The sequence below is a fragment of the Hordeum vulgare genome, chromosome 3H, assembly GCF_904849725.1.
Source record: "Hordeum vulgare subsp. vulgare chromosome 3H, MorexV3_pseudomolecules_assembly, whole genome shotgun sequence".
Lineage (NCBI taxonomy): Eukaryota > Viridiplantae > Streptophyta > Magnoliopsida > Poales > Poaceae > Hordeum > Hordeum vulgare.
This window is the reverse complement of record NC_058520.1, coordinates 183,102,967-183,175,055: the sequence shown is the minus strand read 5'-3', so window position 1 is coordinate 183,175,055 and position 72,089 is coordinate 183,102,967.

The window sequence follows — 72,089 nt, the reverse complement described above, 5'->3', positions numbered from 1 at the left end:
GCCGTTGAGTCCCTTGTTGTGGCCACATCCCCGAGTTGCTGCTGTTCAACCTCTCCTGCCGACCCATCGATGCTCAGCGCCTCTCCGATGTCCAGTGCCCGCGAGCCAGTCCCTTAGTGCCATTCTGTGTTGCTCTCGGATGCAGTTGCTTGCCCTCCTATCGTTGATCTTCTGTAGGCCGAACACGCCGTCATGCTGCTCACGACGACCCCCCCTCAACCTTCAGATGTAGTGGTCGGTTGGTCATTTGGATGAGTCGTCGTGGAGTGTGTGTATCCCATCAGATTCATTAAGACCGATGCTTCGACATGAATACTACAGGAATAACTTCCGTCGACCTTCGAGGGTCGTTGATTCGTCAAGTTCGTCCCCAACCGTGTATGACTACGTCGCCGAAGACCCATGTACCACTACTTCAATTACCATTGCGGGAACCACTACTTCCACTACGTCCGCGACGACCCATGATCATCTACACTAGAACAACTCGAACTGCTCCGAGATGCACGCTTCAAACGTATAACCATTGGGACGATCTCGCGGACATAATGCATGTGATGTATGAGTGAACCGTCTGTTTGCACCATTTATGATCGCGCGTTGCACGTTATCCCTCTTTTGCCGTTTTTCTACCATGGTTCCCTTTCCTTCGCCATGGACACAAATGCTTCATATTTTTCTTGCCGGTGTTTTCATAAAATTGTATGCATGTTCCATTCATGGCTTAATATCCTATGTTGCACGTATCTTTTAACCGTAGATCTGTTCAATGTTCTTTTCTGTGAACCGGCTAGTATGACATGTAGAATCACATGCTTCACCTCTTGCCATGTCTAACAACATTTAATATTGCCGTGTAAATAAATGGGAGTGAACTAGATAATTAAACGTGGAGTTTCGTCAATATGCAACTCGTGCATATTGAGCTTCACTTAATGTGTAGTATTTGACTGTTGTGAATTTCCATGTCGTGCCTTGCATAATTGAAATGGGCATGCATCATATTAGGGTATGCATCATATCGTGCATGTGTCGTGGTGATTATTGTGTGTTGATTGTTGTTTTGGTTTGCTTTGTCTCGATAGAGTTCCGCAAACGTGTTGGAATGTGAGGACCCGTTCGACTACGTCGGTTCGTCTGCTTCACGGAGTCATTCTTCTTCCAAGCAGGATCTCAGGCAAGGTGATCATTTCCCCAGATATCATTACTATCATTGCCATGCTGGTTGTTTCGTTTCTATCGTTATTTCTCGCTGCCTACCACTTGTTAAATAACAGCTTCCCAACATAGCCATGAAAACCTTCAACCTGATCACAACCTAGCAAACCACTGATTGGCTATGTTACCGCTTGCTTTACCATGTGTTAGCATTGCTAGTTGCATGTGAAGTTGCTTCCATGTTATAACATGTGTTCCTTGTTATATCACCCTATTAATGCTATTTAATTTAATGCACCTATAAACATGGTAAAAGGTGGAAGGCTTGGTTTGTAGCATGGTTTTTTGTTCCACATTTGCCGCCTTAGTTTCGGCTACCGGTGTTATATTCCATAAATGAGTGCTCCTAACATGCTTGGGGTTGTTATGGGGACCCCCTAGATTCTCGTTTTGGGATAAAGCTCGCTTGGCAAGGCCCAACATTGGTACTATATTTTCCCAACATAATAATTCTGTTCATACTGAAAAACATAGGGAGTTAGTGGTACCCGAGGAGTAATTCAACTTAATACAAGGGGTAGTGATGATGGTAGTGGTCCCAAATGGGCTGCCTGTGGGGTCACCATGAGGAAACTTGAGGTTTGGTTTTACTCGTAGCTAGTCCCTTCCGGTCGTGTCCTGAGAACAAGATACGCGGCTCCTGTTGGGTTTGTCGAAACGTCGGGCGACCTTGCGGGATTTGTTTTACCTTTCTCGAGTGTCTTGTGCGACGGATTCCAAGGATGCTTTGGTTACCTTGAGGTTGAAGTTTTCCAATAGGAACCTGAGGTGATCATGGGTTTCCCTGATCGAGGTCATTCCGTCGCAGCGTATGGAAGTTTGTGATGGACTAGTTGGAGCACCCCTACAAGGTTAAATCTTTCGGAAATCCGTGCCCGCGGTTATATGGCAATGTGAAACTTTGTTTAACATCCAGTTCTAGATCACCTGACGTAAGCTTAATTAAAACTTGCCAACTGAGTGCGTAACCGTGAATGTCTCTTTCGTGAGCTCCTTCTTCGATCGAGGACACGGTGGGGTTATGTCTGACGTAAGTAGGTGTTTAGGATCATTCTTTTGATCATCAGTAGTTCACGTCCACTATGCGTAGATCAGCCCCCTCTTTATTCTTGTACTCGTAAGTTAGCCACCAAATATATGCTTGGCCGCTTGCTGCAGCCTCACCACTTAACCTTACCTTACCCATTAAGCTTTGCTAGTCTTGATACCTTTGGAAATGACATTGCTGAGTCCCTGTGGCTCACAGATTACTACAATATGAGTTGCACGTACAGGTAAAGGGTTACTTTGACGTGAGCGCGATGATTGTTCATTTGGAGTTTCTTCTTCTTCTCCATCGATCTAGGATGGGTTCCAGGCCGACAGCCTGGGATAGCAAGGATTGATGTCGTTATTTTACTGTTTGTTTTTGTTCGTAGTCGGACCCAGCTCTTCTTCATGATGATTGTATGTAATGTACTGATGTGAACCTGATGTAGCTTGTGGCGAGTATAAACCAATTCCATATACTCATCTTTTTAGTACATGTACTTGTAACGATATTCATTCTTGCCAAATAACGAGATGCGTTCTATCCCTGTCGAGGCCCTCGTGCTAAAATAAGGAAAGGACCGCATCTTGGGCGTTACACCAAACCATGGCCATCTCATAGGTGGTAGAAGACTGTCGGGAACACACCCTCGCTCGCCACCTAAGGCCGCATTTATGGCGTTGTGTCTTAAGTGCCAGAGTTCGGTATGGTAGCACTGTTAGCTGTCAAGTTGTGTCAGTTGCCAATGTGGATGCCCATTGAGCTATAAACGGGGGCCCAAGGCAACCTAGCAAAGGATTCAGATCTTTGGATATTCGAACACATGGAGATTTGATACTTGGTAGATTAGGTCCCAAGGAGAATAGAGCCATGTGTAAGTGTACGTATGTACTAGCTCTCGCCAGCAACCGTTGTCGGGGTATAACTCCGTGCAAACTTTGTCTTCCCCAATCAATCCACCAAAGCACGAGTAGGGTTTTACGCTTCACAGCGGCCCGAAACTGGGTAAAATCCCCGAGTCTCATCATCGTGTTGCTTCGTAGTCTCTGTTCTTTGTGAGATACGACCTCCCAGTCGAACCACAAAGGGGCCTAAAGGTCCCATAGGTGACCGTGTGCACACCTGAACGGACATACCAGTTGGAGCTCTTGTAGTATGCCATTGAGAGTATTTTTCATTAAGTTAACTAGAAGTATGGTGACCTCTCCTAAGGTCACCTCCATGAAGGTACCACTTGCATGAGAGTCTAGAAGATTTCTAGAACAAATTTTAGCCCAGCATAGAAAGTTTCAGTAATCATCCATAAGTTTAAACCCCGAGTAGGGCAATTTCTAAGCATGTTTTCATCCTCTCCCAAGCTTGTGCAACATGTTCTTGATCATGTTGCTGAAAATTCATAATTTGATTTCCAAGGGATATGGTCTTAGTGGGAGGAAAATACGTGGTAATAAAACCATCTTTACATTTATCGCATGTTCCAATACTATTACGTGGTAAAGATGAGAACCAATATTTATAGCTTTATCTCGTAAATAAAAAGGAAATAACTTTAATTTCACAATAACATTATCCTTGTCCTTTTTATTTTGCATATCACAAATTTCAACAAAGGTATTAAGATGAGCAGTGGGATCCTCATTAGGACTTCCTGAATATTCATCTTTCATCACAAGATTCAGGAATGCAACATTTATATAATAAGACTCCGCACTAGTGCTGAAAGGTATAGGTGTAGTAGTAAAATCTTTGTTATTAGTATTTGACAAGTTGCACAACTAGGTAGTATCTTGAGACATGGTGACCAAGCAAGCAAAGTAACAAACATGACAAGTAAACTAGCGAGCAAAGAAGTAAACTAGTAACAAGCAAAGATAAATGTTTTTATATTTTTATGTTTATGGATAAAGCTAAAAATAACATCAAATAAAAAGAAGAACAAGTTATTGATAATTTGTGCGAAGTTACTTGATAGTAGGTTGGTGATACTCCCTGACAACAGCGCGAGAAATCCTTCCTGATGCTCTTGATCTTCATTGGGTTTTTTCGTGAAGAGGAACAGGTGAGGTAGCACAATATAGGTAAGTACTTCCCTCAGTAGAGACCCAAAGTTTATCAAACCAATAGTAGTAACAACCATCCTTGGTCTTCAACGACTGCACACAAAAGAAACAAACACTTGCACCCAACACGGGCAAGAGGGTTGCCAATCCCCTTGGACTCGTTATTTGCAAGTAAGTAAAGTGTGTGGATCGAAGTTGTAAAGTGCAAAGTATATTAAAAGTAAATTAAAGGAGAGAGAAAATTATAATGTCCGTAAAGTTATGAGTCAATAGAACCGGTGTTAGAGCATATTTCTCCATGTGCGGTATTGGTAATTGATGACAATCCCTATGGACTAATGGTTGTTGTCGTGGTTTTGTCACGCAGATGTCCTCATAGGAGAATCTCGGTGTGAGGCCATCGCCACTATGTGGTGACTCAAAGGTGTTGATCGGGGACGAGAGACGAGTTTACCCAGGTTTGTCCCTTTCGATTGAGGTAAAAGCCTACGTCCTGGTTTGTGTATATTGATGATGATATCGACTACAAGGGAGCGGATTCGCTTGACCTCCCAGCCGAACCAGAAACGGGCCTAATGGTCCCATAGGTGACCGTGTGCACACGTGCATGGACATATCAGTTGGAGCTCTTTCAGTATGCAGTGAGAGTAGTTTTTCATGAAGTTAACTCGAAGTATGGTGGCCTCTCCTAAGGTTACCTCCATGAAGTTACCACATGCAGGAGAGTCTAGAAGATTTCTAGAAACAAATTTAGCAGAGCATACAAAGTTTCAATAATCATCCATAAGTTTAAACCCCAAGTAGGGCAATTTCTAAACATGTTTTCATCCTCTCCCAAGCTTATGCAACATGTTTTGGATCATGTTTATTAAAATTCATAATTTGATTTCTAAGGGAGATGATCTTAGCGGGAGGAAAATATGTGGTAATAAAACCATCTTTACATTTATCGCATGTTCCAATACTATTACGTGTTAATGATGAGAACCCATATTTAGCTTTATCTCGTAAAGAAGAAGGAAATAACTTTAATTTCACAATATCAATATCCATATCTTTTTTATTTTGCATATCACAAAGTTCAACAAAGGTATTAATATGAGCAGCGGGATCCTCATTAGAACTTCCTGAAAATTGATCTTTCATCACAAGATTCATGAATGCAGCATTTGTATGATAAGACTCCGCACTAGTGGAGGGAGGTATAGGTGTACAAGTAAAATCTTTGTTGTTAGTATTTGAGAAGCTACACAACTAAGTAGTATCTTGAGACATGGTGACCAAGCAAGCAAAGGAACAAACATGACAAGTAAACTACTGAGCAAAGAAGTAAACTAGTAACAAGCGAAGATAATTTTTTTTGTTTTTTATGTTTATGGATAAAGCTAAATATAAATTTAAATAAAAATAATAAAAAGTTAATGATAATTTGTGCGACGTTACTTGGTAGTAGGTTGGTGATGCTCCCCAGCAACGGCGCGAGAAATCCTTCTTGATGCTTGTGATCTGCATTGGGTTTTTCGTGAAGAGGAACACGTGAGGCAGCAAAATATAGGTAAGTATTTCCCTCATTAGAGACCCAAGGTTTATCAAACCAATAGTAGTAACGACAAGCCCCCATCTTCAGCGACTAGACACAAAAGAAACGAACACTTGCACCCAACACGGGCAAGAGGGTTGCCAATCCCATTGGACTCGTTATTTGCAAGTAAGTAAAGTGTGTGGATAGAAGTTATAAGGGGCAAAGTAAACTAAAAGTAAATTAAGGGAGTGAGAAAATTATAACGTGCGTAAATTTATGACTCAATAGACCCAATGTTAGAGCATATTTCTCTATGTGTGGTTTTGATAATTGATGACAATCCCTATGGACTAATGGTTGTTGTCATGGTTTTGTCACGGCAGATGTCCTCATAGGAGAACCTAGGTGTGAGGCTATCGCCGCTATGTGACGACTCAAAGGGGTTGATCGGGGACGAGAGACAAGTTTACCCAGGTTTGGCCCCTCCGATGGAGGTAAAATCCTATGTCCTGCTTTGTGTATATCAATGATGATATCGATTACAAGGGAGTGGATTCGCTTGACCTACATATCGATGGATTGTTGCTTAACCTTATTAACCTCAGGTTTCGACTTTATATATAGGTCGAGACCCAGGGTTTACAAGAGTTCGGATCATGCTATGATTCGTGACCCGGTATGTCTCTAACTCATCTTGTCTCCGAAGCAAGGAAACTCGTAGCGACTCTCCACCTCGTGGGCCATCATTCGCCATCTTCATGTCTTAGGTCACTTGACGCCTTACTCTGTAAGACGCCTTGAAACTCTGTTCTAAGAACACCAAGGCCCATCTTGAGTATAAACTTTAAGCCGCCATGATATGACCAGGCCCAGTAGTGCGGGTTATACCTCAGGGTTATATCCCCAACATTAAGCCTAAGATTCATTTGAATTCATTCACATCAATATCTATTACCTTAATCTTGGTGGCTTATCTTCAGTTCATACCTTTGTGTTCTCTGAGTTATAAAATGCTAGCTTACGATACCTTAAGGATCTTTGTAACTTCTTCTTTGATCATTAGTGACATCACCCACCAAAAATCTAGTGGTTTGTTGATGTCATCATAATGGCCTTTATGTCTATCCATTTGGCCCGAAAATCGAGGCGCCCTAGCTCTGAAATTTACTGCGCCTCCTTGATTCTCGCGCCTACCAGTCACACTTCCACTTTTTCCCTTTAAATACTCATGAGAGGCACCATCGTCTCTTCTTCTTGCTCGAGCCTACGCTGTTCTTCACGCCCCATTGTTTTCTCCCCATTGTCGGCTGCTACTGCAACAAAAGACCTTCCAACGGTGCCAGAAACACGTGCTAACGGGAGACTTGTTCTTGATACTCCTCAGCAACGGCACCAGGAATCCTTCTGCTACGGCTACGCCTTTAGGGATTTCCTAGGCAAATATGCAAAGGATTTCCCCGCAGCCTTGGAGCCTTGCGTTGGTGTTCCCTCGAAGCGGAAAGGGTGATGTAGCACAGCGGTGGTAAGTATTTCCCTCAGTTCGAGAACCAAGGTATCGATCCAGTGAAGAAGTGTCACAAGTGCCTGCACAAACACAAAAAGCTTGCTCCCAACGCTATGAAGGGGTTGTCAATCCCTTATAGATTGTTCGCCAAGTGAGAACTGAAAGCAACAAAGTAACAAAGCAAAGTAAAACCGAAAGTGGAAACGATAGGTGTGAATATCAAATCATGCATATAAGAAATCGGCAAAGACTCAAATATATATCATAGATAATCTGATCACAAATCCACAATTCATCGGATCTCGACAAACACACTGCCAAAGAGGATTACATCGGATAGATCACCATGAAGATCATGGAGAACTTTGTATTGAAGATCCAAGAGAGAGAAGAAGCCATCTAGCTACTAACTACGGACCCGTAGGTCTAAAGTGAACCACTCACGAGTCATTGGAGGGGCGATGATGTTGATGTAGAAGCCCTCCAACTCCAAAGTCCCCTCCGGCGGGGCACCGGGAAGGGTCTCCAGATGAGATCTTGCAGAAACGGAAGCTTGCGGCGGCGGAAAAGTATTTTCGTGGATCCCTTGATTTTTTCTATGTTTTAGGGAATATATAGGCGAAGGAGCTAGGTTAGGGGGCGCCAGGGAGGCCACAAGCCTGCTGGCCGCCGCCCCCCTGGTGGCGGATAGGGGGTTTGTGGGCCCCCTGTAGCCCTCCTGGCTTGGCCCTCAAGCCCCCTGATCTTCTTCCATTCGGGAAAAAATTATTTTGGGGATTTTATTCCGTTTGGACTCCGTTCCAAAATCTGATCTGAAAAGAGCCAAAAACACAGAAAAAAAGGAACTAGCACTTGGCACTGAATTAATAAGTTAGTCCCAAAAAAGATATAAAAGGTACATAAAACATCCAAAGATGACAAGATAACAACATGAAACCATCAAAAATTATAGATACGTTTGAGAGGTATCATCGGCCGACTGCTTCCAAGACCGCGGCGTCTTCCAACTCCGTGGGGGCAGCTGGTTCCCTTTGTCGCCGCCACGACTGTGAGGTAGGTCCTTTCTGCCTTCCTCAGATCTGTCTTTAGTTCATCCCATCCCATGGTTTTTCATTGGAGTTCTTCGCGTGTTCATCGCCATTGCAAACCCATGCACGCTCCTGACGAACTTTCCATGTAGATGTCGCAGTACAAAATATCAGTTTTACTTACATGTACTGTTCTTTAGATCCCTTTAAACATTTGCAAGTTAGGTCATCGTTGTAGTTATACATTGCTATTAAGGCTAGTAAATAACTTCCTTTTGAACCCATTTTGTAGATATGTAATTGTAGACGACTCGGTAGAAAAGTGTTTGTACCTCACTTACATAAAATCCAGAAATTTTTTACTGTTGTAAGTTGCCTTTATGTTCTACCAGCTCATCATATGACAGTAACCCGCGAGCTTCGTAAATTGCTTCACTTTAGACAATGACTTATATTGGGGCGGCTCACATGTTGTAGCTTACCCCCTCTCCGTAAACTAGACATGCTAGAATATTTTTGTTTGAGTATACCTCTTGTCAAACAATCCTCATTTCCTTTAATAACCCGCTAAATATGCTTCTGCATCTCTCTTCTCTTGAATAAACCACCATGACAAAACCCACCTCATGCAATTGGGTGGCTTCACAAATTTCTGAAGCTATACTCCAGGATTATGTAGAGCTAGGGACTCTGCCATCTAAAGAATAGATTGCTTGGTGAGACGCCTTTGGAGAGAAACGACCGCAACCGGGCGAAGGAGCAGTAGCAATTTTTACAGATCATCTTGAATGGGGTTTTTCTCCTCCCTGGTCAAAATACTTCCGAGATGTCTTGCATTTTTACAACCTTCACCCTCAAGACCTAGCTCTGAATTCCATAACCAACATGTGTGAGTTACAAGTGTTTTGTGAGGTGTATATGGGAATGGAGCCTACTGTACTTTTGTGCAGAGAGTTCTTTTATCTCAACCGCCAGATAGATTGTGCTGACGGGCCCAACTTAGAACTTGGCGGGGTCACAATTCAAAGCCGAAGGGACTGTGGTTTTCATGCTACTACCCTACCTAGTCATCCTAAAGGATGGGCCAAGACTTGGTTCTATTGCAAGAACACAAGCCCTCTTGATGAAAATCATGTGTCTGTTTTAGAGCAGAACGCCTTCCTATAATCTTTGGTCTGCCTGATTCATCTTCTCTAGAGGAACATGCTCAAATCGCCTTCGTGTGGACAAAACCCAGAGCTTTGACGGCCAACGGGTTAACTGGGGTTGATCTGACCTGGTGATGGGTGGCTTGGCAGATCTTGCCCCTGAGTCAACTGGCGCCTTAAAGTGTGAGTATGATGGCGACTTGAACAACCCACAATGCCACAACAACATCACCATTGAACCGAGTGATGTAAGCAAGATTGTGAAGAAGTTATTGGGTGAGAAACAAGAAGTTTGTGATAAAACTACTCTAAGACCCTTCTATACTTAGAACCTGGCTCCTGAGGTAATAATCCTTGACATCTTTCACTTTTCTTATAAGATTCTTCATCTTTCAAAACATGCTATTTTCTGTCAATACCTCTGCACGCAAACTCTTCATTTTGGAAGATGAAGCAACATAAAATTCCCGCAAAGAAACCTAAAGTCGTCGCAAGCAAGAAAAAGAGAAAGGTGGTTGTAGAAGAGTTGTCGATTATGAGCGAGTCACACGCCGTTGATGACCAATCTGAGGTAGAAATTTCAATTTTTGAATTGTCGTTTAATTAAACTTGCTAACATCCCTTCAGTGTCAGGATGATGAAGTAGCAAGCCAGGATGAAGATATTCTGGTAATTTCTGTCTCTTCTGACTCAGAGCGCTCGTTTCCAAGGCAACCAAGGCGGGTCATTAGGAAAGTACGTTTGTCTCACCTGAAAGCTTATTTGGATCCTGATTTCATTTTGAAGAAAACTCTGTATGCATCAAGGCGCCAGACCCAAAGCATCTCGAGTGAACTTGTGACAGGTTTGCCTGAGAAGTCGACCGCCCATAAATGACCAAATGAAGTGCTTTAGAATGCTACCCTTTTCTTTCCCAACAGTTGGCCTTATCCAACAACCTCTTAATCCTTCTATTTCAACACATCAGGAGTCATCACCTTCATCGGGCGATTCGACCACTTCAAAGCTTCCACCCCTTATTATCAATCCAAGGTAAATATTCCCTTTGCACCGAGTACTTCTTATTAATTTTAATCCTTGTGTGTGTCTTAAGATGTTTTCTTTGCTTTACAGGGCCCAAGCTAAGAAAAGGAAAGTAGGCAGGTTGTCTGCCAATCCTGGTGCACCTGAGAAGTAGAATAATTAACTTATTACTCCTGAGACTCATGTTGAGTCCTCTAAAGCTCATGTTGAGCCCTGTGAAGCTCATTAAGGCGCCCATGATGAAACACTCCAACATGCTGAGCTGGTGAGTGTTGATGATGTGGCCATGGAAACTAGCCCGGAGGTTAATCCTAACCCTCCGAGTCCTATGAAAACAACTGAAGACATTGCTTCTCATGAGGATATTGTTATCATTACTGGGATGAGTTACACAACTCCTGCTTCCACCGTGCTAGCCAAGCATACCGCCAAAGATGAGGTGCCTTTGCTAGGCTAAACTTGAACTTCCCAATCTTGAAAAGCTCAGTTTTGAAGAATTGAATTTTGGATACTTAAGCCGCCTCTCCACAAGCCAGGACATGAAAGCCAGCCTGGTTGGCATGATGAAGAAAAGATATGCGATATGCTCAACTTTGTCTTGTATTACGCATATCGTTACGAAGCCCCCAAGGGCCGACTTATATTCTTGAAGATGAGTCGGGTCTTTGATGATATGGAAATTTTGATGAATCATTGTGTAGCCCCCAATGGCCGGGTCATTATGGAAATAATGAGTTGGTACTTATTATGCTTATATGTAAGAAATCCACCTGTAGCCCCCAAGGGCTGGGTCATTATGAAAATAATCATCCGGTACTTATTATGCTTATATGTAAGAATTCCACCTGTAGACCCCAAGGGCCGGGTCATTATGAAAATAATGAGCCGGTACTTATCATATGGATATGTAAGAATTCTACCTATAGCCCCCAAGGGTCGAGTATTTCCTGAAATAGTCGGGTCTTTTATTTTGCACATAACCGATGTCTATCTTTTCTTGTAAATTTAGAGCCTTTAGCCCCCAAGGGTCGAGTCATCTTCTTGGAGATGACTCGGGTCTTCTTGTATTATATGTTGTACAAACTAACATGCATTAGCCCTCAAGTGTCAAGTATATTGCTTGCAATCTTCTTGAGACTTGTAATAAACTTCTTCACAACCCCCAAGTGTCATTATGCACCTTGATCGCATCTTAGGTTTGACTAATACCCACCTGGTAATTTTATTTTGCAGGAAGCTTTAAATGTGGCCGAGTCAGGCTTGACTTGTTTGATGGAAAATCTGGCAATGTAACAAGACGCCCGAGCTGAAATTGACAAAAAACTACAGATCTCCTTGGAAGAGCTAGAAAAAACCAAGGCTGATTACAAGCCGCGCAAGGAATCTTTTGCGGCTGAACGAGTTGCCCTGATTAAATGTGCAGAGGGCGCTGAGGGTCAGTTGAAGCCTGTTACCGAAGAGCTGATTGGTCTAAAACGACATACCGCTCAGATGACCGAAGCTTTCTTTGGTAAGTATTGTTTGATGAGCTTGTGGTAACTTTTATAAGGAAAACATTGTATAAGAAGACTCGCCGGGCAACTTACGTGCTTGAACTATTTGCAGGCCGCCGGACTCTCAATCTGCAAGACAACGACATTGGTTACCATCAAGGCTGTTATGGGGGATAAGGACCCGGCCAAGTTCATCGAATATGTGTTGGGGCGCCCCTCAATGATAGCGGATTGAAAAGTTGAAGAGATCGGTCGCTCGTAAGGGTGCAATAGCTGCTTTGAGCCAGGCCTTGGCTTACGCACCAGAACTTAACCCCTAGAAGATGGTCGGAGGATTTCCTCGGCTAAAAGATGATGGGTCAGATTTCATACAAGATGAATATGCCCGCTATGTCAAGGCGTCTCGAGTGGTGGCTAGCCCTTTGGCTGCAGTATTTGAAGACATATCACACACCTTATTATGACAACAATTCGTGAGTTCGGCCGCCCACTTTTGAGCCGGTGGATCTGACTCCTTAACGTCGTAAGCATATATTTCCCCCTGATGTTGAACCATCCCCCATCTTGCATGAGGAAGCTGAATTCCGTGCCTTAACCCATTGCAACTGGGATATGGACAACCTTCAGATCCAGGAACCAGAAGACTCGACGCAGGATAACTCGGAGGCGCCTTAAGCGAGAAGTCATCCTGGGGATAACCCAGATGAAGTTAACTCAGATAAGCTAATAGCCGAGCTATGTTACTAACTTTTGAAAAACTTTGGTCCAAGACCTGGGGTCCATGTAGCCTTGTAATAGCTTTCGTGCCTTCGTGCATGTTTGAGCTTTTGTATCCCATCTTAAGTTGTCAGTGGATTCTTATATGTATCAAGTGTCACTCCTTTTATACTTTTTCTTGGGAAACCGTACTTCATCTGGCTTACACTTTATTATTCCTTTCTCAATGAGCTATGAGTTGAGACAAGACGACCGGGTCAATGTAGGCCTCCCTTCTGAAATCTTTCCACACATGTTTGTAAAATGAGTGAACTTGCCATCATCGCACTACAACTGCATAACCCGGACACTCTGTATGAGCCACTATTAAACATCGAATCATCCCTGAAAAAGTTAAGGTAATACTATACGGTGGCAATGGGTCACCTTTATTAAGTCGGCTCAGAGAGACTCGACATGGAGACTAGCTTGTAAGGCTCTAGTCTTACCCTTAATTGGGAGGGCATGATAACCCATAGGGATAGGAATTATGATAAGCCGACTCAGTGAGACTCGACGAGGAGACTGGCAGATCAAGCCCAAGTCTTCCTTCAGTGAAGCGAGTACGTCAACCCATGGTTTATCCTTTTTCTGTAGGTCGGCTCTCATGCAACACAGCTTGATGTTTTAACCTTGACAAGTTCAGGGTCCACAATGAATTGACATGTCGAGAGTACACTCGGTCATTTAATTGGAGTCGCAGAAGCATACACGTAGGTTTAACCATTGTATGGCATTAATTTTTCGCTGGATCAAGAGGGTGAGAAAGTTGAACTCAGTTTGTTCGAAGCCCCCAAGTGACCCATGATCACGGAAAAGTTAATCCTAGGATTACATGAGACAATGCTTCTACTACAAAACATCTAGCGTTCAGATAAAGTCGGCTTGATTCCACTGATCACAATTGGTGCATATGTTTGAACCATGCATCATGACATCTGGTCCGCTTTGGCTTTGTGGTACCCACGTTTGAACGATCGCATCCTAGCGTCTCGTCCTCTTGGACGACTTAGTTTAATAATAAAGACTCATGCTCATTGTGTAGGATGAAACGACAGAGACCTCGAGTTTCGGGGGTTCCGGCTTTATTGTATTTAAACATAAAAAGTATGTACAAAAGTTGGGGGAGGTACATAAGTGAGGAGCCAATGGCTCTAATTATAATAAGGCCAAAGGTGAGCGATGTTCCCCGGTCGGGTTGTCTCCTTTTGATAGGTGTATTTATTTGGTCGAATGTGTATCACGTAATATGAGCCATTGTTCAGGTTTTTGCTGATAGCGAAAAGACCCTCCCAGGGTGGTGAAAGCTTGTGCATGTTTGTGTGATCTTGAATCAATCGAAGCACTAAGTCGCCCTCCTGAAAAATCCAACTATTAACTCTATGGCTATGATGGCAACATAGGTCTTCCTGATATATAGCTCATCTCACCGCTACCAAGTCACACTCTTCCTCCAAGGCGTCCAGGGAATTTTGATGTGCATGTTCGTTGTCTGCTTCAACATAAGCGGCGACTCGAGGAGAGTCATGTCGTATATCAGTTGGAAGTACCGCCTCGGCTCTATAAACCAAAAAGAAGGGCGTGTAACCAGTGGATCTGCTTGGAGTTGTCCTGATACTCCAATGTACTGCGGAGAGTTCCTCGACCCAATAGCCAGGGGTACACTGCAATGGAACCATGAGACGGGGCTAAACCCCTCTCAAAATTTCTTGATTAGCCCGTTTGGCCTGCCCATTTGACTATGGATGTGCTACCGCTGGCACGTCAAGCCGGATATGCTCATGCTGGCAAAACTATTTCCTGGCAACTTTGGACAAATTGGTACCATTGTTGATGATAATGCTGTGAGGATAGCCAAAACAAAAGGTCAGCTTTTTAAAAAAAATGTGTGTTGTCTCTGCTTCGCAATTGCTGACAAGTTCTGCCTCAACCCACTTCATAAACTTTTCAACCACCACCAGTAGGTGAGTCTACTTATGAGAGGACATCTTGAAGGACCAACCATATCAAGCCCCCATACTATGAACAATCAAGTGAGAGGGATCATGCAAAATTCTTGAGCCGACACATGGGCTTGTCGAGCGAACTTTTGGCATCCATATCACTTGCGTACTATATCCTCTACATCTGCATGAGCTGCTAACGAGGTAAATCCATGACGGAAAGCTTTTGGCACCAAAGATCATGATCCGACATGGTGCCCATAGTCGCCAGTGTGGATCTCATTGAGAATTTCCCGTCCTTCTTGAGGGGAAACATAGCGTTGAAAAACACTGCTAATACTTCTCTTGTGCAACTCGCCCTTATGAATAGTCATAGACTTGCATCATCGTATTATCTGTCGTGCGATGATTTCCTCAGTCGGGAGCTCTCCTCGAGGTAGGTAAGCCAAGTATGGTATTGTCCAATCAGGAATTGCCCAGAGAGCCACCACCAACTACGATTCTGGGTCAGGGATAGCTATATCCTTCTGAGACGATAATTTCACGAAGGGGTTGTGGAGGACGTCCAAGAACACATTGGGAGGACCGGCTTGCGTTGAGATCCTAGTCATGACAATGCGTCGGCTACCTCATTATGTCGGCGATCAATGTGGTTGACCTGGTAGCCATGGAAGTGACCTGCCACCTCTGTTACTACACGTCGATAAGCCGCCATCAAGGGGTCCTTTGAGTCCCAAGTTCCAGAGACCAACTGAGCCACCAAATCTGAGTCGCCCAAGCATCTGACCCGGCTAAGGTTCATCTCCTTAGCTATATTGAGCCCATGCAAGAGAGCCTCATCCTCAGCTGCATTATTACTACCGGGGAACATGAGCCATAAAATATATCATAATTTGTCACCCCGTGGAGAGGATAACACTACACTAGCCCCCGAGCCCTCCAATTGCTTGGAGCCGTCAAAATGTACAGTCGAGTAAGTGTTATCTAGCATATCTTGCCGGATTTGAAGCTCGGTCCGATCGTTGATGAAATCCACCAGTGCTTGGGACTTGATGGCCATACGAGTTGTGTAATTCACGTGGTGTGGACCAAGCTCAATTCCCCATTTAGCAATTCGAGCGGTGGCCTCATGGTTGTGTATGATGTTCCCAAGCGGTGTTAAATTGACTAGAGTGTTCGGATATTCCTGAAAATAGTGCTTCAGCTTTCGGCTCACCATAAAAATTCCAAAGACTAGCTTTTGGCAATGTGGATATTGTTGTTTGGACAAGGTCAGGACTTCACTGACGAAATACACTAGTCGCTAAACCAGATATTCTTTTCCTACATCCTTGCGTTCAACGACAACTACAACATTCACTGCTTTAAAATTAGTAGCAATGTAGAGCAGCATGGGCTCTTTGTCGGTTGGGGCGGCTAAAACGGGCGGTTCGGCCAGCCACTTCTTGAGGGCTTCGAAGGATTCATTAGCTGCGTCAGTCTAAATGAAATTATATGTCTTCTTGAGCAATAGACAAAGAGGTATTGCCTTTTCACCAAGGCGGCTTCTGAACCGGCTTAATGTCGCGATGCGACCCGCCATGCGCTGGACCTGGTGGATATTGGCCAGCCTACCCAGAGAAGTTACCGCCTTGATCTTATTCGGGTTAGCTTTAATGCCTCGTTCGGACACCAGGAAACCTAGTAGCTTGCCTGGAGGAATACCAAAAAGACACTTGGCCCGGTTAAGCTTCATCTGGTAAACTCGAAGATTATCAAACGTCTCCTTGAGATCCCCTCAAGAGTGTTTCCTTCTTCTGACACTTCAACATGATATCATCAACATAGGCGTGAACGTTGCACCCAATTAGACTGTGCAAACAATTATGGATACAGCACTGATAAGTCGCCCTACACTCTTAAGTCCAAAAGGCATAGAGACATAGCAGAAAGCTCCAAAAGGGGTTATGAAAGCCATCTTCTCATGATCCTCCTTAGCCATCTTGATCTGGTTGTAACCTGGGTATGCATCCTGGAAACACAGGCGCTCACAACCCGCCATCGAGTTAATAATCTAATCAATGCACGGAAGAGCAAAGGGGTCTTTTCGACTAGCTTTGTTGAGATCGGTGTAGTCAATACACATAAGAAAGGTGTCGTTCTTCCTCATAACAAGCATCGGGTTAGCCAGCAACTTAGGATGAAAAACTTCGATCATAAACCCAGCAGCTAGGAGCCGGGCGACTTCTTCCCCAATGGCTTAGCGCCTCTCCTCGTTAAAATGAAGGAGGTATTGTCGTACTGGTTTCATCTTTGGATCCACATTAAGGTGGTGCTCGGCGAATTCTCTGGGCATTCTACGCATGTCAGATGGTTTCCATGCGAAAATGTCCCGATTCTGACGGATGAATTCATGAGCGCGCTTTCCTATTTGGGATCCAGGCGTGTCCCAATAGGGAACTGCTTAGAAGAGATGCGTGGGGTGAAACCGACTTGCTTCGTATCGTTAGTTGACTTGAACTTGAGAGGAGGCTCAGACTCAGGGGTGGGTTACTTGAGGGGGCTCGAGTATGTCGGATCAACATTGGCTACATAGAAATTCAACTCCTCAGCTACGCATGTTGCCTCTGTATAAGTGGCATCCCCTTGCTCGCACTCCTGAGCTATCTTTCGTCTTCCATTCACAGTAATGGTGCCCTTGAGACCTGACATTTTGAGTTAGTCATAGCAGGGTCGGGCCATAAAGCGAGCATAAGCCGGCCGTCCCAAAAGGGCATGATAAGGACTCTTGATCTTGACAACCTCAAACTTCAAGGCTTCACATCTGTAGTTAAATTCGTCACCAAAAGCAACACTTAATTTGATCCGTCCAACCGGGTATGCTGATTTCCCCGCAAGGATACCATGAAAGACCATTTTCGATGGCAACAAGCTATCCTCAGAAAGGTCCACCCGCTAGAATGTGTCATAGTACAAGATACTAACACTAGTGCAAAATCCGGTAATAGTCCCGGTTCGTGAGGACCTTTAGTGTCGGTTCTGCAACCGACACTAAAGGGTGGGGGCTAAAGCACATGTCGTGGTTTTGTCACGGCAGATGTCCTCGTGAAAGGACTTAGTGATGGATCCATCGCGCCTTGGTGGCGACTCAAAGGGGTTGAGCGGAAGCGAGACTCGGATTTACCCAGGTTCGGCCCCTTTGATGGAGGTAAAAGCCTACGTCCTGCTTTGTGTATATTGATGGTGGGATCGATTACAAGGAGGGAGTAACTTGCCTGACCTAGCTCTCGATGGATTGTAACTTGACCCTATCTACCCTAGGGACTCGCCATTATATACAGGTCGAGGTCCTAGGTTTTATAAGAGTCCACGCCACATTACAAATCGTGCCCTGCCATATATATAAACTGACGTGTCTCCCAAGCAAAGAAACGACCACGGCGACTCATCTTCCCCATGGGTCTTGAACCGCCATCCAGGCTCATGGGCCCGGCCGGCTCTCCGTTGAAGATCTCCTCGCGCCTTATGGATCCTGGGCCAAGGCCTATCTTGATCATTAATGTTGAATCGCCATGCACCTGACCCGGCCCAATAGGGTGGGCCATACAACGGTAATATCCCCAATATTAGGCCCCAAATTGACTTGAATTTATTCACGCCAATAAACTTTCGTGCCTGTCTATGGAGACTCACACGTGATCTCTGACCTTTTTTCTTCAACGAGTGATAAATCTTCATGATTCGTCTGAAACGCCAGGTCTTTTATTAGTGGATGTCATCTTCCCCATTATTCTAGGGATCTCGGTGACGTCATCCCCAACAGATCTTTTGACTTATCCTATCGTCCCAAAAATCTAGGCGCCATCATTTCCGATTTTAATGCGCCTCCTTGACTCCCGCTCCTGCCGTTTCAATTTATGCCCAATGCCTTTAAATAGTCGCAGGGGGGAGGGTGTCCCCACCTACCTCTATTCCATCGCCCCACTGCGTGTTCTTTCTTGATCTCATGCCACGAACACCGCGCCATCACCGAGTCTCCGCTTTGGATCGGCAGCCTCCCGGATTGATCTTGGTGTGGTTCTCGATGCAAACATCTCGGCCTGCTTCAGCCTCTGTCCTCATTCAACAGGTAAATATTTTCCCCTCCAGTACTGCTAACTCTCGAACTCCCCCAGTTCTTAGGGCAGCATCGGAGCTTCTTCGAGAATCTATATACTACGCCGTCGACCCCCATAGGCATTGCTCGGATCTCGTAATTTAACAAAGAACCGCAGTAGATCTATTAATAATTCCTGGTAGATCTGTTGTTCCCCCATTGCTTCGCAAGATCACCTTCACAGCTCCACAGTGCACCTATGTTCTTAGTGGTTTTTATTTGGCAAATTATTTTCCATAATAAAACCACCCGTAGATCCGTGGTCTCTCGCATCATACTGAAAATGTGATTATCCTCAACCAAAAACTTCTAAGGGAAATTTAGAAACACAACCCACCCTTAGTGTTGTGGCGAGTCACAATGTCCTTTTAGATATTTTCCCAATTGTTTGGTGGCGAGTCACCACTTTGTAGGTCCTTACGACCCGCCAATCATCCTTATGCTGATCTCTGTCCATGTACTTTCAGCTTGCTATCATTGGCACCATCTCCAAATGCAACTGGTTACCAACAGAGGTCCACGACGCCTAATTTGCAAATTTCGTAAAGGTGGGTAATCTCGCACCGCACCAAGCGATCGGCTCGCGAACCGCCTTAGCGGAGCAACACCCGCAACCCGCCGAAGGATAGGTAGTTGTCTTTACTGATCACATCGAGCGAGACTTCGCGCCGCCTGGCTCTAAGTTCTTCAGGGACGCCATGCATTTCTTCAACCTCCATCCCCAGGACTTAGGCCCAAACTTCATCGGCAACCTTTGTCAGTTCCAAGTATTCTGCGTAGCTTACTTGCAAATAGATCCTACCGTCCTCTTGTTCAGGAAGTTCTTCTATTTGAACCGCCAAACGGACTTTGCCGACAAGCCCTACGTAGAGCTTGGAGGAGTCAATATCCAAAGGCGACGAGAATGTGGGTTCCCGGCTGCTGCACTGCCCAGTCACCCCAAAGGTTGGGTAAAGACTTGGTTTTACTACAGTGACACCTCTCCACCCAATGAGAACCCCTACCAGGTTTTAGGCAGGAACGTCTGCCCATGGATTTTAATTGCCTGAAAAGCTAATTGATGAAGAAGAAGCTTCACTCGCCCCTGTCTTTGCAAAGCTCAAGTCTTTCACCACCAACGTCCTTATGACATTGATCTGAACCGTTGTTGGGTGGAGTGGAGGATTATGCCTTTGAGCCACTGGGACGTCTTAATGTGTGAGTAAAACGGCGACTTAAACCATCCACAATGCTTCTAATGTTAGGCTTGAAGAAGGAGACATTGTTGATATTGTAAAGAAATTAAGTGGCGAGCCTGTTGAGAACTGCTCCAAGATTGGCTTAAAACCATTATGCGTTTCCAACCCGGCTCGAGAGGTGAACCATGTCAACTCGTCTATCTAGCTTTTTATATACTCGTTGTCTCTGATCCGGGCTCTAATTATGTCAATCAGAAGGACTCTTCTTTCTGGAAACGAAGACCCAAAACCGTCGTCAAGAAAGGGCCAAAACCCGCCCCAAAGAAGAAGAAAACCAGGGGCAAAGCCGCCACAAAGGAGTCATCCGTTGTGGGCGAGTCTCGGGTAGCCAAGGAACAGTCAGAGGTAAATGCTCTTGTCTTCATTATTCTAACCCGACTTATACTCATGCATTGCTTCTTCTATTTATAGGATGATGAAATAGAGAGCCAAGATGAAGACGTCGAGGTAATTTCCATTTCTTCTGACTCAAATTCTTCTCCCCCCAAGCCGGCATGGTGAATCTGTAGGAAAGTTCCCCTGTCTCACCCAGATGCTTATCTAGATCACGATTTCCTTTTGAAGAAGGTGAGTTTTACGCCAAAACGTCATACTCGAAACAACTCTGGGAACCTCCTGTCCGGCTTTCCTGAGAAAATGCTGGTCATAAACGACAGAGCGAGGTACATTTTTATATTAAATGTCCTTCCTTCCTATGCAAATTATTCTCACAATATACCCAATCTTTGAATGTTTCATCCAACATGTTTCACCTCCTTCATCTGGCGATTCAGCTGCTTCAGCTCTTCCCCCGTTAATCCGCCTTCAGGGGTAAGTTCCTTTGCCAACATGCTCTTTTGGGTGCCAATGTTTCTATTTTAACATAATTACCATCTTTTCTAGGGCTCAAGCGAAGAAGAGGAAAACCGGCAAGTCGTCATCCACTCCCAAGGCAGCTAAAATATTTGGAATGAGTACTTCCATCTCAGAAGCTCAAGATGAGTCTGCTGAGACTCACGCCGAAGCCTTTGATGATTTCCCCGATATCCGGGATGAGCTTCCAAGCCCTCAGAAGGAAACAACCGAAAACCTCAATCCGCCAAGTCCTCAAAAGGTGGCTGAAGACGTGATGCCTGACCCAGATCCCGTCGTCGTCATTGGTACATGTTTTTCCAAACCTGCATGCGCAGTATTGACCAAGCATGCACCCAAAGATGTCCTAGTCTTTGTAGAGAAGGACATGACCAAATTGAAGCTTCCCAATTTTGAGAAGCTGGAGTTTGATGAACTATATTCTGGCTTTGTGACTCGCCTGGAGACGAGCCATGAAATGGAAAAAAGCTTGGTTAACATGATGAGAAGAAAACATGAGGTATGATACCTGTTAACCTCCTTGACATGTCTTCCCATTAGCCCTCCAAAGGGCGAGTCATCTTTGACAATTCGAGCTATATATAAATTTTCAACATATAGCCCCTAAGGGCAGAGTCATCTTATTAAAGATGAGTCGGGTCTTTAGTTTGCATATATTTGAAGAAAGCTTCAACCTGTAGCCCCCAAGGGCCGGGTCATCTTTTAAAGATGAGCCAGGTCTTTAGCATATAATTGAAGAAAGCTTGAACTTGTAGCCCCCAAGGGCCGTGTCATCTTTTTGAAGATGAGCCGGGTCTTTAGCATATATTTGAAGAAAGCTTCAACTTGTAGACCCCAAGGGCCGGGTTATCTTTTTAAAGATGAGTCAGGTCTTTAGCATATATTTGAAAAAAACTTCAACCTGTAGCCCCCAAGGATCGGGTCATCTTTTTAAAGATGAGTCGGCTCTTGCTTTAAAGTATTACCTTAGAAAAAATGAATCGTACATTAGCCCCCAAAGTGTCAGGGATATTGCTTGTAATGTGCATGAAACTTGTTTTCCCCTGGTGTTCGCAAGAATCATTGACTCAGGCTGACTCAACCGTGGCCGGTCGGAAGCAAAGTCTGGCTGAGAAGCAAGACGGTCAAGCCAAGTTTGAAGAGAAACTCCGCCTTGCACTGGTTGAGATGGAGAAGATGAAGGCGGAACACAAAGAGCTTTAAGTCAAGGCCGAAACTGAGCGAGCCGCCTTAACGAAAAGGGCGGAGCAAGCCGAGGAGGAGATGAAGGTCGCCGTGCAGGAACTGTCCGGGTTAAAACTTCATATCTCAAAAATGGCCAATGTTGTGTTTGGTAAGTGTCCACCACTATCTTTCCTTCCAAAGTCGTGTTGTAAGACCTTCCGGCGACTTATGACCGTGTATCTTTACTGCAGGTCCTCGAGTTGCCAATCTTCATGATGATTGCGTATTAAAATTGAAGGCAATATATACCTTGACAGAGCAGTTGTACACTGGCGGTGTGATGACTATGAAGGCCGTTATGGGCGACAAAGAGCCCATAAAGTCAATCAAGTATATGCTGGGATGTTTGTCCACGCTACCACCCCAAATAGAAGAGCTAAAAAGAACAACCACCCGGAATGGAGTACTGACCACCCTGAGTTAGTGCTTGGCTTATGCTCCAGAGCTTAAGCCGGAACAAGTAACTGGGTTTTTTCAGAGTACAAAGACGAGGGTCAAAGTTTACTGAAGACGATTACCATCTCTATGTGAAGGAATCTCGCTTCGCGGCGACTCAACTAGAAGTCGGTCTAGACTTAACCAAGTATTAGGCGGCATATGATGAGCATAGCAAGCGGGTTGCTCCTCCCTCGTATGAAATCACCGCTCTGACTCCGCGGAACCGTAAGCATCCTTTTGACTCTGATGCCGACCTGTCCACCATCTTGACTGAAGAGAATAAGTTCCATGCCTTGACCAATTGCAATTGGAAATTGGGCGACTTATAGATCCAAGATGGCGAAAGCTCGAGGCAAGATAATCCAGGGAAGGCTTGAGCCAGGAGTTACTTGAAGATCACCTGCGGAGATCAGTTTAGAAAATCCAATGTCGTGTTACGTAACTTTTTATGGCCTTCCGATCCATGTAATAGGCTAGAGATGAAAACAATATTGTGATACATCTGTACCTTTGTTGACTTTGAAGTCTCACCCTTTTGTTAATATGAGTCGCCTTACCAGGCATCTTTGCCATGTCTTTGACAAATAATTACTCCCCTGTTGTCAGAGAGGAAATAATAAGCCGGCTAAGTGAGACACGGCGGTTTAGAATGAGTTTTTAGAAAACTCTTGACTCTGCAACAAAGATACTTTGTAGTCATAAAGGTTGCTGGTTCAAGGGTCGCGACAGGGTAGGACGAGTTTGCAAGGCTCTAGTGCTACCCCAGAAAGGCTTTTGCAACGGCCTGAGTTGTTTAGACTGGCTGATCAAGCGCGAGTCAAGCTTCAATGAAGCAAGTTCAGTGAACCCATGGTTTGTCTATTTTCTATATGCCGGCTCCCGCTAGAACGCTTCATGTTTTAACCAAGGCAAGTTCAGGGTCCAGAAGTGAATTGAATCGCCAAGAGTACATGGGACCATAGGGCGGGTCGCCAAACACACAGTCCAGTATAACCATTGTAATGCATTAATTTTTTGCTAGCCAAGGGGGTATTCAGGTTGAACTCAGTGAGTAGAAGCCCCCAAGTGACCTATGATTAGGGAAAAGTCGGTCATATGATTGCAAAAGCATTTACGCTCTTACAGCAAAACGACTTGGGAACTAGTAGCCCCCAAGTAAGCGGGCTTGATTCTCAAAATCATAAATGGTGCCTATGTTTGAACCGTGCAACGTGGCAACTTTGCTCCTCTTTGGCTTACCAGTATCCAGTTTTGAAATAAGTGTAGCATGGCGACTTATGCTCTTTGATACTGATGGCGTCCATGCTTGGATGACTTATGAAACAATAAAGACTCATGCCCTCAAAAAGCTAAAACGGCAGAGACCCCGAAGTTCATGGGCGCCGGCTTTATTGCTATATATATATAGAAAGAGAGTACAATGACTAACGTATGTACAATGATAAGGAGCTCGTGACTCTAAGTGTAATAAGGCCGCAAGTGGGCAAGGTTCCAAGGCCAGGTCGTTTCAACCTCTGTTGTTGGCCTATCTGGATGAAGATCCACCGGGTAGTAGGAACCATTATGAAGACTCTTGCTGATGACAAACGACCCTTCCCACATGGGGGGGATAACTTATGCATACTAGTATGATCCTGAATCAAATGGAGCACTAAGTCTCCCTCCTGAAAAACTCGGCTTTTGACTCGGCGGCTATGATAGTGTCGCAAGTCTTGTTGGTAAATCGCCGACCATGATGCTACCAAGTCACGTCCCTCCTCTAGGGCATCCAACGAATCTTGACGCGCCAGCTCATTGTCTTCCTCAACATAAGCGGCGACTCATGGTGGGTCGTGCCTGATGTCACTTGGTAGCACCGCCTCAGCTCCGTAAACCAAGAAGAAGGGCGCGTAACTAGTGGATCTATTAGTGGTATTCATGATTCTCCAAAGAACAAAAGGAAGCTCTTCAACCCAACATCCCGGGGTACGTTTCAGAGGAACGAAAAGTCGGGGCTTGATCCCTCGCAAAATTTCTTGATTCGCCCTCTCTGCCTATCTGTTGGATTGGGTTGTGCAACCGCAGAGACATCAAGACGGATGTGCTCTTTTTCAAAAAATTCTTGCATGGCGCCTTTGGATAGATTAGTACGATTATCAGTGATGATACTATGAGGATACTCGAAGCGAAAAATCAACTTGTTGAGGAACTTGACTGCCGTATCTGCATCACAACTACTGACCGGCTCTCCTTCAACCCACTTGGTAAATTTGTCGACCGCCACTAGCAGGTGAATCTTTTTGTTGGAAGACATTTTTAAGGGACCAACCATGTCAAGCCCCCAAACCGCAAAAGGCCATGTAATTCGGATCATCTGAAATTACTGAGCCGACACATGCATCTGACACCCAAATTTCTGACATCCGTCACATCTACGCACTATGTCCTTAGTGTCTGTGTGAGCCGTTATGTAGTAGAATCCATGTCTAAAGGCCTTGGACACCAAAGAGCGTGACCCGACATGATGACCACAATCGCCATCATGGAGCTCATTACGGATCACACATCCTTCTTCAGACGAGAGGCACCTTCGGAAAATACCAGAAGTGCTTCATTTATGCAACTCGCCTTTATGTATAACCATGAATTTGCATCGCCGAATAATTTGGCAGGCTAGCAACTCATCAGTAGGTAACTCGCCTCGTGCCAAATATGCCATGTAAGGGACCGTCCAATCCGGAGTGGCATGAAGAGCCGCCACAAGTTGAGACTCAGGGTCAGGGACTACTATATCCTCCTCAGAAGGCAATTTCACTCACGGGTTATGCAAAATATCCAAAAATACATTGGGAGGAACCGGCTTATGCTGCGACTCGAGTCATGAAAGAGAATTAGCTGCTTCGTTAAGTCGGCGATCGATATGATCAACTTGATAACCATGAAAGTGACCCGCCATGTCTGACACAGCACGCCTATAAGCCGCCATCATAGGATCCCTGGAATCCCATGTTCCAGAGACTTGTTGTGCCACCAGATATGAGTTGCCCATGCATATGACTCGGCTGAGGTTCATCTCTTTCGCGATCCTTAGCACATGGAGCAAAGCTTTGTACTCTGTCGCATTGTTAGTACAAGGGAACATGAGCTGGATCACGTAGCAAAACTTGTCACCCTCAGGTGAATTTAGTACCACGCCAGCCCCCGAGCCTTCCAGCTGCCTAGACCCGTCAAAATTGATTGTCCAATACGTGTGATTAGGCCTGTCTTCTTGGATTTGCAGCTCGGTCCAGTCGTTAATGAAATTGACTAAGGCCTGAGACTTGATGGCCGTGCGGGGCGTATATTTCACATGGTGAGCACCAAGCTCGATAGCCCACTTAGCAATCCGCCCGGTTGCTTCACGGTTTTGTATAATGCCGCCAAGTGGCGCAGAGCTGACTGCCGTGATCGGGTGCTCCTGGAAGTAATGCTTTAGCTTCTGACTCGTCATGAAGATCCCAAAAACCAACTTCTGCCAGTGTGGATAACGTTGTTTGGAGAGTGTTAACACTTTGCTAACAAAGTACACCGGCCTTTGGAGCGGCTAAAACGGGCGGCTCAGCCAGTTGCTTCTTCAAGGCCTCAAAGGCTTCAATGCTTCTTTCCTTCTTCCTTGCATTCGACAACCACTGCAACACTTACTGCCTTAGAGTTGGCAGCAATGTACAGGAGCATAGGCTCTTTGTCAACAGTTGCGGCTTAAATGGGCGGCTCAGCTGGTTGCTTCTTCAAGGCCTCAAAGGCTTCATTGGCCGCATTCGTCCACACAAAACGGTTTGTTTTCTTGAGCAGCTGATAAAGAGGTGTGGCATTCTCCCGAAGGCAACTTATGAAACGACTTAGAACTGCAATATGACCCGCCATGCGTTGGACTTGGTTAATATTGGCCGGCGTGCCAAGTGAGGTAATCGCCTTGATTTTGTCCGTGTTAGCCTCAATGCCTCGCTCTGACACTAAGAAGCCCAATAACATCCCTGCAGGAACATCGAAGACATATTTGGTCCAGTTAAGCTTCATCTGATACACGCGCAAATTGTCAAACGTCTCCTTAAGATCCTCCAAGAGTGACACTTTCTTCTGGGACTTCACCACTATGTCATCAACATAGGCATGAACGTTGCGCCCAATCTGACTGTGTAGGCAATTCTGGATGCAGCGCTGATAAGTCGCCCCCGCATTCTTGAGCCCAAATGACATAGTTACATAACAAAAGGCACGAAAGGGAGTTATGAAGGACGTCTTCTCCTGATCCTCCAATGCCATCTTGATCTGGTGGTAACCTAAGTATGCATCCAAAAAACACAGCCGCTCGCAACCCGCCATAGAGTCAATTATTTGATTGATACGAGCGAGAGCGAAAGGGTCTTTCGGGCAAGCATTGTTAAGGTCGATGTAGTCAATGCACATGCGAAAGGTGCAATTCTTCTTGAGTACCAAAACTTGATTGGCCAACCACTCTAGGTGAAAAACTTCCAGAATGAAACCAGAATCCAAGAGCCGGGCTACTTCTTCTCCGATTGCTTTACGCCTTTCCTCGTTAAATCGACGAAGATATTGCCGAACCGGCTTCATCTTGGGATCTATGTTAAGGTGGTGCTCAGCAAATTCTCTCGGTACACCCGGCATGTCAGAAGGTTTCCATGCAAAGATGTCCCGATTCTCAGGGATGAATTCGATGAGCGTGCTTTCCTATTTGGGATCCATACCTGTCCCAATGGTGAATTGCTTAGTAGAGTCGCCGGCCGTGAAATCCACCAGCTTAGTATCATCTGTTGGATCAAACTTAAGGGGAGGCTCTGAATCGATCATGGGCTTCTTGAGCGGGGTCATGTCCGCTGCATCGACGTTGTCCTGATGAAACAAGAATTTCTCAGCTGCACAGGCTGACTCAGCATAAGCAGCATCTCCCTCTTTGCACTCATGAGCTATCTTCCGATCTCCACTGATCGTGATGGTTCCTTTAGGGCCTGGCATCTTGAGCTTGAGGTAGACATACCATGGGCGGGCCATAAAACAGGCGTAAGCCGACCGACCAAAAAGCGCGTGGTAAGGGATTTTGATCTTGACCACCTCAAATATGAGAGACTCGCTCCTGTAATTAGACTCGGTGCCAAAAGCCACATTAAGATTAATCCGTCCAACAGGATATTCCGACTTACCCGGGACAATGCCATGGAAGACCATAGAGGATGTTGGAAATATGCCCTAGAGGCAATAATAAATTAGTTATTATTATATTTCCTTGTTCATAATAATCGTTTATTATCCATGCTAGAATTGTATTGATTGGAAACTCAAATACATGTGTGAATACATAGACAACACATTGTCCCTAGTGAGCCTATAGTTGACTAGTTCATTGATCAAAGATGGTCAAGGTTTCCTGACCATAGGCAAGTGTTGTCACTTGATAACGGGATCACATTATTGGGAGAATGATGTGATGGACAAGACCCTAACGATAAACATAGTATATGATCATGTTAGTTTATTGCTACTGTTTTCTGCATGTCAATGTATCTATTCCTATGACCATGAGATCATGCAACTCCTGGACACCGGAGGAATACCTTGTGGGTTATCAAACGTCGCAACATAACTAGGTGACTATAAAGGTGCTCTACAGGTATCTCCAAAGGTGTGTGTTGGGTTGGCATGGATCAAGACTGAGATTTGTCACTCCGTGTGACAAAGAGGTATATCGAGGCCCACTCGGTAATACAACATCACAACAAGCCTTGCAAGAAATGTGCCTATGGAGTTAGTTACGGGATCTTGTATTACGAAACTAGTAAAGAGACTTGCCGGTAACGAGATTGAACTAGGTATAGAGATACCAACGATCGAATCTCGGGCAAGTAACATACCGAAGGACAAAGGGAATAGTATACGGGATTATATGAATCCTTGACATAGAGGTTCAACAGATAGAGTTCTTCATAGAATATGTAGGAACCAATATGTACATCCATGTCCCTCTGTTGGTTATTGACCAGAGACTATCTCAGGTCATTTCTGCATAGTTCTCGAACCCACAGGGTCTGCACACTTAAGGTTCGATGACGTTTCGGTAGAGTTGAGTTATATGTGTTGGTGACCAAAGTTTTGTTTGGAGTCCCGGATTAGATCCTGGATGTCAAAAGGAGTTCCGGAATGGTTCGGAAACAAAGATTGATATATAGGAAGTTGGTGTTTCGATTCCGGAAGGTTTTCGGGCATTGCCGGCAGTGTACTGAGAGTGACGAATGGGTTCCGGGGGCCCACTGGGTGGGCCCACCACTCCCCAAGTGGTCCACGTGGGTTTATTGGATGCGCAATAAGATATAATGGGCTGACAAAGTCATCCAAGGAAATACCATGAGGAAAAAGTGGAAAATCCAAAAGAGGTGGGAAAATAAGGAAGGAGTCCTAATCCAAGTGGGATTGGAGGAGGACTCATCCCTTCCCCACTTCGGCTGACCCAAGGAGGCCTTCCTTGGTGCGCCAAGGCTGCCTCCCCCCTCCTCCTATTTCTACTAGAGGTTTAGGGATTTTGAGACACAAACTTTTCCATGTGTTGCCCTCTCCTCTAGATCGTAGTTCTTCCTCTAGATCGGTTTTCTGCGGAGCTTAGGCAGATCCATGCAGGAATAGATCATCACCATCACCGGCGCACCATCACGCTGACGGAGAACTCATCTACTTCCCCGTCTCTCTTGCTGGATCAAGAAGGCGGAGATCGTCATCGAGTTGTACGTGTGCGGGACGTGGAGGTGTCGTCCGTTCAGCACTTGATCGGAACGGATCGCGGGACGGATCGCGAGACGGTTCGTGGGACGGATCGTGAAGACGTACCACTACGTCAACTGTGTTTGTTAACGCTTCCGCTTAGCGATCTACAAGGGTATGTGGATCCAATCTCCCTCTCGTAGATGAACATCACCATGATAGGTCTTCGTGTGCATATGAAATTTTTTGTTTCCCATGCAACGTTCCCCAATAGTGGCATCATGAGCTAGGTTCATGCATAGATGTAATCTTGAGTAGAACACAAAAGTTTTTGTGGGTGTTGATGTTCGATTTTCTTCCCTCCTTGGTCATTTCTCGATTCGACGGTATTGTTGGATTGAAGCGGCCCGGACCAACATTACTCGTACGCTTACGAGAGACAGATTGCATCGACTAACATGCAACTCGTTGCATAAAGATGACTGGCGGGAGCCTGTTTCTTCAACTTTAGTTGAATTGGATTTGACCGAGGCGGTCCTTGGAGAGAGGTTAAATAGCAATTTGCACATCTCCGTTGTGGTTTTGCGTAAGTAAGATGCAATCATACTAGATACCCATAGCAGCCACGTAAAACGTGCAACAACAAATTAGAGGACGTCTAACTTGTTTTTGTAGGGTATGCTTGTGATGTGATATGGCCAAAGACATGATGTGATATATTGGATGTATGAGATGATCATGTTGTAATAGTTAATATCGACTTGCACATCGATGCTAGGGCAACCGGCAGGAGCCATAGGGCTGTCTTTAAACTAACAGTTTTGTTTGCAGATGCGTTTACTATATTGCCAGGTTGTAGCTTTAGTAGTGATAACATATATAGCACGACAACCTCAATGGCGGCATGATGACGGAGATCATGGTGTGGCGCCGGTGATGATCAAGATCATGCCGTTGCTTTGGTGATGGAGATCAAGAAGCACAAGCTCATGGCCATATCATGTCACTTATGAATTGCATGTGATATTAATCCATTTATGCACCTTATCTTTCTTAGAATGAAGGTAGCATTATAAGGTGATCCCTCACTAAAATTTCGAGTTAAAATTTCGAGTTAAAATTGTGTTCGTCGTCTCGAGACAACACATGATGATCGGGTGTGATAGACTCAACATTCACATAAAATGGGTGCAAAACAGTTGCAAACACGGAACACTCGGGTTAAACTTGACGAGCCTAGCATGTACAGACATTGCCTCGGAACACAAGAGACTGAAAGGTCGAGCATGAATCATATAGTTGATATGATCAACATGGAGATGTTCACCACTGAAACTATGCTCAAATCACGTGATGATCGGACTTGAGTTGGTGGATTTGGATCATGCGCCAATCGAATGACTAGAGGGATGTCTATTTGAGTGGGAGTTCTTAAGTAATATGATTAATTGAACTAATTATCATGAACATAGTTAAAAGGTCTTTGCGAATTATGTTGTAGCTTGCATTGTAGCTCTACTGTTTTTATATGTTCCTAGAGAAAATTTAGTTGAAAGATGATAGTAGCAACTTTGCGGACTGAGGATTATCCTCATTGCTGTGTAGAAAGCTTATGTCCTTAATGCACCACTCAGTGTGCTGCACCTCGAGCGTCGTCTGTGGATGTTGTGAGCATCTGACATACACGTTTTTTATGACTACGTGATAGTTCAGTGCGTAATACTTAATGGCTTAGAAGCAAGGCGGCAAAGACGTTTTGAACGTCAAGGAACATAAGAGATGTTCTAAGAGATGAAATTGGGATTTCATGCTCGTGCCCTTGTTGAGAGGTATGAGACCTCCGACAAGATTCTTTGTCTACAAAGTAAAGGAGAAAAGCTCAATCGTTGAGCATGTGCTCAGATCGTTTGAGTCCAACAGTCGCTTGAATCAAGTGGGAGTTAATCTTCTAGATGAGATAGTGATGGTTCTCCAAAGTCACTGCCACCAAGCTGTTAGAACATCGTGATGAACTATAACATATCAAGGATGGATATGATGATCCTTGAGCGATTCGCAATGTTTGACACTTCCAAAGTAGAAATCAAGTAGGAACGTCAATTGTTGATGGTTAGTAAAACCACTAGTTTCAAGAAGGGCAAGGGCTAGAAGGGATACTTCATGGAACGGCAAACCAGTTGCTGCTCTAATGAAGAAACCCAAGGTTAAACCCAAACACGAGACTAAGTGCTTCTGTTATGAGGGGAACGGTCACTGAGGCGAACTACCCTAGATACTTGGTAGATGAGAAGGTTGGCAAAGTCGACTAAAAGTATATTGGATATACCTCATATTGATGTCTACCTTACTAGTATTCCTAGTAGAACGAGGGTATTAGATATCGATTCAGTTGCTAAGTGTTAGTAACTCGAAGTTATGGCTACACATTAAAAGGATAATAACAAGGGTGAGGTGACGGTGTGTGTTGGAAGTAATTCTAATGTTGATGTGATCAAGCATCGCACGCTCCCTCTACCATCGGGATTGGTGTTAAACCTAAATAATTGTATTTGGTGTTTGCGTTGAGCATGAACATGATTGGATCGTGTTTATTGCAATACGATTATTCATTTAAATAGAATAATGGTTATTCTATTTGCTTGAATAATTACCTTCAATGGTTTATTGAATCTCCATCGTAGTGATACACATGTTCATAATATTGATGCCAAAAGATACAAAGTAGTAATGATAGTACCACTTACTTGTGGACTGCCGCTTGAGTCATGTCGGTATAAAATGCATGAAGAAGCTCCATAGTGATGGATCTTTGTACTCACTCATTTTTGAAATGTTTGAAACATGCAAACCATACCTATTGGTATTAACGCATGAAGAAACTCCATATAGATGGATCGTTTGGACTCACTTGATTTTATATCACTTGAGACATGCAAATCATACCACATGGGCAAGATGACTGAAGGCCTTGTTTTCCAGTGAGATGGAACAAGAAAGTAACTGGTTGGATGTAATACATTTTTGATGTGTGCAGTCCAATGAGTGCTGAGGCATGCAGTGGATATCGTTATGTTCTTACTTCACTGATGATTTGAGTAGATACAGGAGTACTTACTTGATGAATCACAAGTCTGAAATATTGAGAAGTTCAAATCTATTTCAGAGTGAAGATCGTCGTGACAAGAGGATAAACTGTCTACGATATGATCATAGAGATGAATATCTGAGTTGCGAGTTTTGGTACACAGTTAAGACAATGTGGAAATTGTTTCGCAATTCATGCCACCTAGAACACCATAGTGTGAGTGTGTGTCCGAACGTCATAGCCGCTCCCTATTTGATATGGTGCATACTATGATGTCTCTTATCGAATTACCACTATCGTTTATGGGTTATGCATTAGAGACAACCGCATTCACTTTAAATAGGGCACCACGTATTTCCGTTGAGATGACACAATATGAACTACGGTTTGGAGAAACCTGAGATGTCGTTTCTTGAAAGTTTGGGGCTATGATGCTTATGTGAAAAAGTTTCAGTGTGATAAGCTCGAACCCAAATCGGCTAAATGCATCTTCATAGGATATCCAAAATAGTTGGGTACATCTCCTATCTCAGATCCGGAATCAAAGTGTTTGTTTCTAGAAACGGTTCCTTTCTCGAGGAAAGGACTCTCTCGAAAGAATTGAGTGGGAGGGTGGTGGAACTTGACGAGGTTATTGAACTGTCACTTCAACCAGTGTGTAGCAGGGTGCAGGAACTTGTTCCTGTGGCGCCTACACCAATTGAAGTGGAAGCTGATGATGGTGATCATTAAGCTTCGAATCAAGTTACTACAAACCTCACAGGTCGACAAGGTCGCGTACTACTACAGAGTGGTACGGTAACCTTGTCTTGGAGGTCATGTTATTGAACAACAATGAACCTACGAGCTATGGAGAAGCGATGGTCGTCCCGGATTCCGGCAAATGGCTGGAGGCCATGAAATTCGAGAGAGGATCCATGTATGAAAACAAAGTGTAGACTTTGGAAGAACTACTTGATGGTCGTAAGACTATTAAGTAAAGATGGATCTTTAAAAGGAAGACAGATGATGATGGTGAAAAGTCACCATTAAGAAAAGCTCGACTTATCGCAAAGATGTTTCCGACAAGTTTAAAGAGTTTACTATGATGAGACTTTCTCACTCGTAGCGATGCTAAAAGTATGTTGGAATTATGTTAGTAGTTGTTGCATAATTTTTGAAATATTGCACATAGGATGTCGAAACATTGTTTCCTCGACGGTTTCCTTGAGGAAATGTTGTATGTGATACAGACAGAAGGTTTTGTCGATCCTAAGGATGCTAACAAGTATGCAAGCTCGAGCGATCCTTCTATGGACTGGTGCAAGCATCTCGGAGTTGGATATATGCTTTGCTGAGATGATCAAAGCTTTTGGGTTTATACAAGGTTTATGAGAAACTCGTATTCCAAAGAAGTGACTGGGAGCACTATAGAATTTTTGATAAGTATATGTGGTTGACATATTGTTGATGAAAGTAATGTAGAATTTCTGTAAAGCATAATGGGTTGTTTGAAAGGAGTTTTTCAAAGGAAAACCTGGATAGAGCTACTTGAACATTTAGCATCAAGATCTATATAGATAGGTCAAAACGCTTAATAGAACTTTAAATGAAATTCATTCCTTGACAAGTTTTTGAAGGAGTTTAAAATAAATCAGCAAAGAAGGAGTTCTTGGTTGTGTTGTGAAGTGTGAATTTGAGTAAGACTCAAAACCCGACCACGGCAGAAGAAAGAGAAAGGACGAAGGTCGTCCCCTATGCCTTAGCCGTAGGCTCTAAAGTATGCCATGCTGTGTACCGCACCTGATGTGTGCCTTGCCATGAGTCTGTCGAGGGGTACAAAGAGTGATCCAGGATTGAATCAATGAACACCGGTCAAAGTTATCCTCTGTAACTAATGGACTAAGGAATTTTTCTCAATTATGGAGGTGATTAAAGAGTTCATCATAAAGGGTTACGTCGATGCAAGCTTTGACACTAATTCGAATAACTCTGAGTAGTAAAACGGATTCGTATAGTAGAGCAGCCATTTGGAATATTTCCAAATAGCACGTAGTAGCAGCATCTACAGGTTAACATAGAGATTTGTAAAGCACACACAGATCTGAAAGGTTCAGACTCGTTAACTAAAACCTCTCTCACAAGCAAGACGCGATCAAACCCAGAGCTGTATGGGTGTTGGATTCGTTAAAATCACATAGTGATGTGAACTAGATTATTGACTCTAGTGCAAGTGGGGGACTGTTGGAAATATGCCCTAGAGGCAATAATAAATTAGTTATTATTATATTTCCTTGTTCGTAATAATCGTTTATTATCCATGCTAGAATTGTATTGATTGGAAACTAAAATACATGTGTGGATACATAGACAACACACTGTCCCTAGTGAGCCTCTAGTTGACGAGTTCATTGAACAAAGATGGTCAAGGTTTCCTGACCATAGGCAATTGTTGTCACTTGATAATGGGATCACATCATTGGGAGAATGATGTGATGGACAAGACCCACACTAAAAACGTAGTATATGATCGTGTCAGTTTATTGCTACTGTTTTCTGAATGTCAATGTATCTATTCCTAAGACCATGAGATCATGCAACTTGATACGTCTCCGTCGTACCTACTTTTCCGAACTCTTTTGCCCTTTTTTGGACTCTAACTTGCATGATTTGAATGCAACTAACCCGGACTGACGCTGTTTTCAGCAGAATTGCCATGGTGTTGTTTTTGTGCAGAAATAAAAGTTCTCGGAATGTCCTATAAATTTATGGAGATTTTTTCTGGAATAAAAGAAAAATAAGTGCGCAAAGATCTACCGGAGGGGGCGTGCCAGTGGGCCGCAAGACCACAGGCTGCGGCCACCCCCCTAGGCCGCGCCGTGAGGGCTTGTGGGGCCCACGTGGCACCACCGCCCCCAAACTCAGCTCTATATCTTCCGTCTCGCTCGGAAAAAAAAATCAGAGAAAAGGTTTCATCATGTTTTATGATACGAAGGCGCCGCCACTCATACGTCTGCAACGTATCTATAATTTTTTATGGTTTCTATCTATTATCTTGTCAAACTTTGGATGTTTTGCATGCCTTTTATATATTTTTTGGGACTAACTTATTAACTCAGTGCCAAGTGCCAATTCTTGTTTTTCCATGTTTTTGACCCCTTTCAGAGGAGACTTTGAAACGGAGTCCAAACGGAAGAAATTCCCTGAAAAGAATTTTTTTAGAACGGAAGAAGATCGGGAAGCTTGAGAGCCAAGGCAGGGGAGCCTCAGGGGCCCCACAAGCCCCCACCCCGCAACCAAGGGGGCAGGTCACGGCCCACAGGCTTGTGGGCCCCTGAGCGCCCCCTGACCTAGGGTTTGCACCTATAAATTCCCTAAAAATCCCAAAAAAATCAGGAGATCATCGAAAGTACTTTTCCGCCACCGCAAGCTTCTATCTCCGCAAGATCCCATCTGGGGCACGTTCTGGTGTCCTGCCGAAGGGGGGATTCGGACAGGGAGGGCTTCTTCATCAACACCATGACCTCTCCGATGATGCGTGAGTAGTTCACCATAGACCTACGGGTCCATAGCTAGTAGCTAGATGGCTTCTTCTCTCTCTTGGATCTTCAATACAAAGTTCTCCATGACCTGATCTATCCGATGTAATCTTCTTTTGCGGTGTGTTTGTCGAGATCCGATGAATTGTGGATTTATGATCAGATTATCTATGAATCTTATTTGAGTTTCTTATGATCTCTCTTATGTATGATTTCTTATCCTTGTAATTCTCTTCGAGTTGTGGGTTTTGTGTGGCCAACTAGATCTATGATTCTTGCAATGGAAGAAGTGCTTGGTTTTGGGTTCATACCGTGCGGTGACCTCACCCAGTGACAGAAGGGGTAGCGAGGCACGCATCGTGTTGTTGCCATCAAGGGTAAAAATATGGGGTTTTCATCACTAGTTTGAGATTATCCCTCTACATCATGTCATCTTGCTTAAGGCGTTACTCTCTTCGTCATGAACTCAATACACTAGATGCATGCTGGATAGCGGTCGATGTGTGGCGTAATAGTAGTAGATGCAGAAAGTATCGGTCTACTTGTCTCGGACGTGATGCCTATATGTATGATCATTGCCTTAGATATCGTCATGACTTTGCGCGGTTCTATCAATTGCTCGACAGTAATTTGTTCACCCACCTTGATATTTGCTATTACAAGAGAAGCCTCTAGTGAACACTATGGCCCCCAGGGTCTACTCCACACCATATTTTCAGCCTTACACTTTTTACTTCGTTGCACTTTCCGCCTTCAGATCTCACTTTGCAAACATTCTTGAAGGGATTGACGACCCCTTTGAAGCGTTGGGTGCAAGCTTGTTTGTGTTTGTGCATGTACTCTGGACTTGACGAGGCCTTCCTTCTGGATCGATACCTTGGTTCTCAAACTGAGGGAAATACTTACTGCTCCTGTGCTGCATCACCCTTTCCTCTTCAAGGGAAAACCGACGAAACCAGAGAAGTAACAAGAAGAATTCCTAGCGCCATGGAAGGACTTTTGTTGCCGCAGTAGAAGAATTTCTCGCGCCGTTGCCGGGGAGGAGGATCAAGTCAAGAACTCATCCAAGTAAGTGTCGCAAACTCATCTCTTGCATTTACTTTTTTTGTCTCTCGTTTTCCTCTCCCCCACTACTGAAAAACAAAAATTTACAAAAATATTTGCCTTTCTCGTTTGCCTCTTTCGTTTTCCCTTTTCTCTTGCTTTCTTTCTGTTCGCTTGTGTTGCCATGTGCCTTCAATATGCTTGCATCTTCGCTTGCTGAAAATCTAGTGATATGGATCCTCATCCACTTGCTAATCTCTTTAAGAGATCCAATTATGTTGATCGAATTGCTAGTGAGTTTTGTGCACTAGATTATCTTTATGGAGTTTTGCTTGAGATTAATCTGACAATTGTGATGAGGAAATTTATGAAGTGATTCACGAGAGCTCCTTGGATGAAAAGCATGATTGCAATGGTTTCACTATAAATTCTATTAGTGACAATCATGCTAAAAATATGCAAAACCCTAAGCTTGGGGATGCTAGTTTTTCTATGTCCTCTACTGGTTGCAATGATCATGATTGGGGTGATGATTTTTCTTATGATCTTGAAAATTTGTTTAAGCCTCATGATGAATAAGATGTTTGCAATATTATTGAAAGTGGGTTTGGAGACCTTATGACTTTAGTTGATGATAATCCAACTATTTTTGAAGAGCATCAACTTTGCATGCATGTGGATCATGAAAAGAATATCCTATGTGATAGCTATATCGTTGAATTCGAATATGATCCCACATGTAATTGCTATGAGAGAGGAAAATATTGTGGTAGAAAATTTCATGTTACCAAATTACCTCTCGTTATGTTGAGATTGCTATTGTCTCTTTCTTCTTCCTTGCATTTGGTAACTATTGGTTGTCTTGCCAATTTGTTTTCCTCTAAAATGCCTATGCATAGGAAGTATGTTAGACTTAGATGTGATTTTCACATGCTTCATGATGCTCTCGTTGTGCTTCAGTTCTTGTCTTTTGTGTGAGCATCATTGAACTATCAATGCCTAGCTAGGGGCGTTAAACAATAGCGCTTGTTGGGAGGCAACCCAATGAAGTTATATTTTTCTTTCTGTTTTGTTGCGTCCACACTTTCATAATTCTATTGTGATTGTGTTTTTTGTGTTTCTTTTAGTGTTTGAGCCAAGCAAAGCATTTATGACTAGTCTTGGTAATGGTTGTTTGATCTTGCTGGAAAAAGACAGAAACTTTTCGCTCACGAGATGATTTTTCATTTTTAATCGGAAAGATCTTTTGAGTTCATTCTTTTTTTTGCTGATTGATATGCTTTTTGGCAAGGCCGTCGTAATTTTTCAGATTGGTTGAGGTACCAGAAGTATACGAAGTATACATATTGCTACAGACTGATATGTTTTTGACAAATTCTATTTTTTGTTGAGTTGGTTGCTTGTTTTGATGAAACTATGGTTAGTATCGGGGGGTACTAGCCATGGAAAAGTGAGAATACAATATCCCAACACCAATATAGATGGAATTCAAGTTTCTACAGTACCAAAAGAAGTGGTAGTTTGTTTTCTTGTGCTAATGTTATCACGAGTTTCTGTTTATGTTTTGTGTTGTGAAGTTTTCAAGTTTTGGGAGATGTTCTCATGGACAAAGAGATAAGGAGTGGAAAGAGCTCAATCTTGGGGATGCCCAAGGCATCCCAAGCCAAATTCAAGGACACCAGAATGCCTATGCTTGGGAATGCCCCGGGAAGGCATCCCCTCTTTCGTCTTCAATCCATCGGTAACACTACTTGGAGCTATATTTTTATTCACCACATGATATGTGTTTTTGCTTGGAGTGTCTTGTATCGTAGGAGTCTTTTCCTTTTGTTGTGTCACAATCATCCTTTCTGCACACCGTTTTGAGAGAGAGAGACATGCACTCATCGTGATTTTCGCTAGAATGCTCATAGTGCTTCACTTATATCTTTTGAGCTAGATACTTTTGCTCTATGTGATTCACTTATATCTTTTAGAGCACGGTGGAGCATGATTTGGTAGTTGGCTTATGCTATGAAAGTAGTCCCAAAAGTGATAGATACCCAAAGAGGATGCAAATACCTCCATCTTCATGTGCATTGAGTAGAAAGAGAAGTTTTGATTCCTCTCAAATAGTTTTGAGACATGGATTTGGTAATATTAAGAGTTATGTTAGTAGGGTGTTGTGAATCTAGAAATACTTGTGTTGAAGTTAGTGATTCCCGTAGCATGCACGTATGGTGAACCGCCATGTTAGGAAGTCAGAGCATAATTGATCTATTGATTTTCATCCTTTGTGTTGAGGTCTGGATCGCGCGATGGTTTACACCTACCAACCCTTCCCCTCGGAGTATGCGTTTAGCACTTTGTTTCGATTACTAATAAAAACTTTCGCAACAAGTATGTGAGTTCTTCATGACTAATGTGAGCCCATGGTATAGATGCACGTTCACCTTCCACCATTGCTAGCCTCTCGAGTGCTGCGCAATTCTCGCTGGTGCACAAACCCACCAAATTACTTCCTCAAAACAGCCACCATATCTACCTACTATGGCATTTTCATAGCCATTCCGAGATATATTGCCATGAAACTCCCACCGTTCCGTCTCATGACTTGTGCCATCACTCTCATATTTCTATTGCATGATCATAAGATAGCTAGCGAAATGTTTCAACATCATACGCCATGCTAGATCGTTGCACATCCCGGTACACTGCCGGAGGCATTTCCTATCGAGTCATCCTCATTGTGATCTTTGAGCTGTGAGTAAATAAAAGTGTGATGATCATCATTATTAGAGCATTGTCCCATGTGAGGAAATAGAAAAAAAAGAGGCCTAAGAGCCCAAATAAAAAAAGAGAGAGAAAAAGAGAGAAGGGACAATGCTAGTATCTTTTTCCACACTTCTGCTTCATGATAGCACCATGTTCTTCATGATTGAGAGCTTCTTGATTGGTCACTACCATATGCTAGTGGGAATCTTCATTATATAACTTGGCTTGTATATTCCAATGATGGGCTTCCTCAAAATTTCCCTAGGTCTTCGTGAGCAAGCAAGTTGGATGCACACCCACTAGTTTTCCTTTTGAGCTTTCACATACTTATAGCTCTAGTGCATCTCTTGTATGGAAATCCCTACTCATTCACATTGATATCTATTAATGGGCATCTCCATAGCCTTTTGATACGCCGAATCAATGTGATCATATCCTCCTTTTTGTCTCACAACCACCAGCACACTCTATTCCACCTATAGTGCTATATCCATGGCTCGCGCTCTTGTATTGTGTGATAGTTATAAAAAGTTCAAGAAAGTAAGAGTGCGAAAACAATTACTTGGCCAATACCGGGGTTCTGCATGATTTACATTAGTTGTGTGAGGATGATGGAGCATAGCCAGACTATATGATTTTGTAGGGATAACTTTCTTTGGCCTTGTTATTTTGAAAGTTCATGATTAGTTTGCTAGTTTGCTTGAAGTATTATTGTTTTCATGTCAATAGCAAACTATTGTTTTGAATCTTACGGATCTGAACATTCATGCCACGTGAAAGAAGTTACAAAGGACAACTATGCTAGGTAGCATTCCACATCAAAAATTCATTCTTTATCACTTCCCTACTCGAGGACGAGCAGGAGTTAAGCTTGGGGATGCTTGATATGTCTCCAACGTATCTATAGTTTTTTATGGTTTCATGCTATGATCTTGTCAAACTTTGGATGTTTTGCATGCCTTTTATATATTTTTGGGACTAACTTATTAACTCAGTGCCAAGTGCCAGTTCCTGTTTTTCCATGTTTTTTACCCCTTTCAGAGGAGATTTTTAAATGGAGTCCAAACGGAAGAAAATCCCTCAAAAGATTTTTCTGGAACGAAAGAAGATCGGGAAGCTTGATAGCCAAGGCAGGGGAGCCTCACGGGCCCCAAAAGCCCCCACCCCGCGGCCAGGGGGTAGGCGGCGGCCCACAGGCTTGTGGGCCCCCTGAGTGCCCCTGGCCTAGGGGTTGCGCCTATAAATTCCCTAAAAATCCCAAAACAATCAGGAGCTCATCGAAAGTACTTTTCCGCCGCCGCAAGCTTCTGTCTCCGCAAGATCCCATCTGGGGCACGTTCTGGTGCCCTGTCGGAGGGGGGATTCAGACACGGAGGGCTTCTTCATCAACACCATGACCTCTCCGATGATGCGTGAGTAGTTCACCATAGACCTACGGGTCCATAGCTAGATGGCTTCTTCTCTCTCTTAGATCTTCAATACAAAGTTCTCCATGATCTTCATGGAGATCTATCTGATGTAATCTTCTTTTGCAGTGTGTTTGTCGAGATCCGATGAATTGTGGATTTATGATCAGATTATTTATGAATCTTATTTGAGTTTCTTCTGATCTCTCTTATGCATGATTTCATATCCTTGTTATTCTCTTCGAGTTGTGGGTTTTGTTTGGCCAACTAGATCTATTATTCTTGCAATGGGAGAAGTGCTTGGTTTTGGGTTCATACCGTGCGGTGACCTCAGCCAGTGACAAAAGGGGTAGCAAGGCACGCATCATGTTGTTTCCATCAAGGGTAAAAAGATGGGGTTTTCATCATTGGTTTGAGATTATCTCTCTACATCATGTCATCTTGCTTAAGGCGTTACTCTGTTCGTCGTGAACTCAATACACTAGATGCATGCTGGATAACGGTCGATGTGTGGACTAATAGTAGTAGATGCAGAAAGTATCGGTCTACTTGTCTCGGACGTGATGCCTATATGTATGATCATTGCCTTAGATATCGTCATGACTTTGCGCGGTTCTATCAATTGCTCGACAGTAATTTGTTCACCCACCGTGATATTTGATATTATGAGAGAAGCCTCTAGTGAACACTATGGCCCTCAGGGTCTACTCCACACCATATTTTCAGCCTTACAATTTTTACTTCATTGCACTTTCCCCCTTCAGATCTCACTTTGCAAACAATCTTGAAGGGATTGACAACCCCTTTGAAGTGTTGGGTGCAAGCTTGTTCGTGTTTGCGCAGGTACTCTGGACTTGACGAGGCCCTCCTTCTGGATCGATACATTGGTTCTCAAACTGAGGGAAATACTTACTGCTCCTATGCTGCATCACCCTTTCCTCTTCAAGGGAAAAACTAACGCAAACCAGACAAGTAACAAGAAGAATTCCTAGCGCCAAGGAAGGACTTTTGTTGCCGTACCAGCCACCTCCTGTTCTTCATCTGGAGGGAAGATCTGGAGTCCGTTCGGGGCTCCGGAGAGGGGAAATTGTCGCCATCGTCATCATCAACCTTCCTCCATCGACAATTCAATGATGCTCTTCATCGTTCGTGAGTAATCTCATCGTAGGCTTGCTGGACGGTGATGAGTTGGATGAGATCTATCATATAATCGAGTTAGTTTTGACGGGGATTGATCCCTAGTATCCACTATGTTCTAGATTGATGTTGCTACTACTTGGCTATGCTTGATGATTGTCACTAGAGCCCGAGTGCCATGATTTCAGATCTGAACTTATTATGTTGTCGCCAGTATATGTGTGTTTTAGATCCTATCTTGCAAGTTGTAGTCACCTACTATGTGTTATGACCCGGTAACCCCGGAGTGACAATAGCCGGAACCACTCCCGGAGATGACCATAGTATGAGGAGTTCATGTATTCACCACGTGTTAATGCGTTGGTCCGGTTCTTTATTAAAAGGAGAACCTTAATATCCTATAGTTTCCATTAGGACCCCACTGCCACGGGAGGCATGGACAATCCATGTCATGCAAGTTCTTTTCCCTAAGCACGTATGACTACATACAGAATACATGCCTACATTAGATTGATGAACGGGAGCTAGTTACATATATCTCCGTGTTATAGCTGTTACATGATGAATCACATCCGTCATACTCATCCATCACTAATCCACTTCCTATGAGTCTTTTACTACTGGTCCTCGCTACGTTACTTTGTCTAGGCTTGTCCCTTGCTACAAAAGGGATTGGGCCACTATGTTGCTACTGTTGCCATTGTTGTTACTCTGCTGCTGCTGCTACTGCTGTTCCTTGCTACTTCGCTGTTACTTGTTGCAAGATCTTTTCCGACACTGTTGTCGGGGAAGAATAGTTACTCACCCACGTGCAACCTACTGGCGCCATTGATACAACAGTTAGGAATAGTCTGCCGTCAACAGATCGTTTCTCGCACCGTTGCTATCATATTACTTTCCTACTGATACTTTGCTTGAAGACACTAATCTTTCAGATGTGGTTGAATCTGACTAACTCAGCTGCTAATACTTGAGAATATTCTTTCGCTTCCCCTTTGGCGAACCAACAAATTTGGGTTGAATACTCTACCCTCGAAAACTGTTGCGATCCCCTATACTTGTGGGTTATCAAGACCTTTTTCTGGCACCGTTGTCGGGGAAGCACAGCTATATTCTCTGAGTCACTTGGGATTTACGTCCTCTGATCACTATGAAGAATCCGAAAGATCCAAGAACTGAAATATTGCCCTCAACTACGAGGACAGGTAAGGAACTGTCATCTATCTCTGCGCTTGATTCACCTTCAGTTATGAGTAAGTTTCCGACATCACCTCCTGCTAGAAATCTTGATATGTAGCCTGTGCTTGATGATGCTACTTCTGCTGCCTATGATGCTATGCTTGATACTATGCCTGATGATGCTATGCTTGATACTATGCCTGAAGATGATATGCTTGATACTATGCCTGATGATGTTATGGTTGATACTATGCCTGATGATGCTATGCTTGATACTGCTTTGCCACTAGGTGCATTCCTTGATGCACATATTGCTAGAGTTGCTGCTAGATGTGATGATACTTCTGGAACTACTGATACTATTGAAGTAGAACCTGCTATTTTGCCTGCTAGAACTAGCTCTCCTATGCCTGTTATGCCTGATACGCGCTATGTTATGGAGGGAGAGATAGCTGAGGATTTTCTTGCGTGTAAGGATAACTATGATGTTGAGAAATTACTGCGCAAGTGGAAAGAAAAATCTCTGAACGCTAGGATGAAATACGACCTGAAGTTTGCCACTTCGCCTATCTTCGTGACCGATAACGATTATGAATTCTCTGTCGACCCTGAGTTAATCACTCTAGTCAAATCTGATCCTTTTCACGGTTATGAGTCTGAAATGGTTGTAGCCCATCTTACCAAACTGAACGATATAGCCATCCTATTCACTAGTGAGGAAAAGATCTGCCACTACTATATCCTCAAGTTGTTTCCTTTCTCGCTAAAGGATGGTGCTAAGACCTGGTTCACTTCTCTTGCTACTGGTTGTGTGCGTAGTCCCCAGGATATGGTCTACTACTTCTCTGAAAAATATTTCCCTATCCATAAGAAGCAACCTGCCTTGCGGGAAATCTACAACTTTACTCAAGCTGAAGAAGAGAGTCTCCCACAAGCTTGGGGGAGGCTCGTCCAGCTACTGAATGCTTTGCCTGATGACCCTCTTGAGAAGAATGAAATACTTGATATCTTCTATAATGGACTTACCGATGCTTCCAAAGACCACCTAGATAGTTGTGTCGGTAGTGTTTTTAGGGAACGAACTCTAGAACAAGCTGAGATTCTACTGAATAACATCTTGTGCAATAAGAATGCTTGGACTATTCCCGAACCACCTCCTAAGCCAACTTCGAAGAAAAGAGGTATTCTATTCCTCAGTCCTGAAGATATGCAAGAAGCCAAGAAATCTATGCGAGAGAATGGCATTAAATCTGAAGATGTCAAAAATCTACCACCTATCGAAGAGATCCATGGTCTCGATAACCCGATACAGGTAGTAGAAGTAAATTCTCTGCGTAGGCTTGATGAGAGTGATATTCCTTTCGATAAACCTGCTAGCTTATGCATGGATGAATTTGATAACTTCGTTGCCAAACAACAAAGTTTCAATGATTATCTTAGCAGACAACTGGAACAGAATGCTCGTATGCTTAGTCACTTAAGTGCTTGTGTGGACAGAAATGTCAATGATCTTAAACTTCTGAGTAAACATGCTTCTATGGTTACTACTCAGGTAGAACAAGTAATTAAATCTCAAAATGACTTGCTCAATGAGTTGAATGAAAATTCCGTCAGAGTCGTCACTAGAGGCGGTAGAATGACCCACGAACCTTTGTATCCTGAGGGTCATCCGAAGAGAATTGAACAAGATTCTCAAGGAGTTAGCACTGGTGCACCTAGTCATCCTAAGAAGAAGAAAGATGATAGGAACCTGCACGCTAGCAACCCTGTTGCTGCTAGACCTGAGAGTCCAAACGATGCCTCTATCTCTGATGCTGAAAAACAATCTGGTGATGAACATGAGCCTAATGATAATATCAATAGTGATGTTCATGATGATGCTCAACCTAGCAATGAAAAGGATGTGGAGATTGAACCTAGTGTTGATCTTGATAGCCCACAGCCTAAGACTAAGAGATACGATAAGAATGGCTTCACTGCTAGGAAGCACGGTAAAGAAAGGGAACCATGGGTTCAGAAACCTATGCCCTTTCCTCCCGAACCATCCAAGAAAATGGATGATGAGGATTTTGAGCGATTCGTTGAAATGATCAGACGTGTCTTTCTATAGATGCGTTTGACGGATATGCTCAAGATGTCTCCGTATGCTAAGTACATGAAAGATATTGTGACTAATAAGAGGAGGATACCTGATCTTGAGATCTCCGCCATGCTTGCCAATTATACTTTCAAGGGTGGAACTCCTAAGAAACTAGGTTATCCCGGTGTGCCCACAATACCTTGCTCCATTAAAGGCAACTACGTTAGAACTGCGTTATGCGACCTTGGAGCCGGTGTTAGTGTTATGCCTCTCTCTCTTAATCATAGACTTGAACTGGATAAGTTGACACCCACTAAAATCTCTCTGCAAATGGCCAACAAATCAACTGCTTTCCCTATCGGCATTTGCGAGGATGTGCCTGTTTTGGTTCCTAACACCGCTATCTTAACACACTTTGTTATCTTGGATATTCCCGAGGATGATGACATGGCTGTCATCCTCGGAAGACCCTTTTTAAACACCGCAAGGGCTGTTATAGATTGCAAAAAAGGGTCACTTTCCATGTCAACGGTAGTGAGCATACGGTGCACTTTCCGAAGAAACAATATCGAGTACATTGTATCAATGCTATCAAAAAACTTCATTGATTCTTATTAGGAGCTTTGAATGCCCTATTCCTCGTGTCAAGATGAAGTATGATTTGCTTGTTGGGGAGATACACATCCCCAATGAGGTGGCCTAGTGACTATTCTAAAATTCTCCGTCTTCTTTTGCGATTCGAGAAAGTTTTGTCGAGGGGATTTGATCAACCCCATTGACGGATTTCTTTCGATGACCATGAGATGGATGAATTAAGGAGTCACAAACCTCTGTTTCAAGCTTTCACTTTGGGTTGCTTAGAAGAAAAATGATAGATTTAGTTTAGTTTTCCCTGTTTTCTGTTTTAGCGTTCGGTAGAAAAGTACCCCGAAAATAAAAGTTCTCCGAACATCGTGAAAATCAAGTATGATTTTTTCTAGAATTTTTGAAAAATCTGAGACAAAGAGTTTGTCTAGGGGTTGCACCAGTGGGCCACAAGCCCTTGGGGCGCGGGCACACCCCTGGCCGCACCACACAGGCTTGTGGGGCCCACACGCACCCCCTCCACTCATTCTGGCTCTCATCTGGTTCTCCTACCTCCAGTAAAAATAGTTTCGCAGCTCAAACCCGTGTTCTTGCTCCTCTTGCTGGGATTTTTGATCTCTTTGCTCAAATCACCGTTCTCTGAACTGTTTTGGGGAAATTACTCCTTGGTAAGTGACTCCTCCATTGGTCCAATTAGTTTTTGCTCTAGTGCCTTATACTCCGCGTATTTTTGCTACCTTGGTGACCCTATTCTTGAGCTTTGCATGCTAATTTTAGCTGGTCCCAAGTAGTTTTGATGCGTAATATGGCCTCTAGGCACTAGTTGGAGTAGTTGCTACGAGTTTTGTTGAGCCTTCTTCACCTTTCCTTTGGGTCACTAAAAATTTCAGAAAAGGAAGATGTTTAGGAGAAACTTTCATGGTGGTTCCTCAAGCAAGAGGGGTCCCCGTCTTGCGATTCGGGAGCCTGATCCTTACCAACCTAGGGACGCGCAGGTACAACCATGTGAATGGCCTTCTAATGAATTTATGATTGAGGCTGGTTTCGAAGATGAGTTTGATGCACTAGTTTACAACGTCGGACTCGAAGAATTCATCTCCGATAAATGTGAACAGTATGTTGCTCTCACTGCCTCTTTTGTTCGTAGATTCAAATTTTCAGCTGGCCGTGAGCCATCTGTACTGTTTGATCTCTATGATAAATCGTATACCATGGATTTAGAGGATTTCAATCGAATTTGCAAAATACCTATTTGGGGTAGCCTCAATGATCCTCCTAAATCTTCGGTTAGAGATTTTTTCTCGGGTATTACGGTTGGAGAAACTAGAGACATTACGCAAGCTACCATGGCGAGCATTCATTTTCCTGCCTTGCATTATTTTGCCCTCTTCATAGGCAGATGCATTAATGGCAAGATTGAGCATTGTCACCTCTGCGCACCTGACCTTAGTATCCTTAAGAGCGCAGTGACAGGTGACAAAAGGTTCAACATGGGAGCTATAATAGCAAGGAGGCTGAATAAGAATGCTAATGAAGGGGATTTATTTGGTGGGATCTATGCCACTCGCATAGCAAATTTTCTTGGGGTACCCATGCGCGAAGGAGATCCCCCGCTCCATATAGCTTTCCTTGACCACGTCGCTTTGACACGCTACCCGTTCCTTGAGAGGGCTGATAAATCCCTCCTATACCGTTTGATATTTAACCGGCAGCGTGTTTTCCATATTACCCTTCCTGCTCCTGCTCTCTTTGACTTTCAGGTAAAACAGAGATATTACATAACCAGAGGAGAAGCAGAAGAGTATGAGAGGTAGTCAAAGGCTGCTCGTCTCCGTGAGGCAACTATTCAGGAAGTGGCTGCAGCGCTCCCGTATAACCCCCATTATGATTTTGGGTTTCGCCAGGACCATCATTGGGAGTAGACCAACTTAGGCCAAAAGCCTAAGCTTGGGGGAGTACGTATTCTCACCGACTTTACATTCTTGCTTATGCTTTCATTTTGTTCGTCGGTGTTCACACTTTGCCACTGTATTATCCATGCTAGTTTATTTTCTTTTATCGTTTTCTTTTCATGTGTCTATCTAGTTTGAGAAAACCCAAAAATATTTTCTTTTTCTTCTTTTGCTTGTTGGGAGCTTTCCCGTGTAGATAGTTTTCTTTTTCTTTGGGTCAAGGTAGAAGATAATGGTTATAATGTTTAGTGGCTCTTGCATGCATACCTATTTAGCTTTCAAAGAGCCATATTACTTTGTCTTCTCCTTTGTGTTTGCCTGCAGATTCCAGCTTTAGTCCAATGCACGAGCACTCTTATTATATTCACATCGTTCGGTCGTGCAAGTGAAAGGCAATAATGACGATATATGATGAAGTGACTGAGCCTGGAAAAGCTGGTATGAACTCGATCTATTTTGTTTTTGTAAAAATGATTAGCTCATTGTTCCTAGTTCAGCTCTGTTGTGAGAGAAACATGATTGCAATGACAACTTAGAGATCATAGTTTCTTATGCCATGCTTACTTAGCTAGGAGCTTATAATGGTTTGTCTTGGTTTCCCACATGAATGTTGAGATGACTATGATGTAGTATGATAAGATGGTATCCTCCTTTGAATGTTTCAAGTGGCTTGACTTGGCGCATGTTCACGCATGTAGTTGAAACAAAATCAACATAGCCTCTATGATGTTCATGTTCATGGTGACTTATGTCCTACTCATCTTGCACTCAATGTTAGTTACTCTCAATGCATTTTGATGACTGTTGTCGCTCTCTAGTTGGTCGCTTCCCAGTCTTTTGCTAGCCTTCACTTGTACTAAGCGGGAATACTGCTTGTGCATCCACTTCCATAAACCCAAAGTTGTGCCATATGAGTCCACCATACCTACCTATGTGCGGTATCTACCTTCCGTTCCAAGTAAATTTAAATGTGCCACTCTCTAAATCTTCAAGAAATAATCTGTTTTGCGTGCCCGAACCGCTCATGTGGTGACAGAGGGCTATTGGTATCTTCCATGCTAGGCGTGTTATCCTCGATATGTGTTTATTCACTATCATTCACGAGAAAGGGGCCGGTAATTGGAATTCCCAGTTCCATGCTCAAATCAAAAAGATAATTGCAAACAAAACTCCCCCAGGATTGATGTTGGTATGGACTGTACCCGAGGATTTGGCTAGCCGTGGAGTGTGCTTGATTGGTGGTGGGGGAGTCAAAACTTTACTTTTCTATTTGGGAACCGCCTATAGCATGTGTAGCGTGGAAGATGTTGAGAACTCTTAGTCATTGCGTTGACAATGGAAGCATGGCACCCAAAATTATTATCTCTGTTTTCAAAGCTTGAGCTCTGGCACCTGTGCAAATCAATGCTTCCCTCCGCGAAGGGCCTGTTTATTTATGTTCCTGTGGAGTCATCTTCCTCTTACAAAAGCACCAATTAGAGAGCACCTCTGTCATTTTTATGCTTTGCTTTTAACTGTGTTGAGTATGACTATGACTGGATCTTCATTGCCATGAATTACAATGTTTAGTCAGCCCTTGGTCTTTGAAGGTGCTCTGCATTTATGTTTTGCGGTCTCAGAAAGAGATAGCGAGATACCATCTATTCGTACTGATTCATGTTGTTTTGATTGAAGTGTTGACATTTGAGGCTTATTATTATTTGCTCCCTAGTTGATTATGCCATTGATATGAGTTTACTGAGATTTTTTCTGGAATAAAAGAAAAATACCTCCGCAAAGATCCACCGGAGGGGGCGTGCTAGTGGGCCACAAGCCCACAGGCCGCGGCCACCCCCCTAGGCCGCGCTGTGAGGGCTTGTGGCGCCCACGTGGCACCACCGCCCCCAAACTCAGCTCTATATCTTCCGTCTCGCCCGGAAGAAAATAGAGAAAAGGTTTCATCATGTTTTACGATACGGAGGCGCCGCCACCTCCTGTTCTTCATCTGGAGGGAAGATCTGGAGTCCGTTCGGGGCTCCGGAGAGGGGAAATTGTCACCATCGTCATCATCAACCTTCCTCCAGCGATAATTCCATGATGCTCTTCATCGTTCGTGAGTAATCTCATCATAGGCTTGCTGGACGGTGATGAGTTGGATGAGATCGATCATGTAATCGAGTTAGTTTTGACGGGGATTGATCCCTATTATCCACTATGTTCTAGATTTATGTTGCTACTACTTGGCTATGCTTAATGCTTGTCACTAGGGCCCGAGTGCCATGATTTCAGATCTGAACTTATTATGTTGTCACCAATATATGTGTGTTTTAGATCCTATCTTGCAAGTTGTAGTCACCTACTATGTGTTATGACTCGGCAACCCTGGAGTGACAATAGCCGGAACCACTCCCGGAGATGACCATAGTATGAGGAGTTCATGTATTCACCGCGTGTTAATGCGTTGGTCCGGTTCTTTATTAAAAGGAGAACCTTAATATCCCGTAGTTTCCATTAGGACCCCACTGCCACGGGAGGGATGGACAATAGATGTCATGCAAGTTCTTTTCCCTAAGCACGTATGACTACATACGGAATACATGCCCACATTAGATTGACGAACGGGAGCTAGTTACATATCTCTCCGTGTCATGATGAATCACATCCGTCATACTCGTCCATCACCGATCCACTGCCTACGAGTCTTTTACTACTAGTCCTCGCTACGTAACTTTGTCTAGGCTTGTCCCTTGCTACAAAAGGGATTGGGCCACTTTGCTGCTACTGTTGCCATTTCTGTTACTCTGATGCTGCTGCTACTGCTGTTCCTTGCTACTTCGATGTTACTTGTTTCAAGATCTTTTCCAACACTGTTGTCGGGGAAGAATAGTTACTCGCCCATGTGCAACCTACTAGCGCCATTGATATAACAGTTAGGAATAGTCTGCCGTCAACCGAGCATTTCTGGCACCATTGCTATCATACTACTTTGCTACTGATACTTTGCTTGTAGACACTAATATTTCAGGTGTGGTTGAATCTGACAAACTCATCTCCTAATAGTTGAGAATATTCTCTCGCTTCCCCTTCGGCGAACCAACAAATTTGGGTTGAATATTCTACCCTCGAAAACTGTTGCGATCCCCTATACTTGTGGGTTATCACAACTCCCGGACACAAGAGGAATACCTTGTGGTTTATCAAACGTCGCAACGTAACTGGGTGACTATAAAGGTGCTCTACGGGTATCTCTAAAGGTGTCTATTGGGTTGCCATGGATCAAGACTGGGATTTGTCACTCCGTGTGACAAAGAGGTATTTCGGGGCCCACTCCGTAATACAACATCACAACAACCTTGCAAGCAATGTGACTAAGGAGTTAGTTACGGGATCTTGTATTACGAGACGAGTAAAGATACTTTCCGATAACTAGATTGAACTAGGTATAGAGATACCGATGATCGAACCTCGGGCAAGTAACATACCGAAGGACAAAGGGAATAGTATACGGGATTATATTAATCCTTGACATAGAGGTTCAACCGATAGAGATCTTCGTAGAATATGTAGGAACCAATATGGACATCCAGGTCCCGTTGTTGGTTGTTGACCAGAGAGTGTCTCAGGTCATGTCTGCATAGTTCTCGAACCCGCAGGGTGTGCACACTTAAGGTTCGGTGACGTTTCGGTAGAGTTGAGTTATGTGTGTTGGTGACCGAAGTTTTGTTCGGAGTCCCGGATGAGATCTTGGATGTCATGAGTAGTTTCGGAATGGTCCGGAAACAAAGATTGATATATAGGAAGTTGGTGTTTGGAGTCCGAAAGGTTTTCGGGCATTGCCGGCAGTGTACCAGGAGTGTCGAATGGGTTCCGGGGGCCCACTGGGTGGCCCACCACGCCCCAAGGGGTCCACATGGGCTTATTCGATGCGCAATAAGGTACAATCGGCTGACAAGGTCATCCAAGTAAATCCCATGAGGAAAAATTGGAAAATCCAAAAGAGGTGGGAAAATATGGAAGAAGTCCTAATCCAAGTGGGATTGGAGGAGAACGACTCCCTTCCCCACTTTGGCCGACCCAAGGAGGCCTTCCTTGGCGCGCCAAGGCTGCCTCCTGATACGTCTCCATCGTATCTACTTTTCCAAACTCTTTTGCCCTTGTTTTGGACTCTAATTTGCATGATTTGAATGGAATTAACCCGGACTAACGTTGTTTTCAGCAGAACTGCCATGTTGTTGTTTTTGTGGAGCAATGAAAGTTCTCGGAACGTCCTAAAAATTTACGGAGAGTATTTCTGGAAAATATGAAAAATACCTGCGCAAAGATCGACCAGAGGGGGTGAGCCAGTGGGCCACAAGCTCTGTAGCCGCGGCCTCCCCCCTGGCCGCGGCTACCAGGATTATGGGGCCCACGTGGCTCTGCCGACCCCAATTCCAGCGCTATTTATTCCCTTTCGTCCCGGAAAAAATCAGGAGAGAAGATTTCATCGCGTTTCACGATCGAGAGGCGCCGCCACATCCCGTTCTTGCCCTGGAGGGCAGATCTGGAGTCCGTTTTGGGCTCCGGATCAAGGAGATCGTCGCCATCGTCATCATCAACCTTCTTCCCCCTCCAATTCCATGAAGCTCTTCATCGTTCATGAGTAATCTATTCGTAGGCTCGCTGGGCGGTGATGAGTAGGATGAGATCTATCATGTAATCGAGTTAGTTTTGATGGGGATTGATCCCTAGTATCCACTATGTTCTGAGATTGATGTTGCTACTACTTTGCCATGCTTAATGCTTGTCACTAGGGCCCGAGTGCCATGAATTCAGATATGAAATTATTATGTTGTCACCAATATATGTGTGTTTTAGATCCGATCTTGCATGTTGTAGTTACCTACTATGTGTTATGATCCGGCAACCCCGGAGTGACAATGACCGGAACCACTCCCGGTGATGACCATAGTTTGAGGAGTTCATGTGTTCACCAAGTGCTAATGTGTTGGTCCGGTTCTTTATTAAAAGGAGAACCTTAATATCCCGTAGTATCCATTTGGACCCCGCTGCCATGGGAGGGATGGACAATAGATGTCATGCAAGTTCTTTTCCCTAAGCACGTATGACTACACATGGAATGCATGCCTACATCACATTGACGAATGGGAGCTAGCCACATATCTCTCCGTGTTATAACTGTTGCATGATGTATGTCATCCGACAAATCACCGATCCATTGCCTACGAGTTTGTCCCACTGCTACTGTTACTTCCTCTGCTGCTGTTACTACTGTTGTTGCTACTGTTACTTGCTTTGTCCTGCTGCTGTTGCCACTACTGTTGCTACTACTCTTACTTGTTGTTGCTGTTACTTGCTACTGCTATCACTATTGTTGTTCCTTGCCACTGATGTTACTCTTTACACCGCTACTGTCTGCTACAATACTTTTCTGGCGCCATTGATACTTCAGTTAGGAATAATCTGCCGTCAACATATTCTTTCCTAGCACTGTTGCTATCATACTAGTTTGTTGCTTATATCCTGCTTGCAGATACTAATCTTTCAGGTGTGGTTGAACCGACAACTCAACTGCAAATACTGGAGAATATCCTTTCACTCCCATCGTGTCGAACCAACAAATTTGGGTTGAATACTCTACCCTCGAAAACTGCCGCGATCCCACACGCTGGTGGGCCATTGCAAGACAATTGCTAATTGTTGAGCAACTAGAAGCAGCTCTTCTCTGGCGCCGTTGCGGGGGACTGCCAGCAGCTCTTTTCTGGCGCCATTGCCGGGGAGGATAGCTATATTATCTGAGTCACTTGGGATTTATATCTGCTGATCACTATCAAAAATCTGAAAGATCCAAGAACCAAAGTCTTGCCCTCAACTACGAGGGGAGGTAAGGAACTGCCATCTAGCTCTGCACTTGATTCACCTTCAGTTATGAGTAAGTTTGCGACATCACCTCCTGCTAGAAATCTTGATATGTCGCCTATGCTAGATGATGCTAGAGATGCTAGCGCTATTGACGATGCTTATGATGCTACTATGCTTGATGCTACTATGCATGATACTGCTAGACATGCTATGCCTGATATTGCTTTGCCTGATGATGCTAGAGATGCTATTTTGCCTGATAATGCTATGCTTGATACTGCTAGAGATACTACTTTGCCTGATATGCCACTAGGGCTATTCCTTGATGCTCATATTGCTAGAGTTACTGCCAATGCTCGTGATGCTTCTGAAACTGCCGATACTATTGAGATAGAACCTGCTTTTGCTCCTGCTAGATCTAGCTCTCCTAGATATGAATTGCCTGACATACCTGAGAGTTATGTTATGGAGGGAGAGATAGCTGAGGATTTTCTTGCGTGTAAGGATGCCTATGACGCTGAGAAATTACATCTCAAGTGGAAGGAAAAATCTCTGAAAGCTAGGATGAAATACGACCCGAAGTTTGCCACTTCACCTATCTTTATCACCGATGAGGATTATGAATTCTCTGTCAACCCTGAGATAATCTCTCTAGTCGAATCTGATCCTTTCCACAGTTATGAGTCTAAGACGGTCGTAGCCCATCTTACCAAACTACACGATATGCCACCCTTTTCACTAGTGAGGAGAAGATCCGTTACTACTATATCCTTAAGTTGTTTCCTTTCTCTCTAAAAGATGACGCTAAAGCCTAGTTCACTTCTCTTGCTCCTCGATGTGTGAGTAGTCCCGAGGGTATGGTCTATTACTTCTGTGAGAAATATTTCCCTGCCCATAAGAAGGAAGCTACCTTGCAGGAAATATACAACTTTGCTCAACTCAAAGAAGAGAGTCTCCCACAAGCTTGGGGGAGGCTCATCCAGCTACAGAATGCTTTGCCTGATCACCCTATTAAGAAGAGCGAGATACTTGATATCTTCTATAACGGACTTACCGATGCTTCTAGAGACCACCTAGATAGTTGTGCCGGTTGTGTTTTTAGGGACCGAACTGTAGAACAAGCTGACATCCTACTAAATAACATCTTCATCAACAATAATGCTTGGACTATTCCCGAACCACCTCCTAAGACAACTCCTAAGAAAACAGGTATTCTATTCCTCAGTCTCGAAGTTATGCAAGAAGCCAAGAAATCTATGCAAGAGAAAGGCATTAGATCAGAAGAAATCAAAAATCTACCGCCTATCAAAGAGATCCATGGTCTCGAGAACCGGATACAAGTAGTAGAGGTGAATTCTCTGCGTAGATTCAATGAGAGTGATATTCCTTTTAACAAACCTGCTAGCCTATGCTTTGATGAATTTGACAACTTTGTTGCCGAACAAGAGAGTTTCAATGATTATGTTAGCAGACAATTGGAACAAAGTACTCGTATGCTTAGTCATTTAAGTGCTTGTGTAGACAGAAATGTCAATGATCTGAAGCTTCTGAGTAAACATGCCTCTATGATTACTACTTATGTAGAAAAAGTACTTAAAGCTCAGGATGACTTGCTCAATGAATTAAATGACAACTATGTCAGAATCATTACTAGAGGAGGCAAAATGACTCAGGAACCTTTGTATCCTGAAGGCCATCCTAAGAGAATCGATCAAGATTCTCAAGGAATTAATGCTGATACACCTAGTCATCCTAAGAATAAGAAGAAGGATGATAGAAACCTACATGTCAGTTCACCAAATACTGTCACACGTGAAGAACCAAATGATATTTCTGCGTGTGATGCAGAAACACAATCTGGTGATCAACATGGACCTAGTGATAATGTGGACAACGAAGTTCATAATAATGCTCATCCTAGCAATGATAAGGATGTGGAGATTGAACCTACGGTTAATCTTGATAACCCACAACCTAAGAGATACGATAAGAATTACTTCACTGCTAGGAAGCATGGTAAAGAAAGGGAGCCATGGGTTCAGAGACCCATGCCCTTTCCTCCTAAGCCATCCAAGAAAAAGGATGATGAGGATTTTGAGCGCTTTATTGAAATGTTGAGACCCGTCTTTCTGCAGATGCGGTTAATTGATATGCTCAAAATGTCTCCATATGCCAAGTACATGAAAGATATCGTGACAAATAAACGGAAGATACCAGATCTTGAGATCTCCACCATGCTCGCCAATTACACTTTCAAAGGTGGAACTCCTAAGAAACTTGGTGATCCCGGAGTGCCCACTATACCTTGCTCCATTAAAGGAAACTACGTAAGAACTGCCTTATGTGACCTTGGAGCCGGTGTTAGTGTTATGCCTCTCTCACTTTATCGTAGACATGAACAGGATAAGTTGACACCCACTAAAATTTCTCTGCAAATGGCCGAGAAATCAACTGCTTTCCCTATTGGCATTTGCGAGGATGTGCGTGTTGTGGTTGCTAACATTACTATCTTGACGGACTTTGTTATCCTAGATATTCCTGAGGATAATGCCATGGCGATCATTCTTGGAAGACCATTCTTAAACACCGCAAGGGATTCTATAGATTGCAGCAAAGGCAATGTCACCTTCCATGTCAACAGTAATGAGCATACAGTGCACTTTCTGAAGAACGATATCAAGTACATTGCATCAATGCTATCGAAAAAACTTCATCGATTCTTATTGGGAGCTTTGAATGCCCTACTCCTCGTGTTAAGATGAAGTATGATTTGCTTGTTGGGGAGATTCATGTCCCCGTCGAGGTGACTTAGTGGCTATTCGACAATCCTCCGTTTCCTTTTGCGATTCGAAAAGGCTCTGTCGAGGAGATTTGATCAACCCCATTGACGGATTTCTTTAGATGACCATGAAATGGATGAATCAAAGAGTCACATACCTCTGTTTTAAGCTTTCACTTTCTGTTGCTTAGAAGGAAAATGATAGATTTAGTTTAGTTTTTCATGTTCTCTGTTTTAGCGTCCCGGAGAAAAGTACCCCGAAAATAAAAGTTCTCCGATGGTCCTGAAAATCAAATATGATTTTTCTGGATTTTTTGAAAAATACTGGGACTGAGAGCTGGCCTGGGGACCACACCAGTGGGCCACAAGCCCTGTAGCCGCGGCCTCCCCCCTGGCCGCGGCTACCAAGCTTGTGGGGCCCACAGGGACCCCCTCCACTCATTCCAGCTCCCAACCTCTTCTTCTACCTCCAGAAAAAAATCGTTTCGCAGCTCAAACCCGTGTTCTTGCTCATTTGGTTGTGATTTTCGATCTCCTTCCTCATAGCACCATTCTCCGAACCGTTTGGGGGAAATTACTCCTTGGTAAGTGACTCCTCCATTGGTCCAATTAGTTTCTACTCTAGTGTTTTATCCTTCGCGTATTCTTGCTACCTTGGTGACCCTGTTCTTCAGCTTGAAATGTTGATTTTAGCTGGTCCCAAGTAGTTTTAACGCGTGATACGGTCTCTAGGCACTAGTAGGAGTAGTTGCTACAAGGTGTGGTTGGTCTTTATTCACTTTTCTCTTGAACTTCAAAAATTTCAGCAAAAATAAATTATGTTCAAGAGCAAGTTTCATGGTGGTTCCTCAAGTAAGAAGGGTCCCCGTCTTTCTGTTCGAGAGCATCGAGCTCTATCAACTGAGGGACGCACCGGTACAACCATGTGAATGGCCTTCCGATGAGTTCATGATCGAAGCAGGCTTCAAGGATGAGTTTGGTACACTTGTCCGCAATGCCGGGTTAGAAGAATTCCTCTCAGATAAATGTGAACAGTATGCTATGCTCACTGCCTCTTTCGTGCGTAGATTTAAATTTTCAGTTGGCCGTGACTCATGCATACTGTTTGATTTGTATGATAAATCCTAGACCATGGATTTGGAGGATTTCAATAGCATTTGCAAGATACACGATGGGGGTAGTCTTAATGATCCTGCTAAGTGTTCGGTTAGAGATTTTGTCTCTAGTATAACTGTTGGAGAAACTAGAGACATCACGCAAGCCACCATAGGAAGCATTCATTTCCTTGCCTTGCACTACTTTGCCCTCTTCATAGGTAGATGCATTAACGACAAGGTTGAACATTGTCACCTATGCGCATCCGACCTTAGTATCCTTAACAGCGCAGTAACAGCTGACAGGAGCTTCAACATGGGAGCTATAATAGCAAGGAGGCTGAATAATAATGCCATTGATGGGGATTTCTTTGTGGGATTTATGCTACACATTTAGCAAATTTTCTTGCAGTACCCATCCGTTCAGGAGATCCCCCTCTCCGTACAGCCTACCTTGATCGTGTCGCTCTGACAGGCTATCAGTTTCTCAAGAGGGATGAGGAATCCCTCGTTTACCGGTTAGTATTTAACCGGCGGCGTGCTTTTCATATTACGCTTCCTGCTCCTGCCTTCTTTGACTTTCAGGTAAAAGGAAGATATTACATACCATTGGAGAAGTAGAGGAGTATGAGAGGGAGGCTGAGACTTCTCGTCTTCGCGAAGCAGCTATTCATGCATTGGCTGCAGCATTCCCGTACAACCCACATTATGATTTTGGGTATCACCCGGACCAGCCTTGGGAGTAGACCAAGTTAGGCCAAAAGCCTAAGCTTGGGGGAGTACGTGTTTGCACCAACTTTACATTCATGCTTATGCTTTCACTTTGTTAGTCAGTGTTTAGACTTTGCCACTGTATTATCCATGCTAGTTTATTTTCGTTTTCCTGTTTTCTTGTTTTGTGTCCTTTTGAGAAAACCCAAAAAGATTTTCCTTTATTCTTTTTCTTGTTGGGAGCTTTCCCGTGTAAATAGTTTTCTTTTTCTTTGAGTCGATGTGGAAGACCATGGTTACAATGTTTAGTGGCTATCGCATGCATACCTGTTCATTTGTTAAAGAGCCATATTACTTTGTCTTCTCCTTTGTGTTTGCCTGCAGATTCAGCTTAGTCCAATGCACGAGCACTCTTATTATTGTTCACATCGTTCGATCGTGCTAGTGAAAGGCAATAATGATGATATATGATGAAGTGACTGAGACTGGAAAAGCTGGTATGAACACTGTCTATTTTGTTTTTGTAAATATGACTAGCTTGTCGTCCCAGATTCAGCTTTGTTGAGAGAGAACCATGTTTGCAATGACAACTTAGAGATCATAGTTTATGGTTCCATGCTTAATTAGCTAGTAGCTTATAATGGTTTGTCTTGAATGCCAACATAGATTTTGAGATGACTCTGATGTAGTATGATAGGATGGTATTCTCCTTTGAATGATTCGAGTGGCTTGACTTGGTGCATGTTCATGCATGTAGTTGAAACAAAATCAACATAGCCTCTAAGATGTTTGTGTTCATGGTGATTTATATCCTGCTCATGCTTGCACTCAATGTTAGTCAAACTCATTGCATCTTGATGATTGTTTTCGCTCTCTAGTTGGTCGCTTCCCACTCTTTTGCTAGCTTTCACTTGAACTAAGCGGAATACTGCTTGTGCATCCACTTCCATAAACCCAAAAAAATTTCCATGAGAGTCCACCATACCTACCTATTTGCGGTATCTACTTGCCGTTCCAAGTAAATTTGCATGTGCCATTCTCTAAACCTTCATGAAATAATCTGTTTTGCTTGCCCGAACTGCTCATGTGGTGACAGGGGCTATTGGTATCTTCCATGTTAGGCGTGCTATCCTCGACATGTGTTTATTCACTGTCATTCACGAGAAAGGGGACTGTAATAGGAATGCCCAGTTCCACGCTTAAATCGAAAACATAACTTTAAAACCAGACTCCCCCCGGATTGATGTTAGTATGGACGGTACCCGAGGATTCGGCTAGCTGTGGAGTGTAATTGATTGGTGGTGGGGGAGTTAAAACTTTACTTTTCTGTTTGGGAACCGCCTATAGCATGAGTAGCATGGAAGATATTGAGAACTCTTGGTCATTGCATTGACAATGAAAGCATGCCACCCAAAATTATTATCTCTGTTTTCAAAGCTTGAGCTCTAGCACCTCTGCAAATCAATGCTTCCCTCTGCGAAGGGCCTGTCTATTTATTTTCCTGTTGAGTCATCCTCTTCTTATATAAGCACCAATTAGAGAGGACCTCTGTCATTTTTATGCTTTGCTTTTGATTGATATTGAGTATGACTACGGCTGGATCTTCGTTGCTATGAATTATAATGTTTAGTTAGCCCTTGATCTTTGAAAGTGCTGTGCATTTATGTTCTGCGGTCTCAGAAAGAGCTAGCTAGATACCACCTATTCATACTGCTTCATGCTTGTTTTGATTGAATTATTGGTATTTGAAACTCATTATTATTTGCTCGCTAGCTGTTTATGCCATTGATATTAGTTTACCGTGAGACCTTTGTGTCACTTGTTTATGTGGTTAACTTGTGATCTTGCTGAAATTCTGGTTATGAGTTAGACATAGTTGCAACAACAAGATCAAACAGAGTTGTCAAAGTTTTTCTTTCTCTTTCAGTTTGTCAACTGAGTTGCTTGAGGACAAACAAGGTTTTAAGCTTGGGGAGTTGATACGTCTCCATCGTATCTACTTTTCCAAACTCTTTTGCCCTTGTTTTGGACTCTAATTTGCATGATTTGAATGGAACTAACCCGGACTAACGTTGTTTTCACCAGAACTGCCATGGTGTTGTTTTTCTGCAGAAATGAAAGTTCTCGGAACGTCCTGAAAATTTACGGAGAATATTTCTGGAAAATATGAAAAATACCTGCGCAAAGATCCACTAGAGGGGGTGAGCTAGTGGGCCACAAGCCCTGTAGCCGCGGCCTCCCCCCTGGCCGCAGCTACCAGGCTTGTGCGCCCCACGTGGCTCTGCCGCCCTCAATTCCAGCGCTATTTATTCTGTGTCGTCCCGGAAAAAATCAGGAGACAAGATTTCATCGCGTTTCACGATCCAGAGGCACCGCCACATCCCGTTCTTGCCCTGGAGGGAAGATCTGTAGTCCATTTTGTGCTCCGGATCAAGGTGATCGTCGCCATCGTCATCATCCACCTTCTTCCCTCTCCAATTCCATGAAGCTCTTCATCGTTCGTGAGTAATATATTCATAGGCTCGCTGGGCGGTGATGAGTAGGATGAGATCTATCATGTAATCGAGTTAGTTTTGACGGGGATTGATCCCTAGTATCCACTATGTTCTGAGATTGATGTTGCTAGTACTTTGCCATGCTTAATGCTTGTCACTAGGGCCCGAGTGCCATGAATTCAGATCTGAAATTATTATGTTGTCACCAATATATGTGTGTTTTAGATCCGATCTTGCAAGTTGTAGTTACCTACTATGTGTTATGATCCGGCAACCCCGGAGTGACAATAACCGGAACCACTCCCGGTGATGACCATAGTTTGAGGAGTTCATGTGTTCACCAAGTGCTAATGCGTTGGTCCGGTTCTTTATTAAAAGGAGAACCTTAATATCCCATAGTATCCATTTGAACCCCGCTGCCACGGGAGGGATGGACAATAGATGTCATGCAAGTTCTTTTCCCTAAGCACATATGACTACACACGGAATGCATGCCTACATCACATTGATGAACGGGAGCTAGACACATATCTCTCCGTGTTATAACTGTTTCATGATGAATGTCATCTGACAAATCACCGATCCATTGCCTACGAGTTTCTCCCAGTGCTACTGTTACTTGCTCTACTGTTGTTACTACTTTTGTTGCTACTGTTACTTGCTGCTACTGTTACTTGCTTTGTCATGATGCTGCTGCCACTACTGTTGCTAGTGCTGTTACTTGTTGTTGTTGTTACTTGCTACTGTTGCTACTTGCTACTGCTGTCACTATTGCTGTTCCTTGCCACTATTGTTACTCGTTACACTGCTACTACCTGCTACAATACTTTTCTGGCGCCATTGATACTTCAGTTAGGAATAATCTGTCGTCAATAGATTCTCTCCTAGCACCGTTGCTATCATACTACTTTGCTGCTTATATCCTGCTTGCAGATACTAATCTTTCAGGTGTGGTTGAGCCGACAACTCAACTGCTAATACTGGAGAATATCCTTTTACTCCCATCGTGTCGAACCAACAAATTTGGGTTGAAGACTCTACCCTCGAAAACTGCCGTGATCCCACACGCTGGTGGGCCATTGCAAGACAATTGCTAATTGTTGAGCAACTGGAAGCAGCTCATTTATGGCGCTGTTGCCGGGGACTGCCAGCACCTCCCTCCTCCTCCTATATATACTAGAGGTTTAGGGCTTTTGAGACACAACTTTGCCACGTGGTGCCCTCTCCTCTAGATCGTAGTTCTTCCTCTAGATCGGTTTTCTACGGAGCTCGGGCGGAGCCCAGTAGTAATAGATCATCACCGGCGTGTTGTCACGCTGCAGGAGAACTCATCTACTTCCCCGTATCTCTTGCTGGATCAAGAAGGCGGAGATCGTCATCGAGATGTATGTGTGCGGGACGCGGAGGTGCCGTCCGTTCGGCACTTGATCGGAATGGATCGTGAGACGGATCGCGACACGGTTCGTGGGACGGATCATGGGACGGTTCGTGGGATGGATCGTGAAGAAGTACCACTACATCAACCGCGTTTATTAACGCTTCCGCTTAGCGATCTACAAGGGTATATGGATCCAATATCCCTCTCGTAGATGAACATCACCATGATAGGACTTCCTGTGCGTAGGAAATTTTTTGTTTCCCATGCAACGTTCCCCAAAAGAGGACAACATCAAGTCGCTTTTGGAGAAATTCATTCTTCGAAAAGTGTCATAGTATAAGATGTTGATGTTGCTGCCTCCAGCCATGAGGACTTTGGAGAGGGTATAGCCCCCTACCTGTGGTGCCACGACCAATGCTAAGTAGCCAGGGTTGTCAACCCGGGGCGGGTGATCCTTCCTGCTACAGATAATAGGCTGCTCGGACTAATTGAGATACCTGGGGAGCGTCGGCTTAGTGACGTTGAAGGTTCTCTGTTTGACCTTTTTGGCCCTTTTGCAAGTACTGGTGGCAAACACATGATAGTGCCCAATGTTCAATTGCTTGGGGTTGTTCTGAAACCGTCGTTGTCATTCTGCTGCTGTGAGCCGCCTTGTTGAAGTTGTTGGACCTGGGTTATTCTGCCCTGCGTATTATATTGTTGGCTATTCTGGACCTGATGCTGCCCAGCGTTAGCCTGTGACCCGCCCTGTGGACCTGGGTTAGGGAAACCACCAACGGGATTCCTATGTGAGCCGCCCGAATTGAACTGATCTGGGTGTCCACCATGACTACCTCCTTGGCCGTTGTTGAGCGCCTCAGCACGAAACTCCTGCATCACATAGCAGTCTTCCCAAGAATGGGTGGATGGACCTTCCGCTGTGGTATGTTGTGGTAGGGTCCCTTTAGCATCTCGTGATAGTTGCATGGATTTTTCCCGCTGAAGCCCCTTTTCTTCTAACGCTGATTCCCGATTTCCAGTGTTAGTATTGGCATCGAAATCGGTGGCGCCTTCCTGCTGCCTTTTCTTCCCTTGCCCCGCGGGGTTGTAGTTGCCTCGCCCCTGGGTCTGAGATTGGCCTCTGGATGATTCCCCTCTCCTGGCAGTGCTAGTTTTACCATCGTCTTCCACGGGATCTTTGGTATCGTCCGACTCAGCGTACCTAGTCAAAGTGTCCATCAGCTCACCCATATCCTGCACCTTTCGCTTGAGTCACCCAAGCTTCAACACCAGGGGCTAGAAGTGACAATTTTCTCCAACATCGGCATGGCCTGAGCCGCCGTGATGCCACCCGGTGAATGGATTACCTCTGCAACCCGCCGCGTCCAATGATGAGCCGACTCGTCTGGACGTTGGACACTGTGCTGTAAGTCCAGAATAGTCATCGGGCATTTGCAGGTCCCTCTGAAATTCTTAATAAAATGCTACTTTAACTCAGGCTAGGTGTTGATGGAGTTCGGCCTCAGGTTCTTCAACCAAGTACGTGTTGTACCTTCAAGCATCATTGTAAAGTACTTGGCACACACTGCCTCGCTAAGATTAAGCATATCCATCGCAAGCTCGTAACTCTCAATCCACGCCCCTGTCTCAAGATCCGGTGTGTAATTGGGAACCTTGCATGGACCTTTAAAATATTTGGGCATGCGCTCATTGCGAAGGGTGTGTGACAGACAGGGTATCTCTATGTTCCTTCCACCTGACTCGGCCTGCACGGGGGAAGGCGGCACATAAGCCAGATAGCCGTGACCTGCCGCGGCTGCCATCTCCGTCACGCGGGCGGCTCGTGCTGCATACACGAGGTCCTGAGCCCGGGTGTCAGCCATCCCGAGCGGATTGATTGGCAGAGGTCATCGCCATTCACTACTGGACACGGCGGGCGGGTCATCATGACGGCTCCTCGTATGACTTGCTTGAGGTGTGCAGTGTAGCCGCTCGCGGCTATATGAATATTGCGACTGTTGGACCACCGTTGTTTTCAAGATCTCGATGGTGTTCCTTGCCTCTACCTCAGCCAGAGAGTTTCCGTGGATGGGAAGAGACTCTAGGTTGCGGGTCGCCACCAGTACATTATCAACGGGGTTAGAAAATTGACCCCGCAGTGTCTGAAAGCGTGTCGGCTGAGCCGATGCCGGCTGAGGCGCCTGTGAGTTGGGCGACGGTGAGCCGGGTCGACGCGCTGGGTAATTTGCCATGGCCGGTTAGGCTCCATCCCAGGTGTATGTGGGTTGGCGAAGAGTCGAGTTGGATTCAGATCGACTGGCAGACGATTGTGATGCCTCCTGTGCTGAATCGCGTCGGAAGAGCGTTGTTGTCGTTCAAGCCACCATCCTTGAACTCTTAGCTTCTCTGTCTCCGCGGCGATCTGGCCCGTTGGGTCGCCATCCTGGCGGCCTCACCTTCAATCTCGCGTTGGATCTTTGCCATCTCCTCCCTCAGCTTTGCTAACTTGGCGTTGACCTCTTCTTGGTTCTCCGCCGTTACGGTTATTGCCGTGAGTTTAGCCATCTTCGCTACCAAATCCGCCATGGCTTGAGCCGGAGTCTTTCCTAATCCGCTAGCTTCATTGTTGACAGCTGCGGTCGGCTGATCCGCCGCTACTCCTGCCATGTAGATGGCGACCTGACGATGGGGTCCTTCAATGTCCTCGGAGATTTTCGCCTCAGGCAACCCCCTAAGTCGCCCGTCATGGAGAGCGTAGATCGAATTTGTGTCGCCAATGGTCGACTCGTCATCCGAGTTGACTGGGGTGCTCTCCTGGATCACCGGTTCATCCGGCACGTCGATTCCCTACGTAAAACCAACGAAGGTGTGGTGTGTCTTGACCTGACGTTTGGCAAGATGGGCGTACTGGGCCGGCTCGACGATGTCGGTGAAGGTGTTCGGCTCAGGTATGGGATCCCCAAACTTGCCAATGAAGACATGAATCTTGCCGAAGGGGAACCTGTATCCAGATTCGATCGAATCGTTGTCATGCCCCACTGAGAGTTTTCGATGTAGTACTTTCCTCGGTGGCTCTTAGTCATGAGGCCGACCACGTAGCTCCCAAACCCTGGAAGGGCTCCCTTTGAGAACTCAACTCCACCGTGCGCTAGCCCCATGGTGGGAGCCAACTGTCGTGGTTTTGTCACGGCAGATGTCCTCGTGAAAGGACTTAGTGATGGAGTCATCGCACCTTGGTGGAGACTCAAAGGGGTTGAGCGGAAGCGAGACTCGGATTTACCTAGGTTCGGCCCCTCCAATGGATGTAAAAGCCTACGTCCTACTTTGTATATATTGATGGTGGGATCGATTACAAGGAGGGCGTAACTCGCCTGACCTAGCTCTTGATGGATTGTAACTTGACCCTATCTACCCTAGGGACTCGCCTTTATATACAGGTCGAGGTCCTAGGTTTTACAAGAGTCCAGGCCACATTACAAATCGTGGCATACCATATCTCTAAACCGCCGTGTCTCCTAAGCAAGGAAGCAACCACAGCGACTCATCTTCTCCGTGGGTCTTGAACCGCCATCCAGGCTCATGGGCATGGTCAGCTCTCCGTTGAAGATCTCCTCGCGCCTTCCGAATCCTGGGCCAAGGCCTATCTTGGTCATGAATGTTGAATCGCCATGCACCTGATCCGACCCAATAGGCTGTGTCATACAGCGGGTAATATCCCCAACAGGCCCCCCTTTAGTGCCGGTTCATCACGAACCGGGACCGAATGCCCACCATGTGGCACGAGCCCGCACCGGGGGTCTGAGGGCCTTTAGTCCGGGTTGGTTACACCAACCGGGACTAAATGGTTTAGGGGTTTTGGGTTTCTGGTTTATTTTTCCTTGTAATTTTGTGTTTTCCATTTAATTCTTTTTCATTTCAACCATATTTTACACTACTACATATTGTACACGTTATGCATATATAAAAAAAGAATTTCTCGTAGAACCGATCATATATATATATATATATATCATCGAATTTCTGGCACGATCATTCACACATACACATGTATATATACAATTTATCCTACAATTAGCAGATCATTACATGGAGGCATTACAACTTGTAATGGTATTCTCCTTTGGGATCTATGATCTTGACCAGCAAAAATTCTGATATTTCCTCTTGAATTGCTCGTCTGCTATCCGTTGGTAGGAGCCGATCCCGCATGCCTTTCATCTTTATTAAAAACAAGATCAATATGAATATATAAGTTTTGTGTATATATATTACATCATGATAAAAATAATTATGAATAGTGTTCTGGCAAACGTACTCAAAGTTGTCTATCACTTTTCGACCTTCCGGACGTCATCATGCGAATGTTCTCGCAAACGTAGTATGCACATAAATTATTCCCCGGCGCCTGCCTCAGGCACTTTAATTACGAGAATAGAAGTCAAACAGGTAATAATTAATCAAGCATGATAATTATATTGAAACTAGAATATATAATCTTGAATACATCACTTAATTAATGCATCATCAAATAATATCTAACTGATCAACCAACAAAGAGTTGTCGATGTAGTGAGGCGAGGGCGATGGAAACCCAAAGAGCAGGAACCATCACCAGATCATAGCTTGGGTCAGATCCCTGAAGAACCTACCACGTATTGGAGAACCTGGTGTCCAACGCCTCCTTGTAGCGACGGACGTACTCGTCCTCCTCCCTGACACGGCGACGTACCTCCTACTCGGGGGCCGGCAGCTTCGGCACCGAAAGTGGCCCACGTGACTGCCACCAAAGAAGCTCCGGGTCGATGACAGGATCCTGCTTCCTCACCAAGCTGCGCGCCCCGGAAGGTAGCTCCTCCCAGTGCCAGCCTGGCAGAGCCCAGAATCGGACATGCTCGCACCTCTCAAGGAGGTGGTCGCCACTGAGCCGACGATGAGGATACAAGCCACGCATCGTCGACGTCGAGAACCAATTCTACAACTATTTAAATTCCTACTATTTAATAAACCTTTATAACTATTTAAGTGCAAAATATTTAGTGTGAAATAGGTACCATACTTGACATAAGAGTGAAATTATTATGAACAGATCTGAAGTGTAGGAAATGTCATTAGCTTGGAGTGATAGGATTTGGCGAGGGTTGATATTACTGAATTCTAAACTAATGCAAGTTCCGTTGGCAATCCATGACTAAAGTGAACATGAAGATCTTATTTTTTTCTATTTTTTCATGTTGGTATATTCCTATCTCCTTATACTTCTAGATTTTACACTAATTTTAAATTGAAGGTGCACCTACAATTTCTTTCGGAGCACCAAGCACGACTCAAGTACATAATAGGTATTATGTTTAAGCTATTGTAAACCTCAAGTTCTCACAACATATTCTTCAAGAGCACCAAGCACAACTCAAGTACATAATTTATAAATGTTGCTCTCTATATAATAAAAAGATAGGCAAGTATCTGACAACATATTTTGTAGGCAAGATACAAACTAGTGACATATATAATTTCTTTACATCATGATTCCTTTGAAACATCAGAATCGATTCACGAGGAAACCTTCACTCCTATAAGTTACTAAATGAATTATAATCTACGGATTGAGGAAGGAGGCAGCCGCGCTCGAGTTGGTCGGCGTCCATGGCACCGCTGTGCTCGGGCAAGCCGGCGGCCATGGCTCCGTCGTGCTCGGGCAGGTCGATGGGAGGCTGCTCGTCGGCGGGTGGAGGCGCACGCGGACGGCGTCGGTGGTGGCGACGACCATGATGTATTCAGGGACGGCGGTGATTCCGGCAGCCTGGCGACGTCAGGGGCAGGGGCATCGGTGTTGGGGGATCGAATGGATAGAGGGACATCGAAATTTCAGAAGTCCTACTTATATACCCCAACCTTTAGTCCCGTTTAAAGCCACAAACCAGGATGAAAGGTAAATTTGGCGAGCCCAAAGGGCACGAAACCGCCACCTTCCGCCACCCCTTTAGTCCCGGTTGGTGGCTTCTACCAGTACTAAAGGAGGCGGTGGCTGGCGAGGGGCGCAGGCGATGTTTAGTCCCACCTCGCTAGTTGAGGAGAGCTGGCACGTGTTTATAAGCCCCGGCGCCGGCAATGCATTGAGCTCCTCTCTAATGCAGGCCTTCTCGGCCTACCTCACTTTTTCTACCTCATGGGCCTACTAGGCCTGGCGGGCCTGCATCCTAGCCCAACTAAAGGTTGGGTTTCTAGTCGTATGCACGCCGTTGTGGCCCAGTAGGAGGGTTTTTTTTAATTTATTTTTCATTTTTTTTTGCTTTACTTATTTTCTTTTGTTTCTGAGTAATGTTGGTTTGTCAATATTTTTTGCTTTAGGTAAACAATTCATAAACTTTCTGTTAGTGCGAGTAGTTTTCAAATTTGAATTATTTGAAATTTATGTGAATCACTAGTTTGTGAATAACTTTTTTTTGTTTTCTTCTTTATTTATTTTCGGTGATTCTTTTTTCTTCTGTTTAATATTAGTGTGTTTTATCATTATATTCAATTTGGTAATTCTTAGGCCATTGAAAACAATGAAATGCCTTTGTAACACATGAGTTTTCGTCCGAAACCCTCATACTTGGAAAGAAATTGTCCATTTTGTAGACGAAGTGCATCTATTTCATTTTTGTTAACTTGTTTCAACTTCAGACTTTTTGTGCAGTCAATATGCACCATTCCAAGCCACATCCTCAAATTTGAACAGTTTGTAAGTTTAGTTGCTATTTTTCATGCATTTGATGAATTTTTTAGGTAAATAACCCTAAAATTAAAACGCACTACAAATGAACTCTAAAAAGGTTGAAACTTGGCATGGTATCATCATTTGACACACATAGCATGTGCTAAAACGTTGAGAGGATTACGACAAAAACTGAATGCACTTCGTGTACAATCTTGGCCCTCTACTTTAGAGTATGAGGGTTTCGCACGAAAACTCATATGTTACACGGGCATTTCATTTTTGTTAACTTGTTTCAACTATAGACTTTTTGTGCATTCAATATGCACAATTCCAAGCCACATCCTCAAATTTCAACAGTTTCTAACTTCAGTTGCTATTTTTCATGCATTCAATGTTTTTTAGGTAAATGACCCTGAAATTAAAAAGCACTACAAATGAACTCTAAAAAGGTTGAAACTTGGCATGGTATCATCATTTCACACAAATATCATGTGCTAAAAAGTTGAGACGATTACGACAAAAATTGAATGCACTTTGTGTACAAACTTGGCCATCTACTTTAGAGTATGAGGGTTTTTGACGAAAACTCATATGTTACAAAGGTATTTCATTTTTGTTTACTTGTTTCAACTCCAGACTTTTTGTGCATTTAATATGCTCAATTCCAAGCCATATCCTCAAATTTCAACAGTTTCTAACTTCAGTTGCTATTTTTCGCATTTAATGATTTTTTAGGTAAAAGACCCTCAAATTAGAAAGCACTACAAATGAACTCTAAAAAGGTTGAAACTTGGCATGGTATCATTATTTCACACACATAGCGTGTGTTAAAAAGTTGAGACGATTACGACAAAAACTGAGTGCACTTCGTGTACAAACTTGGCCATCTACTTCAGAGTATGAGGGTTTTGGACGAAAATTCAAATGTTACACGGGCATTTCATTTTTGTTAACTTGTTCCAACTCTATAATATTTGTAAATTCAATACGAACAATTCCAAGACACATCCTCATATTTCAACGGTTTCTAACTTCAGTTGCTATTTTTCATTCATTTAATGATTTTTTAGGTAAATGACCCTAAAATTAAAAGGCACTAAAAATGAATTCTAAAAAGGTTGAAACTTGGCATGTCATCATCATTTCACACACATAGCATGTGCTAAAATGTTGAGACGATTACGACAAAAACTGGATGTACTTCGTGTACAAACTTGGCCATTTACTTCAGAGTATGAGGGTTTCGGACGAAAACTCATATGTTACACGGGCATTTCATTTTTGTTAACTTGTTCTAATCTAGACTTTCTGTCCATTCAATATGCACAAGTCCAAGCCAGATCCTCAAATTTCAGCAGTTTCTAACTTCAGTTGCTATTTTTCATGCACTTAATGATTTTTTTGTAAATGACCCTCAAATTAAAAAGCACTACAAATGAACTCTAAAAAGGTTGAAACTTGGCATGGTATCATCATTTCACACACATAGCATGTGCTTAAAAGCTGAGACGATTACGACAAAAACTTATTGCATTTCGTGTACAAACTTCGCCATCTACTTCGGAGTATGAGGGTTTTGGACGAAAACTCATATGTTACACGGTCATTTCATTTTTGGTCACTTGTTTCAAATCCAGACTTTTTGTGCATTCAGTATGCACAATTCCAAGCCACATCCTGAAATTTCAACAGTTTCTAACTTTAGTTGCTATTTTTCATGCATTTAATGATTTTTTAGGTAAATGACCTTGAAATTAAAAAGCACTACAAATGAACACTAAAAAGGTGGAAAACTTGGCATGGTATTATAAATCACAATGCTCCAGAAATCTTGCTCACATCATATTTAAACACGGACAAAAATAAAAATACTCGTTCGAGCTAGAGATCCCCAAACAGTACATAATATATAATAGCTAGAAATAGAAGTGTTCTCCGTTGAGAACATTACTCGTCTGAATCAAAATATCCCCAAATTGGTGATAGTGGTGGTGGTTCTTGATGTACGGGGCGACACTGGCAATAGTTCATGATTCGAATCCTGCGGTACAACTCGTATGCAACGTACGCAAGTTTTGCTGCATACTCAATGTTGATACCGTGAAGTGGGGTCGTCTCCCACTGTTTATGCTGATCCAAGGGGAATTTGGTCTTCATGTCAGCGTACTCCTCGTCGATCATGGCGACTGCCATATGAGCTATCGAAGCCCTCGTATGTTGAAGCATGAATATCTCTTGGATATCAATGTGGCACTCAGCTGTATCTCAATACCGAAGCTATACCTCATCTTGAGCTTGTCATTCCTTATATAAACACTAGCAAAATGTATGCCGCTGCGAAGGAAGTCCATGAGTACTGGACAGTGCTTGTCACTACTCCAACAACAACAAATTAAAATGGAACAAATGTTACATACTGCTGCAAAACAAGTATATTTCGGCAGAAGTATAATAATTAAGAATCTTAACAAGTATATTTTGGCACAAGTATAATATGCAACTATAAAGGAAAATTCGTTTAGTGCAACAAAAGAGGAATCAAAAGAAGCCCTAGATGTTTTTATCCTATGCAATTTTCATATATGAATCAAAACAATAAATATATGCAACAAGAAAAATTCTTTCACTACAACTAAAGAGGAATTAGTATTTCCCATAGGATTAAAATGGAACATATTGCTATCCTATGCAATTTTCATATCCTATGAATTGACCAAGAAACCCTAAATTAAATATGACATATATGTTCTCCCATGGTTTTGCCAATATGCAACAAGGAATGTTGTTTAACTACAACTAAACAGAAATTGATCTTTAGGATTCAAATGGAACATATTGCTATCCTATGCAATTTTCATAAATTTTGATAAAAAAGCCTCAAAACTTACCTCACCCATTAGAAGACCATGCATTTCTCTTGATACGAAGTTGGATGACGGCAACAACTTCTTGATTGGCCGTGTACTCGAGATAAAGCCCCATGAACTTGTCTTTCTCCTCTGCCACTTCAAGTCGTTCCTCGAAATAGGAAAGAAAA